Source organism: Jaculus jaculus, chromosome 6, assembly GCF_020740685.1.
Source record: "Jaculus jaculus isolate mJacJac1 chromosome 6, mJacJac1.mat.Y.cur, whole genome shotgun sequence".
NCBI classification, from domain to species: domain Eukaryota; kingdom Metazoa; phylum Chordata; class Mammalia; order Rodentia; family Dipodidae; genus Jaculus; species Jaculus jaculus.
The window spans coordinates 101,425,370-101,479,245 of NC_059107.1; the positions used below are offsets into that span (position 1 = coordinate 101,425,370).

The 53,876-nt window shown below is 45.8% G+C and overlaps 1 protein-coding gene across 2 annotated transcripts; it reads left to right on the forward strand.

Moving 5' to 3' along the window:
- Positions 1-13,770: 13,770 nt before the first annotated feature.
- Os9 (OS9 endoplasmic reticulum lectin) lies at positions 13,771-50,663 on the forward strand. 2 transcript variants are annotated; one of them, XM_004650503.2, is made up of 15 exons: positions 13,771-13,923; positions 14,277-14,453; positions 16,167-16,230; positions 18,791-18,867; positions 19,092-19,190; positions 44,969-45,179; positions 45,283-45,384; positions 45,574-45,674; positions 46,272-46,326; positions 47,010-47,098; positions 47,326-47,601; positions 48,167-48,356; positions 49,266-49,430; positions 49,583-49,695; positions 49,917-50,663. In XM_004650503.2, the coding sequence occupies exons 1-15, from the start codon at positions 13,786-13,788 to the stop codon at positions 50,040-50,042; spliced, it is 1,983 nt and encodes a 660-aa protein (XP_004650560.1). In that variant the 5' UTR covers positions 13,771-13,785; the 3' UTR covers positions 50,043-50,663. The 2 variants fall into 2 exon arrangements, with proteins under 2 accessions (XP_004650560.1, XP_045008641.1); XM_045152706.1 differs by lacking the exon at positions 49,266-49,430.
- Positions 50,664-53,876: the final 3,213 nt, after the last annotated feature.

Genomic DNA, 53,876 nt, shown 5'->3' on the forward strand with positions numbered 1-53,876 from the left:
GTTTGATATTCTGTCTGATTACCATAATCATAGTAATGAGTTCCCTCCTAGGGCCCAAGTCCCTAAGCCATAGATTTTTGGTTAGACTTATAGTACTAGGCATGATTTCTTTCCTGTAAAATGAGCCTCAAATCCAACTGGAGAGAAAGTGGTTACTCCTGCAACTCTTATGCCACTATTGCACCAGTGGATACATCTTTCCTTGGAGACCAATTGTGAAGTGCACAGGGTCCAGAGCTGGGTAGGAGTATTGATTACTTTTCTCCCCAGCAGCTTGCAATGTACCTTCTAGCAGGAAGAAAGCTAGCCAGCAGGGAGGGTGTTTCCAGTCCAGTTTCCTTCCTTCCTTCCTTCCTTCCTTCCTTCCTTCCTTCCTTCCTTCCTTCCTTCCTTCCTTCCTTCCTTCCTCCCTCTCTCCCTCCCTCCCTCGCTCCCTCCCTCCCTCCCTCCCTTCCTTCATTTCTCTTCCTTCCTTCCTTCCTTTCTTTATTTTTCTCTCTCTCTCTTTCTCTTTTATTCTTTTTTGAGGTAGGGTCTCACTCTAGCCCAGGCTGACCTGGAACTCACTATGTAGTCTCAAGCTGGCCTGGAACTCATAGAGATCCTCCTACCTCTGCCTTCTGAGTGCTGGGATTAAAAGTGTGTGACCCATGCCCAGCAATTCTTTATTTTTAGGCGGGGGTGGTTCGAGGTAGGGTCTCTCTCTAGCCCAAGCTGACCTGGAATTTACTATGTAGTCTTAGGGTGGACTTGAACTCGTGGCAATCCACCTACCTCTGCCTCCCAAGTGCTGGGATTAAAGGTGTGTGCCACCATGCCCGGCATAATTTTTTTTTTTTTTAATGAGACAGAGAATTAGCACACCAAAGCTTGCAGCCACTGTAACCAAACTCCAGATGCATGCACCACCTGGTATGCATGTGTAACCTTGCATGCTTGCATCACCTTGCACATTTGGTTTATATGGGATCTGGAGAGTAGAACATAGGTCCTTAGGCTTCACAGGCAAGTGCTGTAATCCCTAAACCATCTCTCCATCCCTCAACTATTTTTTAAATTAAATTAAATTTATTTACTTTTTGGTGTTTTAAGGTAGGGCCTCACTGTAGGCCAGGCTGGCCTCAAACTCACAGTGATCCTCCTACCTCTGCCTCTTAAGTATTGGGATTAAAGGCATGTGGCACCATAGTAGGCTGTTAGAAAAATCATTCTTTTTTTAATTTTTTTTGTTTTTATTTATTTATTTGAGAGCGACAGACACAGAGAGAAAGACAGATAGAGGGAGAGAGAGAGAATGGGCGCGCCAGGGCTTCCAGCCTCTGCAAACGAACTCCAGACGCATACGTCCCCTTGTGCATCTGGCTAACGTGGGACCTGGGGAACCGAGCCTCGAACCGGGGTCCTTAGGCTTCACAGGCAAGCGCTTAACCGCTAAGCCATCTCTCCAGCCCAGAAAAATCATTCTTGGGGCTGGGTGGGTGGCTTAGTAGTTTAGGCATTTGCCTGTAAAGCCTGGGGACCTAGGTTCAATTCCCTAGTACCCACATAAGCCAGATGCACAAAGAGGTGCATGTGTCTGGAGTTCATTTGCCACGGCGAGGGCCCCTGGTATGCTCATTCATTCTCTATCTCTATCTGCCTCTCTCTCCCTCTCAATTAATTATTATTATTATTATTTGTGTGTGTGTGTGTGTGTGTGTGTGTGTGTGTGTGTTTGGTTTTTCGAAGTAGGGTCTCACTCTAGCTCAGGCTGACCTGGAATTTACTATGTAGTCTTAGGGTAGCCTCGAACTCACAACAATCCTCCTACCTCTGCCTCCTGAGTGCTGGGATTAAAGGCATATGCCCCCACACCAGGCCAATAAAATATTTTTTAAGAAAGAAAAATTGGGCTGGAGAGATAGCTTAGTGGTTAAGGCACTTGCCTACAAAGCCAAAAGACTCAAGTTTGATTCCTCAGGACCCACATAAGCCAAATGCAAAAGGTGGCACATGCATCTGGAATTCATTTGCAATGGCTGGAGGCTCTGGCACACCCATTCGCTATCTTTATATGCCTCTTTCTTTTCTTTCTTTCTTTTTTTTTTCTGAGGTAGGGTTTCACTCTAGCCCAGGCTGACCTGGAATTCACTATGTAATCTCAGGGTAGCCTTGAACTCACGGCAATCCTCCTACCTCTGCCTACCAAGTGCTGGGATTAAAGGCACCATGCCCAGCTTGCCTTTTTTTTTTTTTTTCTCACTCTCAAATAAAAATAAAAAAATAAGCACCTGTGTGGGGCCATTCAATCTATTCTCCTCATCTGGGCTTAACTTGTTGTCAGTGGTTGATGCCCCAAAAGTGTGTTTTCTCTCTGGCTTGGCTCATCAAAGTTTGTAACCAGAATTTGGGGGTAAAAGTCTAGGTTGGGGCAGACCCAATAGGCTAGGCTTAGCATCTATCCTGGTATGCTACTTACAGAGATAAGTAATGGTGAAAAGCAGACGAGATTTGGTTTGTTTTTATTTATTTGAGAGACAGAAAGACATAGAGAGAAAGAGAGAAACAGAGAATGGGTGCGCAGGGCCTCCAGCCACTGCAATAAAACTCCAGATGCATGCGCCACCTTGTGCATCTGGCTTATGTGGGTCCTGGGGAATCGAGCCGTGGTCCTTTGTCTTTGCAAGCAAGTACCTTACCGGCTAAGCCATCTCTCCAGTCCCAACAGTAGAGTTAATATGGTTCCATTGTGAAGAACAGGTAAAGGGGTCCAGTGACCCCTAAGTCCCTCTTCAGGATTTGGACAGGAGCTTTCGATCTGAATAGAGGAAGAATTGTGATAAGGCACAACAAGTGTGCATAATTACACAGTCCCAGTCGAGGTGAGGTCTCCGTGTTCATTGTCTCAGCTTCAGTTCTACAAGGTTGTCCAAAGAAGCCCTTCATGTTTTGAGGGGACAAGCTGCCTCAGGAGAGGGTTGCCTCTGCTCCAAGGTGAAGTTTTGCCATCTTGCATCATTATTCTCATGTGGGGAAGGTTCTGTCCTTTGAGGTTTTGTTTTTTGCTTGTTTATGTGTATGGTGTGCGTGTGTGCATGCATGTATTTGTCTCCCTAGGGTGCACCTGTACAAGGGTGGCTGTGCAGATGTGTTCCCATGCATGTGGAGGCCAGAGGTTGACACTGAGTGTCTTCCTGGATTGCTGTCCCCTTTATTTAGTGAGGTAGGGTCTATCATTTGAACCCAGAGCTCAATTTTGCTAGCCGTGAGTTCGAGGTCACTTGATTGACTACATAGTTAATTCCAGGTCAGCCTGGCCAGAGTGAGACCCTACCTTGAAAAACCAAAAAAAAAAAAAAAAAAAATTAACCATAAAAACCATGATTACATCGCACAATATTTTGTTTATTTATTTGATAGAGAGAGAAAGAAAGAAAGGGTGTACCAGAGCCTTTAGCATTAGCATTGCAAGGAAACTCCAGATGCATGTACCACCATCTGGCTTACATGGGTTCTGAGGAGTCAAACCTGGGTCCTTCTGCTTTGCAGGCAAGCATCTTAACCACTAAGCTATCTCTCCAGCCCACATCTCACAATAGTAAATTATTAATATCATAAATATACAGTCTGTGTCCAAATTTCCCCTATTAACATACAAAGGTCGTTTTGTATATAGTTTGATTCAGGATTCAAACTAGAAAGATCTGCATATTGCATTTGATTGATTTGTATAGAACGCATTTGTCTGTGTGTGTGTGTAAGAGTGTGCCTGTGCCCAGTGGATGTGTGGAAGCTAGAATGTTGGTGCTCTTCCTCCACCTTCTTGTTTTCTCCAAGGTAGTGTCTCACTCTAACCCAGACTGATCTGGAACTCACTCTGTAGTAGCCCAGGCTGGCCTTGAACTCCTGGTGATTCTCTTATCTCATCTTTCCAAATTCTGGGATTAAAGGTGTGCACCACCACACCAGGCTCACCAACTTTTTTTTTTTTTGTATATACAGGGTCTCTTTTTTGCTGCTTTTGTCGTTGGGAAGGCCAGGCTAGCTGGCCCATGAGGCAAGGGAATCTTATTACCTACATTGCCCTAGGTGTGTTGAGATTACGGAAGCCTGACAGACTTGTGGAGCAGCAGGCTTTAACCACTGCACCATCTCCCCAGCCCTGGAATTCTTTTTTCTTAACTTTTTAAATTGACAGATTCCAGAATGATAATCAATAAACCATGATTATTTCTTCCCAATCCCCACTTTCCTCCTCACAAATCCACCTCTGTCATAACCCCTCCCCTTCTCAATAAGGCTCTTTTAGTTTTATATCATCTTTTCCTCCTGTTAGGATGATTTTGTGCAGGTAGTGTCAGGCACTGTGAGGTCATGGATATCCAGGCCATTTTGTGTCTGGAGGAGCACGTTGTAAGGAGTCCTACCCTTCCTTTGGCTCTTACATTCTTTCCGCCACCTCTTCTGCAATGGACCCTGAGCCTTGGAAGGTGTGATAGAGATATTGCAGTGCTGAGCACTCTGGTCACTTCTTTCCAGCACCATGATGCCTCCTGAGTCATCCCAGGGTCACTGCCATCTGAAAAGAGAAGCTTCTCTAAAGAACAGCGAGAGTAGCCTTCATATATGGGCATAAGCATTAAGAAAAGTGCTTATAGGGCACTTGGGTGAGCATAATATATGCATTTAGCCAGACAACAGAGCACTAGAACTCTTAATCTGTGACCATAGTCCTTTCTCTTTTATTCCCTTATAAAGCATTTATTGAAGAAACCAGGACATATTTTTTCAGATTGCATCTTTGTAGTGTTATTTACCATATTTATCCATTTCTCATAGTTCCTGTAAACTGATAGCTATATTTAGAGGTTTTTTGTTTTTTTTTTTTTTCTTTTGGGAAGTGCCTTACATACCTCCTATTGTATTACATCAAGTACTGGCTGTTCCTTTCTTAATATTAAGCATTATCACAGTCACATGGTGTCAGCTGGACTTGCCCTTGAGCCTCTTATCCTCTGTTCTTTCTTTTTGTTTTTCGAGGTAAGGTCTCACTCTGGCCCTGGCTGACCTGGAATTCACATAATCTCAGGGTGGCCTTGAACTCACGGCGATCCTCCTACCTCTGCCTCCCAAGTGCTGGGATTAAAGGCGTGTGCCACCATACCCGGCTTATCCTATGTTCTTAAAAATATTTTTCTTGAGCTGAAGAGATAGCTTAGCAGTTAAGGTGTTTGCCTGTGAAGCCAAAGGACCCAGGTTCGATTCTCCAGGATCCAGATGCACAAGGGGTACATGTGTCTGGAGTTCGTTTGCAGTGGCTACAAGCCCTGGCATGTCCATTTTCTCCCTCTCCCTCCTTCTCTCTTCTCTGTATCTTGCTTGCTCTCTGCTTGCAAATAAATAAATAAAAATAATAAAAATATTTTTCTTTATTTCTTTGAGAGAGAGAGAGAGAAAGAGAATGGGTGCACCAGTTCCTCTTGCTACTACAAATGAACTCCAGACATATGGGCCACATTGTGCATCTGGCTTTTACATAAGTACTGGGGGATCAAACTGGGGATGGCAGTTTGTGCTGATCACTTCTATTTTGTTTGTTTGTTTTCCCCGAGGTAGCGTCTCACTCTAGCCCAGGCTGCCTCTTTCTCTCTCATAAATGAATGCATAAATAAATAAATAAATAAATGTGTTTTTAAAAGATGATTTCTTTTTCTACATTTCTTTTCATTTTTTCTTCTTGCCTTCCTTCCCTCTCTCTCCCTATTCCCTTTTTTAAAAATTATTTATTTGTACTTGTGTGTGTGTGTGTGTGTGTGTGTGTGTGTGTTGGCTTCTTGCCACTGCACACAAATGCCAGATGCTTGCATTACTTTTTTAAAAAATATTTTTTTAAAGGAACCCTTCTGCACTGCTGGTGGGAATGCAATCTGGTCCAGCCATTGTGGAAAACAGTGTGGAGGTTCCTAAAGCAGCTAGAGATTGATCTACCATATGACCCAGCTATAGCACTCCTAGGCATATATCCAAAGGACTCATCTCATTTCCTTAGAAGTACATGCTCAACCATGTTTATTGCTGCTCAATTTATAATAGCTGGGAAATGGAACCAGCCTAGATGTCCCTCAACAGATGAGTGGATAATGAAGATGTGGTACATTTATACAATGGAGTTCTACTCAGCGGTAAAGAAAAATGAAGTTATGAAATTTGTAGAAAAATGGATGGACCTGGAAAGTATTATACTAAGTCAGGTAACCCAGGCCCAGAAAGCCAAGCGCCACATGTTCTCCCTCATATGGGGATCCTAGCTACAGATGACTGGGCTTCTGTGTGAGAATGAAAATACTTAGTAGCAGAGGCCAGTAAGTTGAAAAGGAGACATAAAGGGTGGAGAAAGGAAGGGAGGAGGATACTTAATAGGTTGATATTGTATATATGTAATTACAATGATTGTAATGGGGAGGTAATATGATTGAGAATGGAATTTCAAACGGGAAAGTGTGGGGGTGGGGAGGGAGGGAATTACCATGGGATATATTTTATAATCATGGAAAATGTTAATAAAAATTAAAAAATATATATATATTTTTTTTTAATTTTTATTTGTCATTTTGAGAGAGAGAAAGAGGCAGATAGAGACAGAGGGGCAGATAGAGAGAGAGAATGGGCGTGCTAGGGCCTCCAGATGCATGTGCCACCTTATGCATCTGGCTTACCTGAGTCCTGAGGAATCGAACCTGGGTCCTTTGGCTTTACAGGCAAGTGCCTTAACCACTGAGCAATCTCTCTAACCCTTGCATGACTTTTTATGTCTGGCTTTATATGGATGGCTTAGAAATGGAACCCAGGCTAGCAGTTTTTGCAAGCAAGTGTCTTTACTTGCTGAATCAATGTGTACACTCTCTCTTTCTCCCCCCCCCCCACCTTCTTCCTTTTTGGCCCATGTGTCTAGAGTTTATTTTCAGTGGCAGGAGGCCCTGGCATGCACATTCATTCTTTCTCTCCCTCCCTCCTTCTTTTCCTCTCTCCCTCCCTCTCTCTTTCAAATAAATAAATAAAAATGCTTAAAAATAAAATAAGGGCTTGGAGAGATGGCTTAGCAGTTAAGGTGCTTGCCTGAGAAGACTAAGGCCCCAGGTTCAATTCCCCAGTACCCTAGTAAGGCAGATGCACAAGGTGGTACATGTGTCTGGAGTTTGTTTGCAGTGGCTGGAGGCCTTGGCATGCCCATTCTATCTACCTCTTCCTCTCTCTCTCTCAAATAAACAAATGAATAAAAATATAAAAATATTTAAGCCAGGTGTGGTGACACATGCCTTTAATCCCAGCACTCTGGAGGCAAAGGCAGGAGGATGGCCATGAGTTCGAGGCCATCCTGAGACTACATAGTTAATTCCAGGTCAGCCTAAACTAGAGTGAGACCCTACCTCAACCCCCTCCCAAATAATAAATAAATAAATAAAATACAAATATTTAAAATAAAGTAAAACTACTATATGACCAGTCTTGGGCATATACCCAAAGGAATTTCATATCTTTCTACCAAGGTCATGTTCATTGCTGCCCTATTCACAGTAGCTAGCAAATGGAATCAGCCTAGATGTCTGGATGTCTGCTGACTGATGCATAGATAATGAAATGTGGTACTTAAACACAATGGAATTTTATTCAGCTGTAAAAAAAAAAAAAAGAAAAGAAAATATGGGAACTGGGAAGATGGCTCAGAGGCTTAAGGTGCTTTCTTACAAAGCCTGATGGCCGGGGATCCCAAGTGAGCCACACACAAGAAGTGGCACAAGCATCTGGTGCTAGTTTTTAGCAGCAGAAGGCCCTGGCACAGCTACGCGTGCACGCGCGCGCGCACACACACACACACACACCACCTGCAAATAAAAACTTTAAAATGAATTTATAAAATTTTCAGGAAAATGAATGGAACTGGAAAATATACTGAGGGAGGTAACTTGGGCTCAGGCAGATACTGTATATTCTCTCTCGTATGCCAATCCTAGCTTTGAATTTTAGATTTGTGTGTCTAAATTGGAGTGAGTGTCTGAAGAGGCCACAAAGCATGAAAGGGACCATGGTGAGAGGGATCCTTTAAGGTAGAGGGGATAGTAAAACACATGTAATATGAAAGTAGAGGCATGGGATACTGAAGATGAAAAGTTTTTTTTTTTAATTAAAATTTTTTATTAACATTTTCCATGATTATAAAATATATCCCATGGTAATTCCCTCCCTCCCCACCCCCACACTTTCCCATTTGAAATTCCATTCTCCATCATATTACCTCCCCATTACAATCATTGTAATTACATATATACAATTTTTATCAACCTATCAAGTATCCTCCTCCCTTCCTTTCTCTACCCTTTATGTCTCCTTTTTACCTTACTGGCCTCTGCTACTAAGTATTTTCATTCCCATGCAGAAGCCCAGTCATCTGTAGCTAGAATCCACATATGAGAGAGAACATGTGGCGCTTGGCTTTCTGGGCCTGGGTTACCTGACTTAGTATAATACTTTCCAGGTCCATCCATTTTTCTGCAAATTTCATAACTTCATTTTTCTTTACCGCTGAGTAGAACTCCATTGTATAAATGTGCCACATCTTCATTATCCACTCATCTGTTGAGGGACATCTAGGCTGGTTCCATTTCCCAGCTATTATAAATTGAGCAGCAATAAACATGGTTGAGCACCTACTTCTAAGGAAATGAGATTAGTCCTTTGGATATATGCCTAACAGTGCTATAGCTGGGTCATATGGTAGATCAATATTTAGCTGTTTTAGGAACCTCCACACTGTTTTCCACAATGGCTGGACCAGATTGCATTCCCACCAGCGGTGTAGAAGGGTTCCTTTTAAGATGAAAAGTTTTTAAGTGGTGTTGGGGTTAGGGATTGGGTTAACCAAAACTAAAGAAATATGAAAAAGCCATATGGAAACTCATTACTTTGTAAACTAATTAAAAACATAATTAAAGGCTGATAAGATTGCTCAGTGGTTAATGGTGATTGCTTTTTATTTTTTTAATTTTTAAAAAATATTTTATTTTTATTTATTTATTTACTTGACAGAGAAAGAGGGAGAGAGTGCACATGAGAAAGAGAGAGAGGAAGAGATAATGGGTGTACCAGGGCCTCCAGCCACTGCATATGGACTCTAGATGTGTGCGCTCCCTTGTGCATGGTGGCACACACCTTGAATCCCAGCACTTGGGAGGCAAATGTAGGATTGCCATGAATTCAAGGCCACCCTGAGACTACATAGTGAATTCCAGGAGAGCCTGAGCTACAATGAAACCCTACCTTGAAAAAATCAAAAAAATAAGGCCGGGTGTGGTGGTGCATGCCTTTAATCCCAGCACTTGGGAGGCAGAGGTAGGAGGATCACCGAGAGTTCAAGGCCACCATGAGACTACATAGTGAATTCCAGGTCAGCCTGAGCCAGAGTGAGACCCTACCTCAAAAAACCAAAAAAATAAAAATAAAAAGCATATGTATATATATACATACATATATATTATTGCCAGGCATAGTGGCTCACACCTTTAACCCCAGTGCTCGGGAGGCCGAGGTAGGAGGATAGCAGTGAGCTTGAAGACTGTCTGAGACTATATAGTGACTTTCAGGTCAGTCTGGGCTAGAGTGAGACCCTCCCTCAAAAAAAAAAAAAAGAGTTTTTATTTATTTACTTATTTATTTTTGGTTTTTCCAGGTAGGGTCTCACTGTAGCCCAGGCTGACCTGGAATTCACTATGAAGTCTCAGGGTGGCATCGAACTCACAGCAATCCTCCTACCTCTGCCTCCTGAGTGCTGGGATTAAAGGTGTGCACCATGCACGGATTTTTTTTTTAAGAGATCACTAAAGGGCTGGAGAGATGACTAAGTGGTTAAAGCACTTGCCTGCAAAGCCTAATGACCCAGGTTCGATCCCCCAGGACCCACAGAAAGCCAGATGCACAAAGTGGCTCATGTATCTGGAGTTCATTTGCAGTGGCTGGAGGCCCTGGTGCAACCATTCATAGTATCTCTCATCTTGCAAATAAATAAAATAAAATAAAGATCATTAAAAAAGAGAGAGACCTCTGACAAGAATATCCTTGTTGTTGTTTTCTTGGGCAGTGCCATTCTCGGGAGGGTTTGCGCAGGGATGCTGCCGCGCATGTTTACTGTTGTTTAGGAGTCAGTACTGTCATGTGTGCTGAACCACTTACCACTTGTGCTTGCTTTCCAGCCCCCAAAATACTACAGCTTTTGTCTCATTTCCCTTTTTCTGTTCTTAAGTTTCTGCCTTACAGTCTCGAAAAAATAAAACAGGTACTTTCCCCCAAACTCCCCAGACCCCTGTACATCATGTTTAAAGGAAAACCCCTTTATTACCTCTCTTCCTTTCTGGCCTTCTTGGCTCCTTCCCTTCTTTCCTTCTTTCTTTTTTTCTTTTTTCTTGATAAGATTTTACTATGTATAATTTTGATATTGCAAACATGGTCAAACACCCATGACTAGAAGGGTCATAGGTCCTGGTGGGAAAGCTACTATTGTTGTTTTCTGAATGGATATATTATTTAAATGCCTTCTAAATATTTATGTTTATACTCATAGATTAGTACAGCATTCAGCCTTGACTGGGGAAGCTCCCCCCCATTTATTTATTTTTTTTTAAATATTTTTTTGTCTTTTTTTTTTTTTTTTTCTTTTTTCTTTTTGGTTTTTTTCGGTTTTTCGAGGTAGGGTCTCACTCTGGTCCAGGCTGACCTGGAATTAACTCTGTAGTCTCAGGGTGGCCTTGAACTCATGGCGCTCCTCCTACCTCTGCCTCCCGAGTGCTGGGATTAAAGGCGTGCGCCACCACGCCCGGCGTCATTTTTATTTCTTTATTTGAGAGTGACAGAGAGAGAGGGAGAGAAAGAGACAGATAGAAAGGGAATGGGCGCGCCAGGGCTTCCAGCCACTGCAAATGAACTCCAGATGCGTGCGCCCCCTTGTGCATCTGGCTAACGTGGGTCCTGGGGAATCGAGCCTCGAACCGGGGTACTTAGGCTTCACAGGCAAGTGCTTAACCGCTAAGCCATCTCTCCAGCCCAATATATTTATTTTTATTAGAGACAGAGAGGACAGAAACAGAGAGAGAGGGAGAGAGAGAGAGAATGGGAGTGCCAAGGCCTCTAGCCACTGCAAACAAACTCCAGATACATGTGCATCTGGCTTATGTGGGAGATGGAGAATCAAACCTGGGTCATTAGATTTTGCAGGCAAGTGCCTTAACCACTAAGCCATCTCTCCAGCACCCCCTTTTTATTTTTACAGTAGATAGCAGTTAGTGCAGACTATCAGCTGATCAATGTTCTGTGAATAACTGACTGATGAATGTTCAGCCCTGAGATGAGATGTCTATGTCTACCTTTCCATGGCTGATCTGTCTTTGTGCCATAGCCTGCAATTATAGGCATGCACCTCTATGCTTGATCCTGATTACTATCTTGGGCTGTGTGTGTTATGCACATGTGCATGCAGTTGTGCATGCTCTGTGTGCACCCATGCAGAGGTCAGAGGAGGACATCCGGTGTCGTCCTTTGTCACTCTTCTGCTTTATTTCTCCTTGAGATGGGCCTCTCACTGAACCTGGCGCTCTGTTTTTCAGTTAAACTGTCTGACCAGGGAGCCTGGGTTTACAGTGCAGGCAGCTAGCCTGGGTTTTTGCATAGGTGCTGAGGATGGAATTCAGGTCCTCATACTTGTATACCAACGTCCCCTTGGCTCTCCAATACATGTTTAGGATTATTTATTTATAGGGAGAATGGACAAAACCAGGGCCTCCTGCCATCTCAAACAAACTCTAGATGCATGTGCCACTTTGTGCATCTGGCTTTATGTGGGTCCTGGAGAACTGCTCCAAGGCCACAGGCTTTGCAAGCAACCGCCTTTAACCACGGAGCCATCTTCTGGGCCCAGTATATTTTTTGGAGACAAGGTCTCATGTGTCTCAGACTGGAGCTTGAACTCATAGCTACCCATGACAGGTGTAGGCCACCAGTGCTCCTTTTATGCCATGCTGGGGATTGAACCCACCGCTGTAGTACATGGCAGCCAAGCACTCTACCAACTGAACCATATCCTCTGCCTGTCCCCCTTTTTGCTATTTTTTTCCTTATTTGGGGGGGCACTGGGGAGAGCGAGAGAGTGAGGTCTCCAGGGACTTCAGCCTCTGGAAATGAACTCCATATGTGTGCACCCCCTTGTGGCACATGTGCAACATTGCATGCTTGCGTCATTGCATCTGGCTATGTGGGACCTGGAGGTTAGAACATGAGGTCTTAGGCTTTGCAGGCAAGCACCTTAACTGCCAAGCCATCTCTCCAGCCCCTTTTTGGTATTTTATATATATATATATATATAATTATATATATATATATAATTTTATTTTATTTTATTTATTTATTTATTTATTTTTTTTACGGAGAGAGAGAGAGAGCGAGCGAGGAGAAAGAATGGGCGCACCAGGGCCTTCTCCTGCCATTACAACAAACTCCACGTGCATGCACCACTTTGTGCATCTGGCTTTACATGGGTACTGGGGAATCGAATCCAGGCTATGAGGCTTTGTAATCAAGCACCTTTAACTGCTGAGCCCTCTCTCCAGTCCCCCCCTCCTTTGTTTTCAGTATTTGTGAGAAGGGTCTCATGTAGCCCAGACTGGCCCTACTATGTAGAGATGACCTTGAACTCCTCATCCTCCTGCCTCTGCCTCCTAAGTGCTGCGATTACAGGTATATACAACCACGCCTGGGTCATTAAGATAATAAATATTGGACAACTTCAAGAATGTGGTAGAGCCCGGTGTGGTGGTACACGCCTTTAATCCCAGTACTTGGTAAGCAGAGGTAGGAGGGTCGCTGTGAGTTCGAGGTCACCCTGAGCCTCATAGTAAATTCCAGGTCAGCCTGAGCTAGAGTGAGACCCTACCTCGAAAAAAAGCAAAGGGTTGGGGGGAGAATATGGTAGCAAGGCTTTGACAAATTATCTGATTGACATAAAATAGTAAGCAGCATGTATATATGAAAAGAGGTAAAATTCTGTGCAATAATTGTTTTAGAAAAAGCATGAAGTAGAAGTCGGGCATGGTGGGCAACACCTTTAATGCCAGCACTTGGGAGGCAGAGGTAGGAGAACCGCTGTGAGTTCGAGACCACCCTGAGCCTAAAGAGTGCATTCCAGCTCAGCGTGGGCTACAGCAAGACCTTACCTCAAAACAAACAAACAAAAATGTATGAAGTAATTTCCAGGGATACCCTACACACCCACTCATCCGTCTTAATACCCCACCCGACAGCCACCTTATTCATTCCAAGAAAATTCAAGAGGGGCTGAGGAGATAGATGGTTCGGTGGTTAAAGACGCTTGCTTAGCCTGAAGGCCTCAGTTCCCCAGCCACCTACATAAAGCTGATGAGCCTTCGCTGGCACACGGGCACACACATTTAAAAAGAACTGCATGAAGACGTTATCAGCCGAGCTACGCAGGACAACAGGGAGGACAGAGCGCGTCGCCCACGCCCCCGGAGCGGGGGACGAGGGGCGGGGCCGAGTCTCGTTGGTGATTGGCTATATCTTGGGCCAATCGGGCAGCGGTGGGTCCGCCTCCCCGGAGGCTTTGGAGCCACGTTTGCAAATGGGACTAGGAAACGTAAGAGGGGCAGAACGAGTGGCCAATGAGATCTCGCGGCGTCAGTGGGCGGCTGAGGCCACTGCCAGGTTTAGGGCGGAAGGACCGTCCCAGGCTAAGACTGGGGACGAAAGATGGCGGCGGGAGCGCTGCTTCTGGGGCTCCTGTTCCCCGCCTGCCTGGCCAGCGCCGTCGGGAGCCTGAACTTGGAGGAGCTGAGCGAGATGCGCTATGGCATCCAGATCCTGCCGCTGCCTGTCCTGGGAGGGCAGGTGAGGAGGCGTAGACGAGGCAGGGTCCTGGGCCGAGGGGGACAGGGAGACGAGCACCGGCCCCCGGGGAGTGGGGAGCGGGAGGTCGAGGGAGTGGCGCCGGAGCAGGCGGGCTTCTTCCCGAGGCCCCCGCGAGTCACGGGTGCACCTGTTCCCCGCCGACCGGCACGGGGAGGGGTGGGCCTTCCCCGTGACAGCACCCGGACTCCGCCCGGTGGACAGGTGACAGTGCCCTCTCCCCCACCCACCGAAGACAGCCGGAGGACTTGCGTCTCTTTCCGTCGTCGACTGGGCTTTCCCCTTCTCGTTCTTTCTGGTCTCAGCCTCTGCTGCCTCCCTGTCCCCCTCCCCAGAGCCCGGCTTCCGACGTGGTGATCGTCTCCTCCAAGTACAAGCAGCGCTACGAGTGTCGCCTACCAGCTGGAGCCATTCACTTCCAGCGTGAAAGGGAGGAGGAGTCACCTGCTTACCAAGGGCCTGGTATCCCTGAGTTGTTGAACCCCATGAGCGATGCTCCCTGCCTGCTGAAGGTGAAAAGGACCTGGGATGGGTAAAAATGAGGTCTTGGAAATGAGTACTCTGAGAACTAGAGTGCTGGGAATGGGGGAGTTAAGGACACATGTCAGAATAGCTGTATTTTACTGGCAGGAAAAAAGCAAAGACTCCTGTAACCACTGATGACATTTTGCCGTATATAGGGACAGTAGGATTGAAGATCTCAAAATAGATTAAACCAAGATTGAGGTGCCCGAAGAAGGTCAGTGTGTGATTAAGAAGGGCTAGCCTTTCCTTAGAGATGTCTGCCTGGTTAGGCTGGAGAATTGGCTTAGCGGTTAAGGCGCTTGCCTGCAAAGCCAAAGGACCCAGGTTAAATTCCCCAAGACCCATGCAAGCCAGATGCACAAGGGGGCGCATGCATCTGGAGTTCGTTTGCAGTAGCTGGAGGTCCTGGCGCACCCATTCTCTCTCTCTCTACCTGCCCATTTCTGTATCTCTTTCTCTCTCAAATAAATAAATAAAAATAAAAATAAAGAGGTGTCTGCCTGGTAGAGTCACCATTTTCTCCCTTTCTCTCTCCTCTGCTATCCTACTTCATTATCTTAAATCATTAACTATACCTGTTTGTTTTATTTTATTTTTAAAATATTTTATTTATTTATTTATGAAAGAGAGAGAATGGGTGTGCCAAGGCCACTAGCCACTGTAAACAAGCTCCAGACATGCGCCCCCTTGTGCATCTGGCTTATGTGGGTATTGGGGCATGGAATCTGGGTCCTTAGGCTTTACAGGCAAGTGCCTTAACAGCTAAGCCATCTTTCCAGCCCAGTTTGTTTTATGTTTGAATCCCAGCACCAGGTCTGCAAAGACAGAGAATGTATCTTGTTCAAAGCTGTACCCCCATTGGCTAGAATAGTACAAAGACTGCTGAATAAGCACAATTAATATTTGATTTGGGGTCAGTTCTTCTTCCTTCATCTAAGTGCTTTAAAAATTTCATAATTTCAAGCCGGGCATGGTGGCGCACACCTTTAATCCCAGCACTCGGGAGGCAGAGGTAGGAGGATCACCGTGAGTTCAAGGCCACCCTGAGACTACATAGTGAATTCCAGGTCAGCCTGGACTAGAGTGAAACCCTATTTAAAAAAAAAAAAAAAGAATTTCATAATTTCTAGTCTTTATGAAGGGCAAAGAAAGACTTCTTAAAAATCAGTAAAAAGTAAGGAACAACCAGGTGTGGTGGCACACGCCTTTAATCTCAGAACTTGGGAGGTAGAGGTGTGAGAGTCACCGTAATTTGGAGGCCAGCCTGGGACTACAGAGTGAGATCCAGGTCAGCCTGAGATAGAGTAGGACCGTACTGTGGAACCCCCCTACAAAAAAATAGTAAAGAATGAAAAGACCACAGTATGGTGACTCATTCCTGTTATCCAAAATTTAGGAAGCTAGGCAAGAGGCAGTTTGAGGCCACCTTGGCCTGCCAAGCAAGACCCTATCTCACCTCCCCGCCAAACAAAGAAAGGCCACAAGTGGCCAATAGTTAAGACTTTAGACGTATGTCTCCAGCCATGAAAAGAAAGGAACTGTCCCTTCTCATTGAGAGGCTAGAGAATTGAGTGTGGAAGCAGAGGAAGGTGGAGAAGAGATGACGGTTTATATATATTTATGTTGGAGCTAGGACATCCTGGCTCTTAAAGAAGGATTTTGTACTCTGTCTCCCTGACTGTTCACTTTTCAATTGTCAGACCAAGGACTGGTGGACATACGAATTCTGTTATGGACGGCACATCCAGCAGTACCATATGGAAGGTGACTCACTCCTACATTTCCCCTAAGCCCTCAGCATCCTATCATGGAAGATGACCTCCCTCCCTTATATCCTTCCCTTCTAGCCCTGTTAAAAAAGAAAAAAAGAGTACGGCCTACAAAGATGATTCATTTTTTTAAGTGCCTCATGAACCTGAGGGCCTGAGTTTGATCCCCATACTCATGTAACATGCTGGGCATTCTGACGTGTGCTTGTAGCCTGAGCACTCAGGAGGGAGAGAGAGCGGATCTCTGGGACTGGCTGACCAGTTAGTCTAGTTAGTTGGTGAGCACCAGGCCAGTGAGAGTCCCTGTTTCTGGGGCTCTTAATTACTTCTTCCTTCCTTTCTTCTTTCAAGTAGGATCTTGCTCTAGCCCAGGCTGATCTGAATTCACTAGTGGTCTCAGGCTGGCCTCAAACTCATAGCAATCCTCCCAAGTGCTGGGACTAAAGGTGTGCATCACCTCACCTGGCTAGAGAGGTGTTTATTTATTTTGTTTTTCTTGTTCTTTCCTTTTCTTTTTGTCTGTGGCTCTTAAAAATCTTTCTGCTCCTCTTCCAAAATGTTTCCTGAGAGCCTGGGCAGGCTTGTTAGTAGTCTGACTTAGTACTGAGCTTTCTGTACCCTCTGAATTTCTGCTTTGATGAGCTTTGATTGATCAGTGTCTGCCACCATCTCCCTGAAGATGGTTGTCAGGTAGCAGTGCCATGTTACCAATTCCTCTGCAGTTGCTCCCACATAGACATGAGACATCTTACAATAGTCAGCTATCTTTTCTTGTATTGATGGATCTTGGGTCTCCCTTGTTTTCTCTGCTGTCTATAAAATAAAATAGATTCTCCAACCAAGATTGAGAGCAGCTTGGATTAAAGGAGATAAACATAGTTATTTGAGACACTTAAAAAAATATATTTATTTATTTGGGCGAGAGAGAGAGAGATAGAGAATGGACTTGCCAGGGCTTCCAGCCGTTGCAAACGAACTCCAGATGCATGCACCACCTCGTGTATGTGGCTTACATGGGTCCTAGGGATTCGAATCTGGGTCCTTTGGCTTTTACTGGCAAATGCCTTAGCCACTAGGCCATCTCTCTAGCCCCTTGAAGAGCTTTTGATGTCTGTGGCTACTCTTCTTATCCAAAGAGCAGTGTGTGCTTATCTCTGCAGTATGTGAGCTTCTTATCTATGGGTTTCTGACTTGGTTCCCAGTATCACGTCCGAGTTCTGTCCTCAGCCAGAGAGTTAGTTACATGCAAAGGCCGTGGGCCACTATCGCACAGATGTGTGCTTCTGGCCTGGCTGGTTGATGTCATAGTTTGCAGGATTCCCTGCTTTGGCTGTTGGTGACTGTTGTCCTCTAGCAGCTCCCGTAGCACTTTCAGCACTGTGAGGCCTAGCCAGGAGGGAACCAGCTTCCCTCTCAGGTCCAGCACAGGAGCGGCCCTGTTTCAAACAGGTGGACAGCATACCCGAGAAACACCACCTCAGGTTATCTTTTGTCCTCCACATGCCTAAGCACACATGTCTACTCACATGCATGTTTGCCCACATGTAACACACACATGCACAAAAAATAAATCAGTACTTATGTGCCCACATATAACACACATATGCTCAAAAAAATAAGTTAGTACTCACATACGTATGTGCTCACACATACACACACAAAAAAAAAAATCAGTATTTGTTTGTTTATGTGTATGTAAGTGTGTGCGTATGTGTGTGTGGTGTGCACATGTGTATGTGCCTTGCAGGGCCCCAGGCGCTCTTCTGTGGTGAAGGATGCTACCTATGGTAGCTGGAACAGAACACTGGATTGTCCTACCCCATCACTCTTCTGCCTATTCTTTTGTTGTTGTTGTTAGTTTTAAATTTTAATTTTATTTATTTATTTGAGTGAGAGCTAGAAAGAGGCAGATAAGCCAGGCTTGGTGGTGCACATCTTTCATCCCAGCACTTGGGAGGCAGAGGTAGGAGGATCACCATGAGTTTGAGGCCACCCTGAGACTACATAGTGAATTCCAGGTCAGCCTGGGCCAGAGTGAGACCCTACTTCCAAAAACAAAACAAAACAAAAAAGGCAGATAGAGAATGGGCAGGCTAAGGTCTTCAGCCACTGTAAATGAATTCTAAACGCATGTGCCACCTTGTGCATCTTGCTTATGCAGGTCCTAGGGAATCGAACCTGTGTCCTTTGGCTTCACAGGAAATGCTTTGACCACTAAGCCATCTCTCCAATCCTCTTCTGCCCATTCTTGTTTGAGCCAGAGTCTTGCTGGTTGGTACTGAAGCCTGCTACTTCTCTTGAGTCTAGGCAGTTTCCTGGTCTCTGCTTCCCTTTGTGGACTGGGGTTATAGGCACACATGGCCATGCCCAGCTGTTTACATGGATTCTGGAGGTTTGAACTTGGCCAGTCCCAGGTCTCCTCAGGCCCTTATGCTTGTGCATGGAAGCACACTTAACACTTAACCGTTGAGCCATCTCTCCAGCCCAATAAATATGTTTTGTTTTGTTTTGTTTTGAAGAGAGAATAATGTGCTTTGCTGTGGTTTCCCTTGCAGATTCAGAGATCAAGGGTGACATCCTCTATCTGGGCTACTACCAATCGGCTTTCGACTGGGATGATGAAACAGCCAAGGTGGAAGTAGTGTGGGCTTGGGAGGGAGATGGGCTGGGTGCAGACTAAGAGCCCAGACAAGAGGGGAGGGTCAGGGTTAGCTGGTATGTTCCTTGGGGTTTGGTGACCATCTTGGATTCTAGATTCCCATTGTGTTAGATACTTGTGGGGGCATGGTGCTTTTTTTTTTTTTCACCTAGCTTGTTTTCTCATACCCCTTCCACCCTGCCTGATGCCTTCTCCAGGCCTCCAAGCAGCACCGCATGAAACGCTACCACAGCCAAACCTACGGCAATGGGTCCAAGTGTGACCTCAATGGGAGACCTCGGGAAGCTGAGGTTCGGGTAAGTCTTTTAAGAGAAGGAAGTTGACCCACCCAGAATAACAACCCACATTAAAAGGGACAGGAGCAGGTTGTATATTTTAATCAGGAGAATCTCTCCCAGGCCTGGGATTTAGTTTCAGGCTCATTTCCAGCTGCCAGCTAAATGTGACTGCCTAGACTTTCAGAAGTACTTCAACTCAGCATTTCCCATAGACTACCTTCTCTCCCCTTGCCCAGCCACACTTAATAGTCTCTGCAGTATTTTTTTTCTGTCACCTAAGCTTTAAATGTTAGTGCCAGTATTTTACTCTTCTTTCTTCACATTATTCCTCCGTGCTTCATTCACTGACTTGATAGCCCCAGGGCTCACTGGATAGCCCAGACTGACCTTGAACTCATGAGCCTCCTGCCTGGTCCTCAGCGCTCACTGGCTAGCCAGTCCCACCTGCATGGTGAGTTCCAAGCCAGTGAGAAACCCTATCTCAAACAAAGTAGACACACCTGCACAGTGACACCCAAGGTTGTCCTTTGCTCTCCACACACATGCATATGTACGTCTGTACCTACGCGAGTGCGCGCGACACACACACACACACACACACACACACACACACACACACACCCTGTCTTTAGTTGGGCGTGGTTGGGAGGCTGAGATGAAAAGACAGTGAGCTCAAGGGCAGCCTGAACTGTATAGCCAGAAGCTATCTTAACAAAACAAAAGTTTTGTTTTGTTATTGGTACCTTAAGTTCTCATTTGTGTCACCACTGCTAGCCGTGTAGTCGTGCTCCTTATGTCCCGGCTTATAGCCAAGTGGAAGCAGTGGGTAGTCAGGCCAGCTGGCACACGTGAGGAAGGTTCCCCAGTGGACACAGACCTCCATGGAGACCAGCACTAGCTCTCTAAAGATCAAGTCACTTGTGCACTACTAAGTGTTGAGTCCCCAGGCCCCTGGGTTGGAAAGACTCCTTGAACATTGATTGCAATGCTGGCTATGATCTGTAGCATAAGTACTGCCATAATATCCAAATCAAGGGGGCTTGGGGGTATGAGCTTGCTCTTCTATATCATAAGCACGTGATGTCACTTCTGTGCCCAGTCCTGGGAACCCTGTAGTGATTCCGTTTTACACAAAGGGTAGGATCCAGAGACTTTAGCACTGACCAGGATGGTAGCAGTGGACATGGTGGGAAATGGTCACATTTTATAAAAATTACTAATTGATTTTTGGCAGTTTACATAATAATGTATTATTTTTAGAGCAGGGCGTGGTGGCACATGCCCTTAATCCCAGCACTTGGGAGGCAGAGGTAGGAGGATCACTGTGAGTCCAAGGCCACCCAGAGACTACATAGTGAATTCCAGGTCAACCTGAGCTAGAGTGAGACCCTACCTCAAAAACAAACAAACAAGCAAACAAAAAGTATTATTTTTGAAGCAAGCCCAACAGACTGGCCTTCCCCCCCCACACACACACACCACCACCACCAAGATAGGGTCTTGCTCTAGCCTAGGCTGACCTGGAATTCTCAGAGTAGCCTCAAACTCATGCAGTCCTTCTACTTCTGCCTCCCAAGTGCTGGGATTAAAGACGTGTACCACCACGTCTGGCTTCTAACCTCCCCCCCCCCCTTTTTTTAATGCAAGAAAGTGAGAGTGAGTGAGAAAGAGAGAATTGGTGCACCAGGGCCTCCAGCCACTATAATCAAACTCCAGACAGGTGGGCCACCTTGTGCACATGTGCGACTGGCTTAAGTGGGATCTGAAGAGTCAAACATGAGTCCTTAGCTTTGCAGGCAAGTGCCTTAACCGCTAAGCCATCTCTCCAGCCCAATATGTATTTTATAAATTTTATTTTTACTTATCTATTTGAGAGAGAATGAGTGCACCAGGGGCTCCAGCCACTGCAAACAAACTCCAGATGCATGTACCACCTTGTGCATCTGGGTTACATGGGTGCTGAGAAATTGAACCTAGAACCTTTGGCTTTGCAGGCAAGTGCCTTAACTGCCAAGCCATCCCTCCAGCCCCTCCAATAATGTATTTTTTAATAATGGATTTCGTTATGACATTTTAATCTTTATTCATTTATTTGTATGTGTGTGAGAGAGAGAGTTTGGGCATACTAGGGCCTCTTTGCCGCTAGATACAAACTCCAGATACATGTGCCACTTTGTGTATCTTACTTTACATGGGTACTGGTATTGAACCCAGATCGATAGGCTTTGCAAACAAGCACGTTTCACCACTGAGCCATCTCCCCATTATGGCACATTCATACATTTATGGTTGTATTCACATACATCTTGTTGTGGATATATTTTGAAGTAAGAGTCATTAAGACTTGTGTTGAATATGCGGCAGTGTTGCAGTCAGGTTCGAATTGCTGGTAGAAATCCTCCAACCAGGAGCAGCTTGTGGGAAAAAGAGGTTTATTTTGGCTTACAGGCTCAAGGGGGAAGCTCCATGATAGCAGGGGAAAATGATAGCATGAGCAGAGGGTGGACATCACCTCCTGGCCAACATAAGGTGGGCAATAGTAACAGGAGAGTGTGCCAAACACTGGCAAGGGGAAACTGGCTATAACACCCATAAGCCCGCCCCCAACAATACACTCCCTCCAGGAGACATTAATTCCCAAATGTCCATCAGCTGGGAACCTAGCATTCAGAACACCTAAGTTTATGGGGGACACCTGAATCAAACCACCACATCCCATCCCAGGCCCCCATAAACTGATAGCCATACATGATATAAAATGCAGTGCCTTCTGTCCAACTTTAAAAGTCCCATAGTTTTTATCAATCTCAATGATGTTCAAACATTCCTATAGTCCAGGATCTTTTAACTGAGCCATCATACCAAAAAATCTCAAAATCCCATAATGGCACAGAATAAACATTCACACGGCAAAAGATGGCATTGGGCAAAGCAAAGAAACATTCAGCCAATGCAAGATTTAAAACAATCAGTGCAAACATCAAATGCTATAGCTTCAAGTTCAACAACTCTAGCCAGTGACAAATCTCCGAGTCCGATAATTCTAACCAGCAACCAGTCTCTGGAGTCCCAGGCCTGCCCCTCCAGCTAGCTGGAAAACTTCACTGGGGCTGGCAGCTTTCCTTAGCAGCCATCTCATGGTCCCGGCATCTCCACTGGGTCTCCACTGCAAGCCACGGTTCATCCTCATGGCCCCATGGGGTCTCCATGCAGGCAACCAGCAAACCTGCTTCACACTGCCCATGGCCATTTCCAAAACACAAGACCATGTTGCAAACTCAATGACCCTCTCTTTCCTGCATTTCTTGTACTCCACAATACCAGCTAGGGTGCCAGTTTGTTAATCCGGGGGTAATAAAGCAGACTTTGAAGAACAGGATATTCCTTGAGCACTCAGACCCCTCCAAAAGAGTCTACATTCTTCCTGTTGCCCCAGTGCAGGTCAGCTAGCCCAATTTGAAAGGTTGTAATCTCTCATACAATTTGCAGGTGAATGGACAGCAATTTAGGCCCAAAGATTTCTTTTTTTTTCTGTGCCATATCCCTCTGCTCACACCAGTTCATTTCTATGCAAAGCAACCCTGCACAGCTTCTCAGGACCCAGGCATAAGAGCAAGCTTCGCACACAAACTGCTAGCCCAGGCCAAGCAAAGCTCTTTCTCACCCTCATAAGCCAAACCTCTCAGTCCATAGTTCTTACTGCATTAAGGTCTTTCAACTCTGTCCAAGACGGCCCATCAAGCTGTACTTACAGCACTGCAAGGGCATCTCTTAGGTCAAGGTTTCAAATCCTTCCACATTCCTCTTGAAAATCAACTCTAAAAGTCCAAAGCCACACAGTCAGGTGTCTAGCAGCAACCCCACTCTTGGTACCACTTTACTATTGGAGTCAGGTTCACATTGCTATAAGAAATCACCCAACCAAGATCATCTTGTGGGAAAAAGAGATTTATTTCGGCTTACAGGCTTGAGAGGAAGCTCCACGATGGCAGGAGAAAACAGTGCCATCAGCAGAGAGTGGACATCACCCCCTGGCCAACATAAGATGGACAATAGCAACAGGAGAGTGTGTCAAACACTGGCAAGGGGAAACTGGCTATACCATCCATTAGCCCACTCCCAACAATACACCACCTCCAGAGGGCGTTAATTCTCAAACCTCCATCAGCTGGGAACCTAGCATTCAGAACACCTAGGTTTATGGGGGACACCTGATCAAACCACCACAGGCAGAGTTAAGATGACTCCAAGGGTTTTTAGCTTTAACTGTTGTAAATGATAGGATTGTCAGTTACTAAAGTATGAAAGCAGGTTCTGAGAAGGAAATTAGGTTGGTTTTGGACATATGAAGGTCAGGGTGCCTGTTAGACATTTCAGTGGGGATTTTCAGTTGGCAGTTAGTTCTGTAATTCTGGAATTAAGGACATGATCTAGGCTGGAGATAAAAATACTCATTGTGTTTCTGTTACAGTAGCTTTCTTTCTGTCCTTTGAACCAGTGGGTCTCATTGTTCCCTCCGCCTGGGACAGTCTTCCACAGATATTTGAATGGCTGCTGCTTCCCTCTTTTTCAGCTTATATGCGAATGATACTTTTTTGTTCTTTTGAGGTAGGGTCTTGCTATAGCCCAGGCTGTCCCTGATCTGGAATTCACTGTGTAGTTTCAGGTGGCCTCGAACTCACGGTGACCCTTCTTTCTTCCTCTGCTTCCTGCGTACTGGGAGTAAAGTTGTATACCACTATGACTGGCACAACTGACTTCTACAGAGAGGTCTGACACACACACACTCTTCCACTCTCACCCTGGTAAGCGTGTATAGTGTTTAATGTGCTTCGAAGCATGTATTCTTAGCCAGCCATGGTAATCCCAGCATTTGAGAGGCTGAGGCAGGAGGATCACCATGAGTTTGAGGTTAGTCTCATTTCCACAGTTGAGAGCTTTAGGCCAGTCTGGGTTACATGAAGCTCAGTCTCAAAAGAGAAACAAGGGCTGGGAAGATCGCCCAGCAATTCAGCGCATCTGTGCAGGCCTGCTGACCTGGGTTCAGATCGCCAGAATCGTGTAGAAGGTGGGTGCAAGTAGAGTGTGCATCGGTAACCCCAGAGTACCCATGGCAGTGGGAGGCAGATCAGGAGAATCCAGAAGCTCGCTGGTCAGTTAGTCTGACATAAGCAGCAGCAAACAAGAGAGATCCTCTCTCAAACAAGGTGGGAGGTGCAGACCAGCACCCCAGTGTTGGCCTCTGACTTCCACATGCTCATTGTGGCACACACATACACACAAAGTTAAATAAATAAAAGTACTCTTGGGAGCTGGGAAGGTGGCTCAGCGACTAGAGGTGTTTGCTTATAAGGACAGTTTATAATCTGGCCCAGGTTTAATTCCCAGGCCACCCAGGTAAACTGGATACAAGTGTCTAATGTAGCATCAAGAGGCCCTGGTGTACACACACACACACACACACACACACACACACACACACAGAGTAAAATAAAAATACTCAAAAAAATATCAAAAGTAGGGCTGGAGAGATGGCTCAGCAGTTAAAGGTTGCAAAGCCTAACAGCACAGGTGCAACTTCCCAGTGCCTACATAAAACCAGATGTGCAAAGTGGCACATACGTTTAGAGATCATTTGCAGTGACAGGAGAGCCTGGCATTCACAGCCCTTCTCTTCCCCTTTTCTTTCTTCCTCCTCCCTCCCCCAAAATAAAATAAATATAAATAAAATAAAAAGTAGCTGGGTTTGATGGTTTATGCCTTTGATCCCAGCACTTGGGAGGCCAAGGTAGGAGGAGCATTGTGACTTTGAGGCCAACCTGAGCTACAGAGTGAGTTCTGAGTTAGCCTGGGCCAGAGTGGTGAAACCCTGACAAAAAAAAAAAAAAAAGGAAAAAGAACTAGAAAGGAAAGAAAAAACATGTATTATTACCTGAAATTATCTTAAGTTTAATATCTGCCTCTCCTACCACAAGATAACCTCCAGGAAGGGAGGGACAATATTTGCCTGGTTCTTGCTGTGTCCTTAGTTCTTAGAATGGTGCCTGGTGCCAAGTAAGTGCCCAGTTATTTACTGAATGTATGGAATGAATGATAAGCCAGTTCAAATTCCACCTTCCTTGACTTAGATATTTAATAGAGTTTCTTTAATGCTCTCTACAGACACCCACATGTGTACTCACAGGCCACCATGTAACATGTAGCATCTGTTATCACAGTCATTTCATTGTGCTCATATGTTCCTTGACAGTGTGTACTTTTAGTAGTTCAAAAGTTGACAGCAGAGGCACACCTTCCTCCAGTCTGTTGAACACATGCTCTGTCTCCTGGGGATAGAGGGTGATGGTGCCCCTCACCCTGAGACAGGTGTTCTCTGAACAAACCGCACAGCAAGCAGGACCAGCAATGCCAGGTGACATGCACAGGGGACCACAAAGGAGGCGCTGAGAGGAGGGCTAAGAGAAGGCCTGGAAGGAAAGTGACCTTTGAACTGATGGACAGAGGGTGGAAAGTTAACCTGGCAGGACTAGAGAGGAGGGAGGGAGGGAGAGAAGAGGGCCAGGCAAGCAGAAGAGTCAGTGAGTACAGAAAAAAGACCTGGGGCAAGTGTCAAGGAACAACACATGTTCGTAGGGCCTGAGGGGTCCATTCTAGGAAGGAGGTGTGGGGGATGAGTGAGGAGCTTGTGAGGGGACAGGTGACAGCTTGTGAGAGGCTCCATGTCTGTGTTGAGTTTGGACACCCATGAGACAGTTAAGGAGATACTGTAAACAAAACAACAGATTCCCTTTTGGTTTTGGAGGCTCACTCTGACTGGAGGAGAGCCAGTGACTGAGCAGTCAGTTAGGTGAGACAGTAATCCAGGTGATGGGGGTTAAAGTGTAATTTTCTTGAGAGAGATTTAGAGTGAAGGATGAACTGAAAAGAGAGAGAGGTCAAGACAGATTTTTTGGGTAGATGGTGATTCCTGCTACAGACATAGGTGTGGTGACAGGAAGAGATGTGTGGTGAAGGAAAATGGAGAGTTTGGTTTTGATTATCATCCTTCTATGTGACTGTCAGGTATCCAAGCAGATAGTAGGAGCTCAAGGCAGGTGGAGTGAAGCCTTGTCATCTCTGGTGGTAGGATAAAATCCTTTAAAGGAACAGAATGCCATTAAGAAAATGCAGCAGGGTGGGGGAGATGGCTTAGTGGTTAAGGTGCTTGCCTGTGAAGCCTAAGGACCCAGGTTCCATTCCCCAGTACCCACGTAAGCCAGATGCACAAGGGGATACATGCATCTGGAGTTTGTTTGTAGTGGATGGATGCTCTGGTGTGCCCATTCTCTCTCGCTGACTGCCTGCCCCCCTCACTTTCTCTCTCAAAATGGATAAATATAAAAGAATTTTTTTTTAATGCAACAAGGCTGGAGAGATGGCTCAGTGAGCAAAGTGCTTGCTGTGTAAGCTTGAGGACCAGAGTTCCATCCCCAGAACCCATGTAAAAGCCAGGTGTAGGTAGTACATGCATCTGGAGTTCCTTTGCAGTGGCTGGAGTGCCCATTCCATTTGTGTGTGTGTGTCTCTCTCTCTGCCTCTTTCTGTCTCTGTTACTCTCAATAAATAAGTAAAAATAAACAAAAAAAAAATTAAAAAGCCAGTCAGTGTGGCAGTGTGTACCTGTGATCCCAGCACCAAGGAGGCAAAAACAAGAGGGTCTGTAGGGCGTGCTAGCTAGGTAGTCTAGTTGAGTTGGTGAACTGCAGGGTTACTGTGAGATCCTGTCTCAATCAATGAGGTAGAGGGTCACCAAGGAAGATACCTGTCATCAACTTCTGACCTCCACATGCACATGCACACGTGCAAATATGTGCCAACACATGAACATACACATGCACACCACACGCACCCCAAAAAATAAAATTAGAGCCTAGCATGGTGGTGCACACCTTTAATCCCAACACTCGGGAGGCAGAGGTATGAAAATCACCGTGTGTTCGAGGCCAACCTGAGACTACTAGTGAATTCCAGGTCAGCCTGAGCTAGAGTGAGACCCTACCTCAAAAAATAAAAAAATTAAAAAAAAAGAGGAGGGGCTGGAGAGATGCCTCAGCAGCTAAGGCACTTGCCTGCAAAGCCTAAGGACACAGGTTTGATTCCCCAGTATCCATGTAAGCCAGATGTACAAGGTGGCTCATGCTTCTAGAGTTTGTATGCAGTAGCTAGAGACCCTGGCACACCCATTCTTTCTATATATCTGCCCCTTTCTATCTCTCTCTCAAAACAAATAAGTAGATAAAATTTTTTAAAAATTTAAAAAGAGGAGGACTGGAGAGAGAGCTCAGTGGTTAAAGCACTTGTTTGCAAAGCTTGAGGGCCTGGGTTTGATTCCCCATATCCACGTAAAGCCAGATGCACAAAGCAGAGCATGCATCTGGACTTTGTCTGTAGTGGCAGGAAGCCCTGGTGTGCTTGCAAATAAATAAGAATTATTTTTTAGCCAGGCATGGTGGCACATGCCTTTAATCCTAGCACTCAGGAGGCAGAGGTAAGAGGATTGCCATGAGTTCAAGGCCAGCCTGAGGCTACATAGTGAATTCCAGGTCAGCCTGGGCTAGAGTGAGACCCTACCTTGAAAAACAAAAACAAAATCAGCAGCCTCAGCCGAGGATGGTGGCACATACTTTCAATCTCAGACCTTCCCCTCTGGAGGCAGAGGTAGGAGGATTGCTATGAGTTCAGGTGGATATGGTGCCTCACTTGGGAGGCTGAAGCAAGAGGATTGCCATGCTCCGGAGTGAGACCCTATCTCAACAAACAATAAAAAAACAGTTGTTTCCACGAAGTTTGATAACACTGATTAGCAATATGGAATTAAATGAATTTTTGGATCCCTAGTTTAGGGCTTTATTATTCTAGCAGTATCTGTTTTTTTTTTCCCCCCTTAATTATGATGTGTTTCAAGTTTACAAAAAGTAATATCATAGAGACCCACAAATCTACTAACAAGTATTTTCCTAGGTTTGCTTCATATCTGGGTTATTTATTTATTTATTTGGAAGCAGAGACAGGTAAACACAGAGAGAGAGATATGAGAGAAATGGGCTCACCCAGGCCTCTAGCCACTGCAAACTCCAGATGCACGTACCACTTTGTGTATGAGGCTTTGCATGGGTACTGAGGAATTGAACTTTGGTCATTAGGTTTCACACACAAGCATTTTAACCTCTGAGCCATCTCTCCAGCCCCCTGTTTATTTGTTTTTAATCACTTTTAAAATTTTATTTATTTATTTGACAGAGAGAAAGAGGGAGACAGAGAGAATGGGAGTGCCAGGGCCTCCAGCCACTGCAAATGAACTCCAGATGCATGTGCCCCCTAGTGCATCTGGCTAATGTGGGTCTTGGGGAATTGAACCCGGGTCCTTTGTCTTTGCAGGCAAATGCCTTAACTGCTAAGTCTCCCTCCAGCCCTTGTTTGTTTTTTGGTAGGGCCCTACTGTAACTCAGGTTGACCTAGAATTCACCCTGTAGTCCCAGACCTTGACTCAGCCACCCAGTCTAGGATTAAAGGTGTATGTCATCACACCCCATGTGGCGTGTGTGTGTTGTTTTGGGCTTTGTGTTGTTTCTGCAAATTTTGCTTTTTCGAATAGGGTATCCTATAGTCCAGGTTGGTCTAAACTTTAATATGTAGCTGAGGCTGGCCTTTAACTCCTAATCTTCTTGCCTCTATATTCTAAGAGCTGGGATTACTGATGTGCACTACCACAACCAGCTGTATATATTGTTTTGTGCTATAAAATTAAACACCTGGCTGAGAGTGTAGCTCAGTGGTAGAATAGTTACCTAGAATGTACATGGCCGTCTTTGAGTTCCATCCTTAACACCACAAAAATAATGGTAGAAGTAGCCAAGTGTTGTGCGGCATGCCTGTAAACGTAGCACTTAGGAGACTGAGGCAGTGAGGAGGGGTGGATTGTGAGTTGCTTTACATAGCAAGAGCCTGTCCAAAAAAAAAAAAAAAGCCAAAGACTAGAGAGATGGCTTAATGGTTAAGCCTGTGATACCCAAGAACCCTTTTTATTTTTTGGCTGACATGGAATTCACTATGTAGTTTCAGTCTGGTCTTGAACTCACGGCAATCCACCTACCTCTGCTTCCCAAGTGCTGGGATTAAAGGTGTGAGCAACCAGGCCCTGCTAGCCTAAGAATTTCTGTTTGAATCCTCCTGATCCTAAGCATAGCCAGACACGTGTGACGCAAGCATGTCATGTCACGCATGCCCAGAAGGGGGCACACACGTCTAGAGTTTGTTCACAGCGGCTGAAAGGCTCTGGCCCTCTCTCTCTCACTCACTCTCTCTATTTTAAGAAAAAAAAAAGCCGATGTGGTGGCGCACGCCTTTAATCCCAGCACTTGGTATGCAGAGGTAGGAGGATCAGTGTGAGTTCAAGGCCAGCCTAAACTACAGAGTTAGTTCCAGGTCAGCCTGGTCTAGAGACCCTACCTCATAAAAAACAACAACAATAAATAAGAAGAAGAGCTGGAGAGATAGCTCAGTGGTCAAAGGCACTTGCTTGAAAAGCTTGTTAGTCTGAGTTCAATTCCCTAATACCCATGTACAGCCAGACACACCAAGAGGCTCTAGCGTGCCCATTCTTCTCCTCTCTCACTGTCACAAATAAATAAAAATGTTAAAAAAAAAAAAACAACTATCAAGTCAAATAATTACACCTCAGTGGAATTGCCTTGCTAATGCTTTTGCCATTTAATGCTTTGTGGAATCTAGCTTGGTGGCCATGAGAGCGTGTGGGTCTTGTGTGCCAACCCTGTAATGTTCCTTTACCCAAGTGTGGCAGTGCAGGGTTTATTGTGAATATGTAGGTTCTCCAGGGAAATACTGAGAAGCAGTATGCTGAGTTGTAGGAATGAATATTTTATTAGTAAATTGGCACCACTGTCTATTTATTTGATGTCTTCTTTTGGACATACAGATGTTCATCTCTTTTTATTAGTATTGTTTTCATTTTTAAAAATTTTTTTCATTTTTAAAAATTTATTTATTTATTGAGAGAAAGAGGCAGAGTGAGAGAGAGAGAAAGAGAATGGGCACACCAGGGCCTACAGCCAATGCAAACGAACTCCAGATGCATGTGCCACCTTGTGCATCTGGCTTACGTACGTCCTGAGGAATAGAACTGAGGTCCTTTGGCTTTGCAGGCAAGCGCCTTAACTGTTAAACCATCTCTCCAGCCCCTATTAGTATTTTTAATTATGGGAAAGTATATACAATATAAAAGTTACCATTTTTTTAATTTAAAAAAAAATTTTTTTTTGGTTTTTCGAGATAGGGTCTTGCTCTAGCCCAAGCTGACCTGGAATTCACTGTAGCCTCAGGCTGGCCTCAAACTCATGGTGATCCTCCTCCCCGGCCTCCTGAATGCTGAAAGGTTACCATTCTAATCGTTGGTTGTATGGTTCAGTGATGTTAAGTATAGTCACAAGGTTCTGTAGCCCTTATCATTATTTCCATAACCCTTTCATCATTCCCAATAGAAATGCTGTACTCATTAAACAATTCCCTATTTTCCCCTCCCTCCACCCTCATTCTTCTTTTGACTTTATGTGCCAGTGCCTCATGTCAGTGGAATTATAAAACATTTGGTTTTGGGGTACTTAGTGTATTTTTTTAACCATATAGCATGTATCAGAGATTTATTACTTGTATGACTTAATAATCTTCCATTGTGCAGATGTCCTGTTTTGTCTATCTATCCACCTGTTGATGTGTGTACACTTGTTTGTTACAGCCTTTCAACTGTTCTGAATAATGTTGCATCCGTTTGAGTCTGGCTTCAGTTCTTCAGTGTTTACACCTAGGAGTGGAATATGGTCTGTGGTAATTCTGTTCAGCTTCTTAGGATATGCTGGACTGTTTTCCATAATAGCTGCATCAATTAACATTCCTACCAGAAATTTCCAATTTAATTTTCTTTTGTTCATTTTTGTTTTGTTTTGTTCCATATCTATATTTAGGAGAGGTAGAGAGAGAGAATTTTCATATCAGGACCTCTAGCCACTGCAAACAAACTCCAGATGCATTTGCTACCTTGTGCATCTGGTTTTACATGGGTACTAGGGAATCAAACCTGGGTCCTTTGGCTTTGCAGGCAAGTGCCTTAACAACTAAGCCATCTCTTCAGTGCCCTAGTGTTTTGTTTTGTTTTGTTTTTGAGACAATCTCACTCTATAGCCCAGACTTGCCTTGAACTCATGGCAGTACTCCTGCCTCAACATCTAAAATGCTGGGATTATAAACATGAGGCGTCATGCCTTGTGCCCTTCTTTCTTTTTTCTTTTAAGATTCTGGGAATCTAACCCAGGGCCTTGCTCATGCTAGGCAAGTGCTCTACTACTGCGCTATAGCTCCTAATATTGTGTGTGCGTGTGTGTGTGTGTCTGTCTGTCTGTCTGTCTAGGCCAGGGTCTCTTGCTGCTTCAAACACCAGATGCTTGTGCCACTTTTTGCATCTGGCTTATACGTGTATGTTAGGGAATTGAACCAGGCTGTGTAAGCAAGTGCCTTTAAGTATTCAACCATTTCCCCAGCCCCTAATAATTATTTCCTTTATAGCTTGTATATCTTGTGTTTTCTAATCCTTTCCTACCCATCTGTTTTTTAAGGTTATAGAGTTTTGTTTTTCATATTTTGGGTACTAATTAAAACATATTTTACTGTGTGGTGGGAGGGTGAGGCCGAGCTAATAATTGTTTTCCATCTGGACAACAGCTATCCTAGCACTATTTATCGGGTGGCTCATATTCTTCTCCCCCATGTCAGTGCTACCCAAGTCCACTAAATATGCATGTTTTCCTTGTGGTTTCTCTTGTCCCAGTAGTATGTCTGTGTCCGTCAGTACCATGCTGTTTTCTTACGGTAGGTTTTTAGTGAACATCTGGTGGAGTGCTTTTCCCTTTGTTCAATACTGGGCCGCCTGGCCCATGACACAAGCCTTTACTCCTAGCACTGAAGGTGGAAGCAAAAGGATCACATGTCCGAGGCCAGCCTGGGCTAAATAGCAAAACCTGTCTCAAAAAAAAAAAAAAAAAAGAATCAACTCCTACCAAATCAGAGAGCCAGAGCCTCAGAGGCCCCCAACACCTCAGCACTGAAGCAGACCAAAAATGAACCCAACATGGCTCAGGGAAATTTTGCGGAAGAGGGGACGGAAAGAATGTCAGAGTCACATGTTGGGTCATGATTTGCAGAGACATTTATCATACCAATAACTGGGGGCTAACTCCACAATGCACGACCCATTTTCATTAACAAGGAGGGTCTAATGGGAGGGGGTAGATCACAGATGAGACTAAATAATGGTACCAAACTGCCTGTATTTACTGAAAAGAAAACTAATAAATTAAATTAAAAAAAAAAAAGAAAAGAAAAAACTGAACTATTACTGGCCAAGTTCTGTTTAAAAGCTCTTTGGGGATTTTTATTATAATTAAATTGAATTTTTAAATATTTTATTTTTATTTATTTATTTGAGAGAGAGAGAGAAAATTAGGCAGAGAGAGAGACAGAGACAGAGAGAGAAGGGGTGTGCCGGGGCCTCCAGCCACTGCAAACGAACTCCAGATGCATGCATCCTCTTGTGCATCTGGCTTACATGGGTACTGAGGAATTGAACCTGCATCCTTTGGCTTTGCAGGCAAACGTCTTAACCGCTAAGCCATTCCTCCAGCCCTTGTTTTTATTTTTTTTGAGGTAGGATCTTACTGTATCCCAAGCTGACCTGGAATTGACTATGTAGTTTCAGGGTGGCCTCGAATTCACAGCAGTCCTACTTCTGCCTCCCCAGTGCTGGGATTAAAGGCATGTGCCACCACACCTAGCCAACAATCATAATTTTAAATCAACATACATTCATTGTACGTAATAGTACTAGATTTCATAAGGATCTTTCCATGCAAGTATATAGTGTGCTTCTAGCATATTCCCCCCATTTTCACACACTCCTCACCCTTTATCTCTCCCATTAGTTACCCTAGACAGTTTCCATACAATATACAAATATATAATTTTATATGTCTACATAAAATGAGCAAAAATATACAATATTTCTCTTTCTGAGACTGATAGTTTGCTTAATATGATATCTCTATCGCATCCATTTTCTTGCAAATGACATAACTTTGAAGTTCTTTATAGCTACAAAAAAAAAAATCCACTGTGTTTATATACTACATTCTCCTCTCCACTCCTCTGTGACAGACACCTGGGTTGGTTCTGTAACTTAGCTGTTGTGCTGCAACAGACATCATGCAAATATCTCTGCAGTATGTTGACTTGGAGTTCTTCAGGTAAATACTCAGGAGGAATATAGCTGGGTCCTATAGAAGATCTAATTTTAGTTTTCTGAGCCACCGCCATACTGCTCTCCATTGTGGCTGGACTAGTTTGCATTCCCACCAGCAGTGTTGAAGGGAGGGTTCCTTTGAGCCACATTCTTGCCAGCGTTTTTGTGTGTGTGTAGTATGTGGAGTTGGGTGTGTGTGTGCCCAGATGCACATGCCCTTGCATGTTTGTGTGGAGGCCCGAAAGAATGGCATCCTACCTCACTTGTCCCTTTGTTTCTTTGAGATGTAGTCTCACCGATTCCAGAGCTTGGTGTTTCACAAGTCCCAGCGATTCTCCAGTCTGCCCCCACAGCACTGGGTTTACAGACATAAACAGCACCACACCCAGCTGATTATATGGGTGCTGGGAATCAAACTACGATGGTCCCAGGTCCCCTTAGGTCCTCATGCTTGTGCAGGAGGTGCCTTTAACTGCTATGCTATCCATCTCTCTAGCCCCTGATAGAGGCAGATAGAGAGAGAATAGGTGTGCCAGAGCTTTCAATCGCTGCAAACAAACTCTAGGCACATGCACCATCTTGTACATCTGTCTTATGTGGGTACTGGGGAATCCAACCTGGATCCTTTGGCTTTGCAGGCAAGCGCCTTAACTGCTAAGCCATCTCTCTAGCCCACCTGTTTGTTATCTTAATGACTGCTCTTCTGACTGGGGTGAGGTGGAATCTCAGTGTCATTTTGATTTGCATTTGTCAATGGCTTGTGATATTGAGCTTTTTTGTTTGTTTGTTTGTTTGTTTGTTTTGAGGTAGGGTCTCACTCTAGCCCAGGCTGACCTGAAATTCACTATGTAGTCTCAGGGTGGCCAGAAACTCACAGTGATCCTCCTACCTCTGCCTCCCGAGTGTGGGATTAAACGTGTGTGCCACCACACCTGGCTAATTGAGCATTTTTAATATATTTTATTTATTTATTTATTTGAGAGAGATAAAGAGGGAGAAAAAGAAACTGGCCACACCAGGGCCTCCAGCCACTGCAAACAAACTTGAGACACATGCACCTCCTTGTGCATCTGGTTTATATGGGTTCTGGGGAATAGAACCAGGGTCCTTAGGCTTTGCAGGTAAACGCCTTAACTGCTAAGCCATCTTCTCCAGCTCTTGAGAATTTTTAAATTGTTCATGGCTATTCCTGTTTCATCTTTTGAGAACTTTCTATTCATTTTATTAACCTACTTAATGATTTGGTTGTTTGATTTCTTACTCAGTTTTTTTGAGTTCTTTGTATATTCCCAATGTTAACCCTGTCGGGTGAGTAGCTAGCAGAGCTTTTCTCCCACTCTGTGGGCTGTCCCTTCACTCAGTGGTTGCCTCTTCTGTGCAGGAGCCTGTGCATGTCACGAAATCTCTTGTGTCAGTTGTTGGCATTATTTCCTGAGTACTTGGAGATGAGTTGTTTTTGTTTTTTTCCTTTTTCAGAAAGTCCTTTCCTATGCCTGTATCTTCAAGTGTTTTTCTCTGTCATTTTTCTAATAGCTTCAGTGTTTCAGATTATACATTAAAGTTTTTAATCTACTTGGACTTGATTTTTGTATAGAGAGATAGGAATCTAGTTTCATTCTTCTACATTTTGATTTTCCCAGCATCTTTTACTGAAGAGACTATTTTCTCCATTGCGCATATGTGTATGTGTATGTATGTGTGTGTGTGTGTATTATATATATATTTATTTATATTTATATTTACATTTGGTTATTTATTTATATTTATATTTACATTTGGTTTTTTGAGGTAGGGCCTCCCACTAGCTCAGGCTGACCTGGAATTCACTATGTAGTCTTCAGGCTGGCCTCAAACCTACGGCTATCCTACCTCTGCCTCCCAAATGCTGGGATTAAAGGCGTGCGCCACCATGCTCGGCTTCCATTGCATATTTTTAACATCCTTGTCAAAATTCAGCCATTGTATTACATTTATCTGTGTGTCTATTTTTTGTTGTTGTTACTGTTTTGGCTTTTCAAAGTAGGGTCTCGCTGTAGCCCAGGCTAACCTGGAATTCACCATGTGCTCTCAGCGTGACCTTGAACTCAAAGCCATCCCTACCTCTGCCTCCGCAGTGTGCCACCACGGCCGGCTCTTTTTGGAGTCATGGTCTCATTCTGTAACCAAGGCTGGCTTCAAACTCAGCGTTTCTCCTGTCCCAGCCTCTTGAGTGCTGGGGATTACAGATGTGAGCCACCATGCCACTCTCTAAGAAGCCCGTCCAGAAGCTCGGGCATGACGGCTTGCGGAGTGCACAGGAGGCAGATCAGGAGGTGCTTCTCTTTCTGTACTCGCCCTGCTACTTTTAGTAGAAAAATGACTCCAGTTCCATTCATGGTGCTATAAGTGACAAGAGTTCATCATTTTTGTAGCCAAACAGCATTTCATTGTAGTTATACTACATGTTCTTGTCTGTTTATCAGATGATGGACACTTGAACTGTATCTCTATCTTGGCTATTGTGAATAGAGCTTTAATGTCTGTTTAACTTCTTTTTGTTGTAGATAGACTCAAAGTACAACTGAGAATGACCATGAACTTCTGATCCTCCAGCCCCCTCCTCCAAAGTGCTGGGATTGTGGATAGACTTGTACCGCCATAGCCAGTCTCTCAGAGATTTTTGTTAAAAAATAATTTTTTAAAATTTATTTACTTGAGGGGGGAATTATCATGGCTTATTGTCTATAATTATGAAAGTTGTCAATAATAAAAAAATGTATTTATTGGAGAGAGAAAAAGGCAGATAGGGAAAGAATGGATGCTCCAGGGCTTCCAGCCACTACAAACAAACTCCAGACGCTTATGCCACTTTGTGTGTCTGGCTTACGTGGGTACTGAGGAATTAAACTCAGGCTATCAGGCCTTGCAAGCAAGTGCCTTAACCACTGAGCAATTGCATGCTCTCACATGTGTAGGTACATAGGTATGTACATGCATGTAGTTGCCAGAGGACAACCCCAGGTGTTGTTTCTCGAGTATGCTGTCCACACCTTTTTTTTTAAAGTATATTATATTTTTTAATTATTTATTTATTTATTTGAGAGCGACAGACACAGAGAGAAAGACAGATAGAGGGAGAGAGAGAGAATGGGCGCGCCAGGGCTTCCAGCCTCTGCAAACGAACTCCAGACACGTGCGCCCCCTTGTACATCTGGCTAACGTGGGACCTGGGGAACCGAGCCTCGAACCAGGGTCCTTAGGCTTCATAGGCAAGCACTTAACCACTAAGCCATCTCTCCAGCCCACACACCTTTTTTTAAATTAAACATTTTATTTATTTATTTGACAGAGAAAGAGGGAGAGAGAGAGAATGGGCGCTCAAGGGCCTCCAGCCACTATAAATGAACTCCATATGTGTGTGCCTCCTTGTACATCTGGCTAACGTGGGTCCTAGGGAATTGAACCTGGGTCGTTTGGCTTTGAGGCAAACACCTTAACCACTAAGCCATCCCTCTATCCCTGTCCACGTCTTTTTAAGACAGGGTCTTGCATTGGCCTGGAACTCACTAATTAAGCTAGAATGACTAGTCAGGGAGCCACAGGGACCCTCTTGTCTCTATTTTCCTAGCATTAGGATTAAGGTGCACACCCCCATGCCCAGCATTTTATTCATTCGTTCGTTCATTCATTCATATGCTTGTATGTATGTGCATATGTGTATATGTGTGCATGTGTACCACAACACACATGTGGAAGTCAAGAGAACAATCTCAGCTATTCTGCCTTATTGTTTTTTAAGTTTTAGAGAGATTTTATTAGAGTAAGAAAAGGAAAGAAGCCAGGTGTGATGGCACACGCCTTTAATCCCAAAACTCGGGAGGCAGAGGTAGGAGGATTGCTATGAATTTGGGGCCACCCTGAGACTACATAGTGAATTCCAGGTCAACCTGGGCCAGAGTGAGACTCTACCTTGAAAAGCCAAACAAAGAGAAAAAAGGGAAAGAGTATGAAGAGCCCTTTCCCATCTAGAGACCTAAAACACAGGGTCGTTTTTAGATTCTGAATGGGGGTTGAGCTAGCCAGCCCTGACGCGAATCTTCTACCTTCTCTTGAGAGAGGCTGTCTTGCTGCTGTGAATGAACACCGGTCTAATTGCCTATGAAATTTGGATTCTCCTGTCTCTGTCTCTCATTACCATAGGCATATGCACCACTTTTCATCCAGCTTTACTTGCTAGGGAATTGAACTTGGGTTGGCAAGCTTTGCAAACAAGCACCTTTAACCACAGAGCCATTTCCCCAGCCCATGCCTAGCATTTTATATGAATTTGAGGATTGAACTTAGGTCTTCTGCTTGCAAGGCAAACACTTCACCTACTGAGTTCTCTCTCCAGCCCCTGTTTTAGATTTTTTATTAACACAATTGCTGTAGTGAATAGTTTTGTACCTGTAGAGTTTATGTAGATTAAATTCTTGGAAGTAGGCTTGTGTAATTTTGATATGTCCTGCCAAATTACTCTCTTACCAGCAGTATGAGAATGCTAATTTCTGTACAGCCATGCCAGCCTGGTTTATTTTTAAACTTTTAGAATTTGGCTAATCACTGGTTAGGGATTAAAGAACTCTTTCTTGGGATAGTTTTAATTTGCATTTCTTTAAAGAAAAGATGTGTGAGCTTACTCATATTTAGGAGCAGTTTGTCTCTCCTGTATTCTACCTCTCATATTCTGTGCCCATTTTCCTGGTAACTTATTACTCTTTTTATTCTTAATTTAAATATTAGCAACATCATCCTTTTGGCTTTGTAGGTAATCTTTCTTTTTTAAAAAATATTTTATTTTATTTAGTCATATGACAGAGAAAGAGGGAGAGAGAGAATGATGCACCAGGGCCTCCAGCCACTGCAAATGAACTCCAGACATATGCACCCCCTTGTGCATCTGGCTAACATGGGTCCTGGGGAATAGAACCTGGGTCCTTTGGCTTTGCAGGCAAATGTCTTAACCACTAAGCCATCCTTCCAGCCCTCTTTTTTTTTTTTCTTATGAGAGAGAGAGAGAATTGGTGCCACTGCAGTTGAACCCCAGACTTGTACACTTGTGCAACCTTGTGTGCTTGCCTCATGCTGTGTGTCTGGCTTATGTGGGACTTAGAGAGTCAAACATGGGTCCTGGGGCTTCACAGGCATACGCCTTAACCGCTAAGCCATCTCTCCAGCCCCTTCTTTTCTTTTTCGTACAATTTTTTTTTTAATTGCTTTTTTTTTTTTTTTTTTTTTTAAGGCTGACCTGGCACTCATTCTGAAGTCCCAGGCTGGCCTCAAACTCACAGTGATCTGCCTACCTCTGCCTCCCTACTGCTAGGATTAAAGGTGTGTGCCACCATGCCTGACTCCCTCCAATTTTTAAAGAAATGTTTTATTATTTATTTATTTATTTATATGTGTATGGGCACACCAGGGCTTCTTGCCATTGCAAACAAACTCTGGACATGTGTCACTCTGTGCATCTGGCTTTATGTGGGTACAGGGGAATAAAATCTTGGCCTAAAGGCTTTGCAAGCAAGTGCCTTTAACCACTAAGCCATCTCCCCAACTCATCCCTCCAGGTTTAATGTATAATAGTTACATTTTCAGTATGATTTCTACCTTGCTTCAGAGGTTATTAGTGTAGTACTAACAAATGTGTTTTGTTTCTGTTGTTGTAAGATTGCTGTTGGTTTCTTTATTATTATTTATTTATTTACTTTGCATTTTCAAGGTATGGTCTCACTCTAGCCCAGGCTGACCTGGAATTCACTATGTAATCTCAGGGTGGTCTTGAACTCATAGTGATCCTCCTACCTGTGCCTCCCAAGTGCTGGGTTTAATGGGTGTGCCATCATGCCCAGATATATATATATGTTTTGCAGTTGGTTTCTAATGTTATGGCATTGTGTGAATAATTCTTTGGTTTGTTACATTTTTTAATTTTATTTATTAGAGACAGAGAGAGGGTGGGAGAAAGAGAGAGAGAATGGACATTCCAGGGCCTCTAGCTGCTGCAGCAAATGAACTCTAGATACAAGCATCACATTGTGAATCTGGCTAACTTGGGACCTGGAGCATCAGACCTGGGTCCTTACACTTCGCAGGCAAGCGCCTTAACTGCTAAGCTATGTCTCCAACCCTGTTCTTTGATTTTTGAGACTTTCTTTGTGGTGTTCCCCCTCCCCCCACAGGGGTTCTTATAGGTTAATCTTGAACTAGCTGTGTAGCCAGGGATGACCTTGAACTCCTAATCCTCCTGCCTGTACTTCCAAAGGGTGTGTGGGAATTACTGCATCCGGCAGTTTTTAAATTGGATGTTTTCTTTAAAGCATGGTTTCTCTTGTTACTTAGCTCAGCACTCTAAGTAGTGCTGGGCACCTGTGAAAGAACTTGTAGTCCCCATTATTTGGGAGGCTGAGGCAAGACCACTTGAGCACAGGAGTTCAGGTCCAGCCTGAGCAACATTTCATTTTGTGGTGCTGGGGCTCAGACCTATGCTAGGCAAGTGTTTTAATTACTGAGTCATACCCTCAGCCTGAAACTTCATCTCAAAACAAAACAAAGGAACAAGATGGGTATGATAGTGCATGCCTTTAATCCCAGCAGAGGTAGGAGGATTGCCATAAATTCAAGGCCACCCTGAGACTACATAGGGAATTCCAGGTCAGCCTGGGCTAGTGTGAGATCCTATCTCAAAAAACATAAAATAAGGTGGAAGGCTGGAGAGATGGCTTAGTGGTTAAGGCATTCACCTGCAGTGCTAACAGCCGGAGTTCAATTCCCCAGTTACACATGTAAAGCCAGATATGCAAAGTGGTGCATGGCTCTGATGTTGGTTTGCAGTGGCTAGAGGCCTTGGCATGCCCATTCTCTCACCCTCCCTCTGTCTCTCAAATAAATTAATTAAATATTTTTCAAAATTATATCCAATTTTTAACTTAATGTTATTACAAATTGACCCTTTCACATTACAAAGTGATATTCTTTACTAATATTTTAGTCTATTGTGGGATGTTAATATAGTGTAACAGCTTGTTTTGAATGTTTTTCATCCATTTTTTCTTTTTTTTTTCCCCTTCAACCTCAGACCTGACCAATCATCTTTACCTTAGTTTTGTGTTTTAAATCTGTTCTCAGGAGATAGCTCAGTTACTAAAGTGCTTGCTGGACAAGGATGAGAGCCTGCTTGAGTTCAGAATCCGTACGAAAGCCAGAGGCAGTGACATGTGCCTGTAGTCCCAGTAGTTAGTGACAGGAGAACCCTGGGGCTTGCTGGCCAGCTGGTCAAGTAGAGTGAGTGAGTTCCAAGTTCAGTGAGGACTCTATCACAAAATAAGGTGGTCACCTTAATTACAGTACTCCGAGGGTAAGATAGGAGGATCACTATGAGTTTGAGGCAAGCTTGGCTATAGTGAGACTGTGCCTTTAAAAAGTAAATCAAAATGTGGGGGTGGGGAAGGAGGGAATTACCATGGGTTATATTTTATAATCATGGAAAATGTTAATAAAAATTAAAAAAAAAAAAAAGTAAATCAAACAGCCGGGCGTGATGGCGCACACCTTTAATCCCAGCACTCGGGAGACAGAAGTAGGAGGATTGCCGTGAGTTCAAGGCCACCCTGAGATGACAGTTAATTCCAGGTCAGCCTGGACCAGAGTGAGACCCTACCTCGAAAAACCAAAAGAAAAATAATAATAAATAAATAAAATAAAATAAAATAAAAAGTAAATCAGAGCCAGGTGTGGTGGCGCATGCCTTTAATACCAGCACCATGAGTTTGAGGCCACCTTGAGACTACATAGTGAATTCCAGGTCAGCCTGAGCTAGGATAAAACCCTACCTTGAAAACACACACACACACACACACACACACCAGCCCCCCTCCCCCTGGGCTGGAGAGATGGCTATGCAGTTAAGGCATTGGCCTGCAAAGCCAAAGGACCAAGATTCAATTCCCCAGGACCCACGTAAGCCAGATGCACAAGGTAGCGCATGTGTCTGGAGTTTGTTTGCAGTGGCTGGAGGCCTTGGTAGGCCCATTCTCTCCCTCTCTCTCTCTGCTGTCAAGTTTTTTTTAAAAAGTAAATAAGAGCGTTGGGTATGCCTTTAATCCCAGCACTTGGGAGGCAGAGATAGGAGGATTGCCATGAGTTCAAGGCCACTCTGAGACTACATAGTGAATTCCAAGTCAGCCTGGCCTAGAGCAAGATCCTACCTTGAAAAACAAACAAACAAAGTAAATAAGGGGCTAGGGAGATTACTCAGTGGTAAAGGTGCTTGCTTGCAAAGCCTGTTGTCCTGGGTTCAGTTCCCCAGAAGTCATGTAACCACCGATGCACTAAGTTGCCCATGTGTCTAGAGTTTGTGTGCAGGAGCAAGAGGCCATGGTACAACCATATCCACTCTCTCAAGTAAGTAAATGAAAATGTAAAAGAAAAAAGATAGGATCTTACTAGTTATTTATCCAGACTTTCCTTGGACTCACAGTAATCCTCCTGCCTCTGTCTCCCAAGTGCTGGAATTATAAGTGTCTGCCACTACACGTAGATCAAAAGTTCTTAATATATTCTGGATATGTTTCTTATCAAATGCATGCTTTGAAAATATCTTTTCCTGTTCTATGAACTATGAATTCACAGTTTCACAGGGCTTGATATATAGCTCAGACTGGCCTTGAACTTGCCATGTGACCTAGGTTGGTCTTCGATTCAGGGTTCTCCACCTCAACCTCTGTAGTGTGAGGATTACAATCACAGGCACACACAACACTCCCAGTTCTGAATTCATGGCTTTGTTTCATACTGTAGTCCTGGGTGGCCTGGAACTCACTGTAGCCCAGGCTGGCTTTGAACTTGCTAGAGTGCTGGGAATACAAGCATACACTACTATACTTTGTTTGAAATTACATTTTGGGGGGCTGGAGAGATGGCTTAGCGGTTAAGCGCTTGCCTGTGAAGCCTAAGGGCCCCGGTTCGAGGCTCGGTTCCCCAGGTCCCACGTTAGCCAGATGCACAAGGGGGCGCACGCGTCTGGAGTTCATTTGCAGAGGCTGGAGGCCCTGGTGCGCCCATTCTCTATCTGTCTCTCTCTCTCCCTCTCTCTCTGTCACTCTCAAATAAATAAATAAAAATGAACAAAAAAATGTTTAAAAAAATAAAATAAAATTACATTTTTGGGTAAATTTTAGAAAGATTATATTATAGAGATTATAAATATAATCTAAGAGAAGGAAGGAGCTAGGTATGGTGGCGCACGTCTTTAATCCCAGCACTTGGGAGGCAGAGCTAGGAGGATCACCGAGAGTTTGAGGCCACCCTGAGACTACATAGTGAATTCCAAGTCAGCCTGAGCTAGAGAGAGACCCTACCTTGAAAAACAAAGCAAAAAAAAAAAAAAAAAAAGGAGGAGGAGGAAGAGGAGGAGGAGGAGGAAGGCATGTAGCACTCGTGCCCAAGATAAGGCAAGAGGAGGTTCTGGAAAATGGAAAAGTCTGTCTAGAGACCCAGACAGGGTCTTTTGTAACATAAGAAAGAAATGGGAAAGCCCCTAAATTCACATTTTAGATTGTGTCTTTTATACCACGAAAGCTTACAATTTGGATTAATTCCAATTTATTTTGCTTCTTTTGTTCTTGTCCTTTTTAAAAATATATTTATTTATTTATTTATTTGACAGAGAAAGAGGGAGAGAGAGAATGGGCGCACCATGGTCTCCAACCCACTGCAAACAAACTCCAGATGCATGCGTCCCCTTGTGCATCTGGCTAATGTGGGTAGTGGGGAGTCAAACCAGGATCCTTTGGCTTTGTAGGCAAACACCTTAACCGCTAAGCCCTCTGGCCTTTTGTTTTTTTGAGGTAGGGTCTCACTCTAGCTCAGGCTGACTTGGGATTCACTATGTAGTCTTAGGGTGGCCTGGAACTCATAGTGATCAGCCTCCCAAGTGCTGGGATGAAAGGTGTGTGCCACCATACCTGGCTGTTCTTGTGCTTGACATCACAGCTGTTAAACCTTAGTTTCTTCCAAGGTTATGCACTTGGGCTAGGGAGAGGCCAGTGGTGGCTCATACCCATGATCTCAGCACTCAAGAGGCAGAGGTTTTCGTTGTTAAACATTATGTCTCATTTAAATTCTTACCAGTTGTAGTTGCAAAAGCGTATCATATATAAGCAAATACATGTGATGTATAATTATACAGGTAGTATATTTTTGTATACCATTTTTATGTAAATATGATACAGATACAAAGCCAGGTAGCAGCGTGTACACTGACTGCTGCTTACAGTTAAGCTGCCTATGTTCTTTGCCACTTTCACCATTTACCAGCCGGTCAACCTGAACAATTGTCTTAATTGCATCAAACTTAAATTTAAAAAAATACTTTTATTAGCCGGGCGTGGTGGTGCACGCCTTTAATCCCAGCACTCGGGAAGCAGAGGTAGGAGGATCGCTGAGAGTTCGAAGCCACCCTGAGAATACAGAGTGAATTCCAGGTCAGCCTGAGCTAGAGTGAGACCCTACCTCGAAAAACCAAAAAAAAAAACAAAACAACCTTTTATTTATTTGGGCTGGAAAGATGGCTTAGTGGTTAAGGCCCTTGCCTGCACAGCCTGAGGACCTGGATTTGATTCCCCAGGACCCACGTTAGCCAGATGCACAAGGTGGTGCATGCATCTGGAGTTTATTTGCAGTGGATGGAGGCCCTGACATGCCCACACTGTCTCTCTGTCTGCCTCTTTGTCTCTCAGATAATAAATAAAAATTTAAAAGAATTTATTTCTTTGAGAGAAAGAGACAGATAAGCCAGGTGTGGTGGCACATGCCTTTAATCCCAGCACTTGGAAGACAGAGGTAGGAGGGTTGCTGAGAGTTTGAGGTCACCCTGAGAATACAGAGTGAATTCCAGGCCAACCTGAGCTGGAGTGAGACCCTACCTTGGAAAAAAAAAAAAAAAAAATGAAAGAAAGAGACAGATTGAGAGAATGGGCACAACATTAGGGCCTTTAGCCACTTCAAAACTCCACTTTAGAAATTCCAGATGCATGTGTCATGTTGTGCATCTGGCTTTACATCGGTACTGGAGAATCAAACTCAAGTCCCTAGGCTTTGCAGGCTAGCTTCTCAACCAGTGAGCCATCTCTCCAGCCCTCAAACCCAACTTTGTTGTTTGTTTGTTTGTATTTTTGTTTTTCAAGGTAGGGTTTCACTCTAGTTCATGGTAGCCTCAAACTCACAGCAATCCCCATACCTCTGCCTCCCAAGTGCTGGGATTAAGTGTGCGCCATCACACCCATCCTCAAACCTAACTTGGGTGAGCTAATGACTTGATGGTCCATATATGTAGCATGTGCCTGGATCTAACATACAATAAGTGCTTAATAAAAGGAAGCTGCTCCAAGAAATGAAGCTGGTGATTTCAGTTGGTTCTCCTTTTCCATCCTGGCAGTTCCTCTGCGACGAAAGCGCAGGTATTTCTGGGGACTACATCGATCGTGTGGACGAGCCCTTGTCATGCTCTTACGTGCTGACCATTCGGACTCCGCGGCTCTGCCCACATCCCCTCCTCCGGCCCCCGACCAGTGCTGCGCCACAGGCCATTCTGTGCCATCCAGCCCTGCAGCCGGACGAGTACACGGCCTACCTTCAGAGGCAAGCCGGTGCGTGAGTAGCAGAGCCGGGCACGGAGGGGAGCCGAGGCCCGGGGCCCGCGGCAGAGGGAGGAATGAGCTCCTATCCTGCTTGCACGCTGATCTTTGGTAGATTCCAAGAAGTTGGAAGGTAAAATCGCAGAGGAGGCACAAGACACAGACCCACAAATACGGAGTGAGACCAAGCCCGGGGTGGGGCACCCGGAGAAAGCAGGTAGGATGTAGTTTCTCCTGTTCCTTGAAACAGGTCTCCACTTCCTTCCCTAATCTTCCTGCAAGTACCGAGTGCTGTGGGTGGCCTGGAAGATTGCCACGGGTTCCCTTGACAATAGAGGAGGCAGTTTACTCTCCCCTACTTTGTTCCCTTCTCTTCCCTGATTTCCTCATGTTCTCTGTACCCTAGGTGTCAGCACAGCCGAGGAGGCCAGTAAGGAGTCAGAGTTCTGGAAGATGCTTCATGAGCCGGAGGACCAGGCTGCAAGAGGGGAGGAGGTGCAGGCAGGGGTAAGAGCCGGTTTCCCAGCTGCTTTTCTTCCTTCCTTCCTTTCCTTCTTTCCTTTTTTGTGTTAATACTTTTTTATTTGAGAGAGTGAGTCAGATATAGAGAGAGAATGAGAGTGCCAGGGCCTTCAGCCACTGCAAACAAACTAGATACATGCGCCACCTTGTACATCTGGCTCACGTGGGTCCTGGGGAATAGAACCGAGGTCCTTGGGCTTTACAGGCAAGTGCCTTAACCGCAGAGCCATCCCTCTAGCCCACAGCTGATTTTATTTTACTTTATTTTGGTATTTCAAGATAGGGTCTCACTCAAGCCTAGTTTGACCTGGAATTCACTGTGTAGTCTCAGAGTGGCCTTGAGCCCATGGTGATCCTCCTACCTCAGTCTCCTGAGTTTTGGGATTAAAGGCATGCGCCTCCATGCCCGGCCCCAGCTGCTTTTCTGATGAGGGTGGACCTGAGTTTAGGAAGGGGAGGGCCCCTCAAGCTGAGGTCATTATGAAGTGGCCTCTAACTGCCTAGGGATGCAGGAATATTGCTTGAGGAGTATGGTGGGCCTACCTAGGCTTTTGTACTTGAGTCTGCTCTTTTCCTCACCAGGAGCAGGACCTGAACCTCGAAGCTGCAGTAGACCCAGCTCCCCACCCTCCCGACGGTTAGTCAACCTTTTGTGTCTCCTTGGTGCCTGGATGGGGTGGAGAGTAGAGCCTGACGCTGGGGGGAGGTTGGACAGCCAGGCCCGCAGTAAATTCGCTTCCCCATGCCTCTGCTCCCCTTTTCTTTTCCTTTTTTTTTCTGTGGTGCTAGGGATTGAACTCAGGTTTTTGCAATGCTCTACTACTACCCCCAGCCCAGGGGATTCATGTTCACCACGGTAGTCCTGAGTTTGTCCTCCTTGTAGATGGCAGAACTATTTGAGGGAGGTAGTACCTTAGAACGTTGTGAGACTGAATGAAAGTGACTCTGTACTTCATAGTGGAATACCCAGAATCTAGTAGATAACAAATGGTTAATATTTGTGGGAAAGGGTAAGCAGAATCCAGTGAAGAACCCTGGGCCCAGAGTCTCCTCTATACTCTTAAAATAGAGTTTTTGCCAATAGAGCCTCAGGAGCTCATGGAAGAACAGGGGACTTAGCACCTCATTAGCACCCATGTCTCTGACGTGAGCCCACCTGAGGCCAAAGCTCTGTGAAGGGGTTTGTTTGCCTCCTCTCAGTCATCAGACAGACACTTCTGGAGGCAGAGACCATGTCTTTCCTTGGCCTCTCGTTGCGTCTACATGTGCATCCAGAGAGGATTCAGAATGCAACAGAACATGCCTGTTCTCTCATCTCAGATTTTCAGAACAATGTGCAGGTCAAAGTCATTCGGAGTCCTGCAGATTTGATTCGACTGATAGAGGAGATGAAAATTGGAACAAAGAAGGTATGAGTCTGCTCAACAGAGGTTGGGCCCTGCCTCCTGGCATTTGAAAACCCATCTTTACCTGAGCCAGAATTGGGCCTAACAAAGCTGGCTCCCGTCCTTCCCCTCCTGAGTCCCACACTACTGCTGCCGTGATGCTCTGCCACTGTTCGCCTGCCCCCCCCACCTTGTGTTGCTGCCAAAGCCCCCCAACTGTCTTACCTCCTCCCCAACCCCTGCCTGCCCAGGAGAAGCCAAGCACAGGCCAAGAACAGTCTGTAGATGATGCCGTGGAAGCCCCTCAAAGGGATGCAGAGGGGAAGGAAAAGGGTGATGCCCCTCCGAGTGCAGTGGAGGAGGAGGAGGACAATGATGAGGATGAAGATGAAGACGAGGATGAGCGGCAGTTACTGGGAGAGTTTGAGAAGGAGCTGGAGGGGATTCTGCTCCCCTCAGACCGTGACAAGCTCCGTTCAGAGGTGAAGGCTGGCATGGAGCGGGAACTGGAGAACATCATCCAGGAGGTGAGACCCGCTTTTCCCGAGGCAACTGCAAGTGCCCGTCTCTGAAAACGGGACAGGCTGAGGGCAGGTGGTCGTACCTAGCTCAGCTCATGGGGTAGGATAGGACTTCCTAACATAGTAACTAGTCCCTTAATTAAAAGAAGGGATTCGCCAGGCATGGTGGCACACGCCTTTAATCCCAGCACTTGAGAGGCAGAGGTAGGAGGATCACTGTGAGTTTGAGGCCAGCCTGAGACTACATAATGAATTCCAGGTCAGCCTGGACTAGAGTGAGACCCTACCTCGAAAACAAACAAACAAAAATAAAATAAAAGATGGGATTATCTAGGCATAATGGTGCATTCCTGTGATCCCAACACTCATGAAGTAGAGCCAGGAGGATCAGAAATTCAAGGCTAGCCTGGACCATGTGAGACCCTGTCTCAAAAACAACGAACAACAACCCCAAGAAAAAAAAGTGGAATGGGAGAGTAGGATGGAAGAAAGAAAGCTGAGTCTTTTGTAGAGGACACCTGCTGGATTCAGGTCCCCAGACCTTTGACTCCATCTTCCTTGGGCCTTCTAGACAGACAAGGAGCTGCACCCAGATGGGCTGAAGAAGGAGTCAGAGCGTGAACGGGCAATATTGGCTCTGACATCCACTCTTAACAAACTCATCAAGAGACTGGAGGAGAACCAGAATCCAGAGCTGGTGAAGAAGTACAAGAAAAAGAGGGTTGTCCCCCAAAAGCCTCCCCCGTCACCGCGCCCTGCAGGTGAGAGCAGTCTGCGGGCAGCAGCCGGGCCAGTCGTCACTTCTCCTCCGGCTGCGCGCTCTCTTGCTGTCTTCGGAACGCTTTTCTTGCTGCTGCCTTCTTCCCACCACCTCGTCTCGGCATGCACCCCTGCTTGTCCTTTTGGAAGAGTCCGTCTTGGTTTCTGGTTTGCTCCTTCATGCTCAGTGCCACAGCACTCTGTCTGGCATGCAGTCGCAGTAGCTATGAGCCTCAAGTGCTGAAAAGCTCACACTTACGAAAGACTGCTCTTGGCCTGTGTTTGGCTTCCCCTGAGTGGGTGGATATTGGAGAGGAGACAATTGGGGAGTTTTTGTAGCCACACAGAGGTGGGGGGGGGTCATTTGGGAAGGGCAGTTATAACTTGGTACTGGACGAGGCTCTAGCTATCAGTGTGAATAGGTAAGCCCACTGCACATAAGCCACTAGCCTGACCACACTTCAGCTATTCCTCCTTCTTGTAGCCCTTACATCCATTACATGGGGTTTTACAAGTGTGGAGGTCTCAGACATTCCAAAGAGAACATTCCAGCTTCAGACCTTCCATTCCACTCTTTGGATAAGCATTGAAAGTTCTTTTAAAGCCCCATTATGTGGAGAGGCAAACCTGATCCTTAAAAGAAAGCTTACTGGTGTAGGTGGCCTGAGCTTTGCTTTCAGAAAGCAGTTGTTTTCCTGTAAGACACCAGCAGGATTACAAGGTGGGAGGGGCAGGAGGAAGGAGGCTGCGGGGGACGAGTATGCACTGTTTGTGAGCCCTGGCTCACACACACGTTGAGATGGACCAGCCCTCCAAACCAGCTGCCGGCTTAGGGAGAGGTGACCACTGCAGCCCCTCGCCCTGGAGTCACAGCTCTGCTTTGTGTCTCCCTGTGTGTCCCCCCCTCTAAGAGGAGGATCCTGAGCACAGAGTCCGGGTCCGGGTCACCAAGCTCCGTCACGGAGGCCCCAATCAGGATCTGACTGTCCTCGAGATGAAACGGGAAAACCCACAGCTGAAACAAATCGAGGGGCTGGTGAAAGACGTGCTGGAGAGGGAGGGACTCACGGCCGAAGGTGGGCTTGGAGGGCGGTGGTTCGAGATGTCAGAAGGGCTGGCCACTGAAATGGCAGGGCTGGGTCAAGGTGGACCAGAGACCTTGGCTGGGGACCCCCTGAGGCTCCCAGTCTTCCCTTCTTCACTACCTATATCGTATCGCTCCTTCCAGGCAAGATTGAGATCAAAATTGTACGTCCTGGGGCTGATGGGACTGAGGAGGACACACGCTGGCTGACTGATGAGGACACAAAGAGCCTCAAGGAAATCTTCTTCAACATCTTGGTGAGGCAGTCCTCGCAAGTCCTGAACCCCCATTCCACCCCCTGCGCTGCTGAAAGTGCGGTCTTGCTCACACTAGCTGCCGTGGCCAGCCTCTGCTTGCTGAGCCCCAGCCTTGTGTGGGAGGCTAGCACTCTGGCCGCCACTCAGGGAGAACCCCGCGGGAGGCCGTGTTCCAGGCCTGGGTTCTGTAGCATCCCTGGATTACCCTGGCTCTCCCTCAGGTGCAGGGAGCGGAAGAGGCCCACAAAGAGCGCCAGCGGCAGAAGGAGCTGGAGAGCAACTACCGCCGGGTGTGGGGCTCTCCAGGTGGCGAGGGCACTGGGGACATGGATGAGTTTGACTTCTGAAACCAGCACTGCCACTTCCTCCAAGGGCTCCAGCATCTTTTGGACTTGCCCTGCCTCCTCTTCCTCCTCCCTCCCCACCCTGGGGCCTTGGAGACCAAACAGCAGATTGGAGCTAAACTGTGGACTACGGACCCTGCTGGGAGGTGTGGGAGGCCCAGGTGAGGCTGCTGCGGCTGGGCTGCCCGGAGCCACCCTTCATACCTCACCGAGCCTGCGGGGCCTGGGCTCCCAGGCTCTTCCCACATGCCCTTCCCTTCCTCCTCAGCTTCCCTTGTTGTTTCCTAATTTGTTGGTTCTTCCCTCGTCCTACCCAGAGACTCAGAGCGGGGCAGGGGCAACAGAAAGAGCAAAGCATTTAGCAGACTCCCAGAGAGCAGACTGGCCACCCCGCCCTGTTGCCAATCACAGTCTCTTGCCCTTCCCTTGGATTTTCTTCTCCCTTCCTGCTCCCACTGCCCCGTACGTCTGTGCTTCTGAGTCAGGAGTCTTTACCTCTTCACTGAGGGAGTGGAAGGCCATTGGACATCACCTCAGACACAATCCCAGCAAAAAGAGTGGGAGGCGAAAGCACCCACCGTGTTCTTCAACAATCGGGTTTTTAAATAAAGAACTGGACCATCAGTCCGTTGGCCTTTGTGGGGGTGAGGGGAGATGCTCAGGTGGGGAAGGGACTCGCTCTTCTCTTCAGGATGGAGAGGCACCTTCTCTGATCCTTTTGGGTTTGCGCCTCCCAGAAGTCATCAGTGTGGCTGGGGGGGGGTACATATGCAGGGACCAGGGCAGCTGAACAAAGCCCACAGATATGGCACAAACTGGGAAAAAGAAACCACCCAATCTCTCCTTTATCTGCCCCTTCTCTTTTTTAAAATTTAATTTGCCAGGCTAGGGAATAAACCCAAGGCCTCACACACTAGGCAAGTGCTCTGCCAGCAAGTGGCACCTCCAGCCCAGCTGCTTCCCTCTGGTGGGAAGAATTCTTTCCCCCTTCACATCCTGCAAGGCAGACCATGTACCTCAAAGGCTCTTCCATTTCCACCCAGGACATCTTTCTTCCCATCTCCCTGTAGCTTCAGATGTCGTTTGCCAGCCACCCCTCCCCCACCCAGCTTGTCACTCCCTGGGAAAGGCCTCCACCTGTGGCATTCCAGCTTCATAGTCTGCCAGGGACACGTGGGCCTGGTGTCCTCATCTCTCCCTCGTCCTCAAGGGCAGCTGTGCGTCCCAGTCATTCATACTCGCTTCCTCTCACAGGGCAGAGGAGCCCGTGGGCAGTATAGGGAGTCTCTCCTGGAGTCCCCAGTTGGGAGGTGTGTAGCCCCTACTGGAGACTCCACTGGCCCATAAAAATAAGGAAGGGACAGAGGGCATGTCATGCCCTCTGCAGAAGTGGAAAGGGTGGGGTTCTGTTGTTGAAGGAACTTACATTGGACTGAGTCTCTTCCTGCTGAACACGGACAAGTCCTTACTATGTACATTCTACTTGAATTGTGTTGAAACGTACATGGGTCCTCTCCATATGCGTATCAAGGGGACAGCTGCTACAGCTGGCAGGAACCTAGGAACTGCCTTGAGTGTAGCCCGTGGCAGAGCACTGGGTTCAGATCACCACCCCTCCTCTCATCGGAGTCATTTCACTTTCAAGTGCCTGGTAAACTGACTTGCAGCCCTGGCACCCTAGGACCTTGTTGAGGACTGGGACTGTGAGCTGTACTGTTCACATAGGACCGGCCCATCGTGAGCGCACACCAGCTCATCACAGAGCAGCTTCTGAGCCCTGAGCTGAGGATTGGGAGGCAAGTCTTAGGGGAATCCCAAAAGCTGACATGGAGCTACAGCACCCGCCTTCGGAATGGGAAGGGGAGAGGCTGAGGCAGGAGCTTCTCTCTGGTTGGGTGGGGATGTAGCATGGACAGAATGCAGATCTGGAAACCAACTGCACTGAATCACCTTGAACCTAACTCTGACTCTTGGCAGAACTCCCATGGAGGTCAGCGTGTTAAGTTAAAAGAAGCCAAGCAAGGTGTATGGCAGGTGGCCACCAGGAGAGTGCAGAGAGGTTTGGGACCAGAACAGGACCCAAGCATGGAGCCCAAGGCAGCTGCGGGGCTGAGTTAGGTCTAAAGGGACAGCAGCTCAACCTCAGCCACCAAGGGGGTCCTTTTGTAAAGTCCTGTTTGGATGCAATCTGAAGGTGTTGAGGTTGCCAACCCATTTATCGTCCCACAAGACAAGACAGCAGCCCCTTGGAGAATCAAGTGGATTATTTGATGATGGGAATTTGCTGATGCCATGACCATTTTTTCACTAGTTAAAAGACCTTCCCACTGGCCTGTGGATCTCTTGACAGGTAACTTCATTCTCCCCAGGGTCGTCATTGCCTCCCTGTCCTCCAAGCTTCTGAGGAAGGAAAGTGGAGATGACCCAAGGCTTTTCAGGGCAAATGGCCAGGCCCTCCAAGCAAGTCTTGGCTACCTGCCATTCTACACCTATACCCAAGCTCCCCTCACCCTGATGACCAAGGGTGACCCTGGTGATCCAGCTGATGTGCCGGGTGGCTACCCAGCTGAGGCCTCTGCACAGCAGCAGAGTTAAGTTAGAGCTATTCCTAGTGCTGTGAGCACACCGTCAGCTCACTGGTGCTTCTGCAGTGGACACCTTAGGGTCGGAATCAAGTCTACCCAAAGATGCTCGTGTCACCGGTTCTTCAAGGTGCATGACAACATGTCGGGCCCTCGTCAGGGCTGATGCTTTCAGCTGAAGGGGCTGGCTCCCTGCTGAGCAGAGTCGTGCTGCATCTCAAGGCCAGCAGGATCAGCCGTCCCATAACAATGAGAGGAGACAAGTGCCTGCATCAGCTGACATGGAACTTGTGGACATCAGGGACCTGGAGCCAGCTGGGAAATCTTTTTACCCTTACCCTCCATAGCACCCCCGTTACTAGAAGGACCCCCTACTCCGGTGATCAAGGTGGGCGGGCTGTCCCCAGGATTGCAGCTCTTACCACGTGCCCTCTGCAGACACTGTTCAGATTATAATAAACAGCTGCCACTGAGGTCACCTGCCCAAAGTCCCCTAGCTAGGGAGCAGAGCCAGGTTTAAAAATCAAATCTGGGGGTTGGAGAGATGGCTTAATGGTTAAGGCACTTGCCTGCAAAGCCTAAGGACCCAGGTTTAATTCCCCAGGACCCACGTAAGCCAGATGCACAAGGTGGCGCATGCATCTGGACTTTGTTTGCACTGGCTGGAGGCCCTGGCATGCCATTTCTCTCCTCTCTCTCAAATATATCTATATTTAAATCAGATCTCTTCCTGTTTTTAAACCAGAGTAACTCCATCTTCAAACTCTGTGTCACTCTAGCTGAGGCTGACCTAGGTAGGACTCACTGTGTAGCTCAGGCTGGCCTTGAACTCACAGTGATCCTACCTCTGCCTCCTAAGTGCAGGGATTGCAAGACTGGGCCACTACATCTAGCTTTGCCCACTTCCTCACTTCTCAAGCACTTTTATTCCTCCAAGCACCATGCTCCAGCTCCTGCCGAGGGTCCGTGTCAGCTGAGAGTCTCACTTTCCTGTTCCCAAGGTTCCCGAGTTGCTCCACCAGCCTGTCACCTTCGTTGCGTTATTCCAGGATTGTACAAGATGGAACCACCTCTGTCCTGTGCCTAGAGGTATTTCCCCAGCCCTAGCCCAGCTAGAGACGCCTCTACCTGGCCTTTCCCACTTCTAGTTTCCCACCTTGACCAAGGCCATACACTGACCTGACTCCTCATGAACAGACCAGCATCTCACCCCCTAGACAAAAATCACTTCCTCTTTAATTGCTGTTGAAGATTC

Bases quoted from the DNA above. Each gene is read 5' to 3' on its own strand.
- Os9 (XM_004650503.2), top strand. From the start codon at position 13,786: ATGGCGGCGGGAGCGCTGCTTCTGGGGCTCCTGTTCCCCGCCTGCCTG. The intron at 18,868-19,091 runs GTGGAAGTAGTG...TGCCTTCTCCAG, and splicing joins GGGATGATGAAACAGCCAAG to GCCTCCAAGCAGCACCGCAT. The intron at 47,099-47,325 runs GTATGAGTCTGC...CTGCCTGCCCAG, and splicing joins TGAAAATTGGAACAAAGAAG to GAGAAGCCAAGCACAGGCCA.